General features: G+C 29.1%; 4 protein-coding genes across 6 annotated transcripts; 1 reads left to right on the top strand and 3 right to left on the bottom strand.

The window, feature by feature from the left end:
- The first annotated feature begins 13,665 nt into the window (after nucleotides 1-13,665).
- LOC126908895 (putative nuclease HARBI1) lies at nucleotides 13,666-16,092 on the top strand. The gene is made up of 3 exons (XM_050691219.1): nucleotides 13,666-13,830; nucleotides 13,905-14,371; nucleotides 15,287-16,092. The coding sequence occupies exons 2-3, from the start codon at nucleotides 13,907-13,909 to the stop codon at nucleotides 16,058-16,060; spliced, it is 1,239 nt and encodes a 412-aa protein (XP_050547176.1). The 5' UTR covers nucleotides 13,666-13,830; nucleotides 13,905-13,906; the 3' UTR covers nucleotides 16,061-16,092.
- On the bottom strand, nucleotides 14,427-17,907 carry LOC126908896 (uncharacterized). The gene is made up of 2 exons (XM_050691220.1): nucleotides 17,211-17,907; nucleotides 14,427-15,228 (listed from the first exon to the last, which is right to left on the bottom strand). Exons 1-2 carry the CDS (start codon nucleotides 17,553-17,555, stop codon nucleotides 14,611-14,613), a joined length of 963 nt encoding a protein of 320 aa, XP_050547177.1. The 5' UTR covers nucleotides 17,556-17,907; the 3' UTR covers nucleotides 14,427-14,610.
- A 6,426-nt stretch (nucleotides 17,908-24,333) lies between these two features.
- On the bottom strand, nucleotides 24,334-57,563 carry LOC126908893 (SLIT-ROBO Rho GTPase-activating protein 1-like). 3 transcript variants are annotated; one of them, XM_050691215.1, is made up of 13 exons: nucleotides 46,171-46,535; nucleotides 33,052-33,235; nucleotides 32,548-32,713; nucleotides 32,247-32,468; nucleotides 31,830-32,177; nucleotides 30,991-31,266; nucleotides 30,455-30,764; nucleotides 30,164-30,376; nucleotides 29,940-30,045; nucleotides 29,581-29,879; nucleotides 29,018-29,198; nucleotides 27,651-27,969; nucleotides 24,334-25,290 (listed from the first exon to the last, which is right to left on the bottom strand). In XM_050691215.1, the coding sequence occupies exons 1-13, from the start codon at nucleotides 46,250-46,252 to the stop codon at nucleotides 24,580-24,582; spliced, it is 3,417 nt and encodes a 1,138-aa protein (XP_050547172.1). In that variant the 5' UTR covers nucleotides 46,253-46,535; the 3' UTR covers nucleotides 24,334-24,579. The 3 variants fall into 3 exon arrangements, with proteins under 3 accessions (XP_050547172.1, XP_050547173.1, XP_050547171.1); XM_050691216.1 differs by lacking the exon at nucleotides 46,171-46,535 and adding an exon at nucleotides 40,531-40,755; XM_050691214.1 differs by lacking the exon at nucleotides 46,171-46,535 and adding an exon at nucleotides 57,091-57,563 and having other exon boundaries at nucleotides 24,335-25,290.
- A 7,299-nt stretch (nucleotides 57,564-64,862) lies between these two features.
- LOC126908894 (tigger transposable element-derived protein 4-like) lies at nucleotides 64,863-66,463 on the bottom strand. Its single transcript, XM_050691217.1, has one exon. The coding sequence runs from the start codon at nucleotides 66,075-66,077 to the stop codon at nucleotides 64,863-64,865; it is 1,215 nt and encodes a 404-aa protein (XP_050547174.1). The 5' UTR covers nucleotides 66,078-66,463.
- Between the last annotated feature and the right edge of the window lie 2,730 nt (nucleotides 66,464-69,193).

The following is a 69,193-nucleotide window of genomic DNA, read 5'->3' as shown; positions in this document are numbered from 1 at the left end:
TGTAGATGGGTGTAAAAAGATTTTTAACGTCAAAATCTTATTTTATTGTTTAAAATAAATTTTTTAATAGACAAAGGAAAGACCACCCTTACACTCTTCTCTTGAACCGATAATGTCATTAATTAAAAAATTCGTAATAACCTAAATAAAAAAAGAACTATAAAGAAAATAGCTTTAACCTCAATCTATCGCGATTTGAAAATAATCGATTGGCAACTAATTAATAATTATCTTCTCAAATTCTTACTTAAAAAAAAAATATTGTACCAAAAGATTATTAATTTTTATCGCACATTAAATTATTAATTGTAACAACTTCNAATTTTTATCGCACATTAAATTATTAATTGTAACAACTTCTAAGATATTAAAGTTTTTACAAAAATTTAGATTCATTAAAAATTAGATTTACGAAAAAATAAATCTTATAAAATATAGTTTGTAAATAAAAATTACTCATAAACGCAATTGAATATGAAAAAAATGATAAAATGTAAATTCATACATATTACACTAACCTCGCTTTGATTGACTGAACACACGAATCGGAGATTTCAAATTTAACTAAACCAAAATAAATGTTCATAAAATTAATATATTTTGTCATAAATTTAACTACCATAAATCAACGAGCAGTTAATAAATGGACCATGATTGAATTGTCTAGTATTACTAAGAACTCATTTCTGTAATCATTATCTAATGGGAAGAGAGAATTGTACAAATTTGCCGTTTTAATGTACGTTGGGCGAGAGCAGATCGGGGGATATATGCACCTACTGAAAACATTTAAAAGTAGGGGAATGTAAAATAGTTCCACATAATCTCGATTCGTAGTAATACTGTTCATTAATAATGTTCATATTTGTATAGACGGGTCGTTTTCATATGTTTGGTTAAAAGCAAATCTATAAATAAAGTGCAACTATGGTATTCCCGCAGACTATGTGGCGTGTCACCAAAGATTATTTCAAGTGGTTCTCAAAACAATCATTTTACTAACTATATAACATATTTACAATAAAATTCTGAAAACACGTATTGTAAGTCTGTTTTCTATATGCATCAAATAAGTGTATTCCTATTCAAGATATACGCAAATTTCCGATTTTTTATTTGTTATACCGCAATCAATACACATGGGAATATGTGACAGCATTGAAAAAATAAGACTACTTAATTAGAGTATGAATAACATTAGAAAATATTCCTCTATAAAAACTAAACTGTAATAAAATATAATAGCTAAACAGTTGATCGGAAAAAAAATATAGTAATTAATTTATACTAATTATAATTTATAATTTGTTTATACTAATTTTTTCTATAATATTATCGAGCTCCAAATTGAGGCTCCCATAAAGAAATATTTTTTATCTCTTAAGAGATGAAAAAAATTATTATAAATTAGGTAACTATATTATAGATATGAAGTATTTAAAACAAATTTTATCTTTAAGGAAAAAATATTCTAAGAGTCAAATAAAATTTGAGACACTTCCATCAAGTTTAACCAATTTTTGGATCTTAGAAGTTGAGTTTAAATGTTATTTTTTATAAGAAAAAAGTTTACTTTCGAGTATAACTTTTTATATTTGACTTGCAATTATAAAATTTTAATCACCAAGTACAAAATTATATATGGCTTAAAAAAATATAAATATTATGTGTTTTGAGTAAATAAAAAACGAAAAAATTGCTATTAATACAAAAAATAAGTTAAAATCTCGAAAATTCTCAAAAATAATGTCTGTTTATAATTACACCAATGAATTATGGTATTTCAGATAAAATAACTTATTTAAAAAATAATTATTTTAGTGATACTCACTCTATTATCTAAAATTACCAAACTCATTAAATATTGAATATACTATTATTAACAATACCAGTATCTACAGCAATTATTTAACGTTCCTTTTTTGTACTAAGAAGACTTAAGACTTTTTTTAAACCAACCATCACCAAAATATCCTATTTGTTTTCAACATTAATTTTCTATTTTCAAGGCTGAATTTTTAACTATTTTATGTTTTTTTTATAAATACATTGTATTTTAATTATTGTTTATTTGTTTTAAGAATTTTTATACAAACAAACATTTTAATTAAATTTTTACAAAAGATCAGAACTTCATTTATATATTTCTAACTTTTAAGTTTTAATTTAGTCAGTTATTTACTACAATTTTTTTTATTGAATGTGCTATAAATGAACTAAATATTTTTCAATATTAATGATAGGGTAATTTTTATTAATTTATTGTAATAATTAATGAAACATTTTAATTAATCTAAAAACTATATTTTAGATTATTATCAATATTTATTAGTTTATGAACTTTTAATTTTATTTAACATCGAAATTTTTTACATTATGCATTATTTTAATAACAAAATTTGAAGGACAACGAATTTTTTAATATATTTTTTTTCAAAAACTTTAGTGATGTTCTTTAACCCATATCATATTTGAATTGATTTATATATTTTTTTTTTGTACCGTTTTATGATCTTGAACATGCATGGTTCACAATTTCAATGAAAAATAAATTTCAATTAAAATTCAATATTCATAAACTTAAAAATGAAATTGAAATACTATTGATGTGTGTATATGGGGCCGCCTCTCCCCATATACTCATTTTAGGGCCTCATTTAGCGCTTCTCGTTGGCGCCTCATTTACCTGTTATCACATTATAGTTAGAGGAGAGTGCATGTAATGCTTATCAATGAAGCTATTTGATAAAACGTATTTTAGCGCCTTATTTTATATTTGATAACATATTTTAGCGCCTCATTTTATATTTTGATAACATATTTTACCGTCTCCCTCCGTATACTTTCAAAGATAAAATTACCCTTCACCCTTCTCCCACCAAATGAGATTTATTATTTCTGTTTCTTTGAATAAACAACCAACCATATTTCAAATCCATCCCCACCCTCTTCAGAAATATCTATAAATCGAGGTCGAACGTAAGAAAACTCTTTTTGTGTTGTCGTATGTCTTAATCGTGTGTGATTAGTGAAGTATATTAGTGCGATATTCAATATGAACATAAGTGCAGGTGTAATAAATGTTAAATTATCCATGCGATATCCATCTCAACCCGATGACGGATATATCAGTTATAACGTTGGACAGCATAGTTGTTATAGATGAATCCCAATTTAAATGATAAACTCATAGACTCAAACATCATATATGAGAAAAAAAAGATTATTAATAATGTACTGTTCTGATAATGACAGTACAAACTTATATAATTATAACCGTCTTGAAATTTATATATAACATATAATATTCCTCGATAAAATATAGTGCTGTGTGCAAATGCAAAATAGTGTCCTAATAAAAATACATATTACACCATATAATTAAGGTTCATAATAAATGTATGAGCAGAAATGAATGAATGCGCATATTAAAACCATGCGCGTGGACTTAAGAAAAAAGCTCGTAAAACGGTGAAAAATGAACGGTTTGAATTGATTTTTTATCATATCTCAGGAATCTCATTGGGCGGGTCTGATGACAATTTCAAACCTTAAGTCGCAAAACGCAAAAAGTGTGTTTTTCTTGAAAACGGTCGAAATTCTAAAGCGCTCGCGGGCAAGTGCCAAAAATTTTCCGATCTTCACCAATAATTTTATCGGAGTCTGGTGACCAAGTTCTTTCGTTAAAAAAAAATTTTTTGAAAATCCGAGCACGCTAAGTAATTTTTCCAGAAAAGCGTTTTTTTCCTTGTTCTATTATATAAATATTATTACAATTATTTATGTTGTTATACAAAACATAAATTATGTTACTATTAAAAATTATTTTAAATAGTATTAATATCTATACAGAGTGATTTTTTTATCATAACCCACTCAATTACTTACAGAATAATAATAATTTAAAAATTTTTTTTTATTATTATCTTTAGTTACACATTATTCTTGAATTATTAACTATGTAATACTTTTTAAGTTCATCCCTTATGCCTGGTAAGGGTGTCAACTTTGTTTTTTTAAATGATAACACATATTTTTAATTTAATAAAATGTTTGAGTTTTTAATTCAATAATAAATGGCATTTGAATTTTTAATAATACTTAATTTGTTTATTAGATATAAACATTTAAAGTTTCAAATTTTTATGTTAATATATAGGTATAATACACAAGGGATTACAAATACAGGTAGCTAATTGCTTTTTTATGATATTGCTATCACGAATTGTTTATTATCAATTATGATTATCAATAGATATACTTTTTGTATTGTCAGTTAGTGTATTTATAAACTCACAACAATATACCTTACTATCATTGATAATAACAATGCTGTGTACCTGCTAATATCAATGTCATAAAAAATGTATGTAAAACTTCGGGCTTCATGGAGCATGGACCTTAATTTTAGAGGGGTGGTGATATGTCACTACCACTTTATGAAATAATTTATCTTGTGAACATAAATATATGTATGATTGATAGGGACATCCGCATGCGGAAGTCCCCTTGATTATTGCAATACCAATATTGGTCTAGTGTCTACTATTACAGAATTGTTATTATCTGTTTGTTGTCAATTTATTCTGAAAAATTTTTTGCTGTCTATGATTTAGTAATATTTTATAGTACCTCTTTCTCATTTTGGTTTGATTGTTTAATTAATTTATTTGTTTTTATTATTATAATTATTTTTTTTTTTTACACAAAATGATTATATTTGTAATTAAAATATTACTATTACTTTAAATTATTTTTATCTTTATCAAAAATAGTTATGTTTAGGGTTGTTAAAATTTATCTTAAACTGTATACTTTATGTATTTTTTATTCAATAAGTCATTTTGAAATTTGTTATTTCTAGGCGGCCGGCGTGTTCGATCCATAGTTTTGTTTTTTTTATTTGTATGTAGTACAGTGATAAGCGCGTTTATCCGGTGCGTACCGGTTTTTCGTTTTTATAATAAATAGTCGAACGATGTCTCGTCAACAAAAAGGACGTCACGACGTGCACGACAAACATGTGTATATAAAGTAAAGTAATAAACTAAGTTAAAGGTTTAAGTTTATATCGTTTTTTATTAATTAGATAATTAAAAGTAATTTCGAACGGTTTTATACAGTCCACTTTAAAAACGTAACAATATATATACATGTATATTAATCTTTACTTTTATTTTGTAACATAATGTAAATCTTATAATACATTATAATATCCATAATTATAATGCATTGCTTTGAAAGTGTTGAATTCATTACTATACACATAATCACTACCTCATATACACATATTGAAGAACTCTGTGCGGATTGCTCAATTGGGATTCCAGACGGTAACACGAACAACAAATAAATATTAAATTCCCTCAGACGAGCCATCCAGATCCGCCACAATGGCATATATATATATTTATATATATATGCCATCCAAAACTACGGATATATGTGATTTATTATTATTTTTCTATTAAAGTTATTAATTTAATTTATAAAATAGGTGCGAAAAATTGTCTAAAGTAAAGTGAAATACTTCAAAAATTTAGTAGGGGAAACGGGAGCTTGTTGACACGCTTAATACAATCTTTACTTTCGTATCAGTAATATTTCAGGTAAAATGATGAAATCCACAAATAGCTTCAAAAATGCATAATATTTTAAATACGAATGTAAAAAAATAACTCTCTTAATTAAATATATTAATTTCATCTACAAATTTATAAAATGTAATTATCACAGATTAACTTAAATTCGAATAATCACTTTTCCTTCGGGAAACCTGATTTTAAATCAATTTGACTATTCTTGAATGGAAGGAACTCGAAAGACCCCGTGCAATAAAGGAGTGTACAAAACAAAAAATACATTTAATTCATCTGACTGATAATTTCAACGGGCACACGGTGTGTTTATTTTTATACTGTATTAATTTATATTTACTTTTGTGTGAATTTGCTTGGATACCAAATAAACGCACTTTAAGTAAATAATTTTGAACGAATTACGGCGGTTTTTGTGTTATGGAGAGCAATTGAAATTTTTAAAATCTTTGCAAAAAGCTTACGAGTTCTCTGTGTACAGACATTACCGTCGTGTATTGAATCCTTTTCGGCGGACGAAAATCACGATATGTATAGAAACACCGTATTTGCCACTGATCGGTCAGAAACGACCAACGCTAGAGTGCCCTACCGCGTCAAAATACTAAACGTGAAACCAAACGGATCTTCCGCGGACAAGATTGCTACCAAACCGAAATATATCGCCAACACTGACACGATTATGATATCACAGCCATCGGCTAACGCACTGACAAAAAACAAACGAAACGATACTGCCGATTGTGACTTTACGTTTACAAAAATGAAACGGCTTTCGTGGGGCACCTCATATTCTTGCATGTCCAATAAACGAAAGCTCACTACGACTACCGAATACTATGCGACAAAAAAAATGAAGCAGACGACTGACGACGACATCGATAAACCTAACGGATTGGTCTTGAAAGTCTGGAAGCTCAACGAGACACCAACGTTTTCCCTCGATACGAAAACATCGCCTCGAGTATACAGTTCGAATAACGCGAGCACAACAACTGAATCAATCGACATAGACTCGGCCGAGAGCGATAACGATGGTCCTTCCTTATACGGTAAAAAAAAACAAGTCCATTAACTAGACTTAAATAAACGGCATTAGAATATATAATAGTATTTAAAATTAGATAAATTATTAAAACGAAAGTTAAGCGATCGGATTAAAAAATAAAAAATTTTGCTTGCAGACGTGCCACCGCGAGATTTGAACGAGAAAAAGAAGAACCCGCCCTCGTACGATTCATTTCTCACTGCGACGACGTGGTACAGCGGCGACACAATCAACGCGTATTTAAGTCTGATTGCATCGCGTTCGCAAGGCAAAGTGCACTACCTGAACACCGATTTTATGGAGGCGCTTTCCCGACGCGGATACGCTGGCGTGAAAAGATGGATCAAAATCGATATACACTCTTTAAAACTCCTGTTGGTGCCCATGCACGTAAACGACAACCATTGGACCATGACTGTAGTCGATGTACCCGAAAAGACGATAACGTTTTTCGACAGTCTCAACTCCTACAATGGCCCTTACCCATCGTTATTTAGACAATTTCTAATCGAATGGGAGATCGAAAACTACGGATATTCTTCCCAATGGACTTTACGGTACGGAAAAGCTGTGCAACAACGCAACGGTTATGATTGCGGACCGTTATCTTTGGAGTTGGCCGAGAAGATTTCCAGAGACGACGGCACGCCGATCAACCCGCTCGCAATGCCTTATGTCCGGTTGAGGCATAAGTACGAACTAGAAGCCGGCACATTGTTTCAATTTTGATGTAAATATAATATATTTGGCCATCATCAAGATTCACGTTTACCAATCACGATNTTAAAATTAAACACTATCTAAATATTTGCATCGGCGTTTTTTTTTTATAGTGATTTTAATCACTGTCAGATATCATTAGACTTGATCCAACTGTTGTGGTCAGGTGATATCAATTCCAAAAGGAAGTAACAATAGTCCAAAAAATGATAATATATGAATAGTAAATGAGTGTTGTTAGTAGTCGGTGGCCTGGACCGGTTCCCCTCACCAGCGGTCACTCGGCGTCGCGCGACCTGTCGGACGAGGAGAGGTAGCTGTGTCGCAGTCGCCATCCAGCGGTAAAGCCGGAAGTGCAGTGCGACGCGTCACAACTATGCCACGTCACCACTGTGCCGCGACCCCACTGTGCTGGGTTTTTTTTTTTGCATATAGTTATTGAAAAATTGGTATATTTAATATATTTTAAAGCATATGTTTACATTTTTAAATGCATATTTTCATTAAATTTTGGTCATAAACATCCGAGCTCTAGTTATAATACACATAATTTTTAAGTCTACATTTTTTATTGAATGTACAAATTTTAATTTTAGAAATATTAATTTCAAAATACCAAACAATTTCCAACAAAGAAATTGCTATCATCTTTAGGCACTGGTTTTTAAGTGCTAAAGATAGAAAGGGAGGGAAAAAACTAATAGAATCCATTAATTAAAGTATTATATGTATATATATATAACACTGTATATAGAAACATAATTTATGAAAAAAACAATACATTGAAACATTTTATGACCGACCAACTCGTATTCAAAATTAAGTATAACACTGTAACGTTTATAATTATATCATGACTTCATTATCTGCAATTATCTACTATTAGATGTCCAGTCGGTAAATGTATTATTTTTTACAGTATTGCAATTTTACTAAATGTCAATAGTAGCGCGTGTTGTACTACAATATTATTAAAATAAACTATTTAAACTTCATACATTTTAACAGTACGTCATATACATTAATTTGTATGCATTAATCGAATAACTTCTCAATGAAACACAAAATTGTCCTAACTTGTAAATTATCTATTAGTTTAACCGTATATTCATATTCTCAACAAAACTGTCATTATCCATGACTTAATGTATATATAGTGAGCATAGAATTTAAGATGTGTCATGTAAAAATATTAAACATTATAAAACTTTAAAAATTAGTAACTATATCTATAGTATCCCACGGATGACTTGATAAATTAACTACACGTGCTCGTCTTACTTTATCAAGAAAATAAAATATACAGTGAAATATAATTGAACACAAAAACATTGCTTAACCTAAGTCTAAAACACACTTCAAAATATATTTTTAAATAATATTTGATACCCAACCAAACTGTACATACAAAAGACTGTTTAAAGATACTCAATTTAACAACAAAAAAAATCGACTATCCATGTACATTACTTGTCTATTATTGTAATAGTATACTATCACTAGAGAAAATGAAAATAAAAAAATTATAAAGTTCAATTATTTCTGTTATAAAATTGAAATTTTAACTTGTAATAAACCATTTGCAACTAAAATATTTTCTTTGAAAGAACAGCCTCCTTCCTCTTAATAAACATATTGGATGAACATTAAAAACTTCAACATTTTACACTTATAAAAAGCAAGTCGTCGAGACAACTTTTTTTTAATTTATAGTACGTAAAATAAACTTTAAATTAACATTTATTTAAAGAACCCAGTATTTCCGTAACATTGTCAAACGTTAAGTTTAAAAAGTTGCTATTTTAAATCACCTCCTGGTCAGATTTTTGAAAAAATAGTATAACATAAAAGGGAAGTACCTAAGGTTTCAATATCAAAAAATAATATTTTAATTTATTCATTTTTCAATAAGTTATGGCTATTAAATTATATATGTTACATCGAAATTTACCGATTTAAAAAATCGTACATTTTTGTGGAGATTTTCACTATTTACGGTTATCTAGGGCAAAATTTTCAATTTTTAAGGGTAATGTCTTCAACTAGATACGATTTATTATCTTTTGACGTATCATTAAGAAAAATCGGTCCATTGAGACATTGAGAAAAAGTAATGACAGACAAAAAAATAAATAAATAAATAAACACAACATGGTAAAATGAATACCTTCTCAACTTCGTATTGAAGCTAAAACATTAGTTATTTTCAATGATATAGTGTTAAAAAAAATCAATTATACAAAATCTAAATATATATATTTAATTTTCATATATTTGTAAAATTTGAATATTTTTCTTATTTAATGAATATTCATTGTTTGAAACTAAATTCTGTAACTTTAATTTATATTTTAACAATGAACAAATACTATTTACCAAAAAAAAAGTAGTATTAACAAATTCTTTGAGCATGTATTATTCATTTATTGTTTTAAACATGAGAAGAAAAAGTAGTCTTATATTTATAGCATTAGACTACAATTGTTTATTTAATAAATTAATTTAATTCAATTTTTTATATTTAAATACACATCTTGATATTTACTAAGTTGATATTAGACATTATCATATCATTTTTCAATAGTTTCTTTATTTTGTTCAACACGATCTATACATCATGTACAATAAGTTTTGTTTTCGTATATTATTATAAATTTAATAAATAAGCATTTCGCGATTATACTATTTTACAATCACATACTACTTCGCTTTATTTTTCAAATTAACAGCATATACCAGCGGCATTATTTTTTAACAATGTTAGTCCAATACAGCTCGCCTATTTGTTTAATATTTCATATAACGCGTACTGGCGACCAGACTTCCAGTGCAAGTTGGCCAAGTACAGCCCGTTATCAAAATTAATTTGTAATCAATGTCTAAATATTAAAAATTAAAATTCTTACATAACACACAAGACAGTTGCTAATTAATTTAAAAATAATCAATTGTAGTAATGCTTCAATTTAAAGTATATAATAATCTAAATCTAAATGTATAATATTTCAGATATCATTCACTCATTTAATTAAAAAATATCAATAAACAAATAAATAATGGTCTCAAAAAGAATATATGTAACATGAATGAATATAGCTTTAAAATACTTCTTTTAATATAAAGTAAGTTATTTGAACTACTATATAAATTAAATGTTCAGTATTTAATATCAATACACTTTTTTTACACATGTTTTTATTATAAAATATGAAACAAAATAATAATATTAATAATATTTGTATAAGGACAAGGAAAGTATAATCTTGCCTTATGTAAGACCGGACTAAAACAAGTCCAAAAAGGATCGGACCAAAAAAAATAAAATTAATCGAGTTGGACGGACTTATAAAATTATTTGTTCAATCGATACAAAGGTATAAGATCTTTAAAANGATTGGACTTATAAAATTATTTGTTCAATCGATACAAAGGTATAAGATCTTTAAAATAAGAGGAAGGTGTATACGTATTATACGTAAATATTATCTTGTTCGTTATTAAGTTAAACTAATTAACTAATGTTAATATATATACATATATTGTCACTATATATTAAGATGGTCTTTATCTATAGATAATCTAAAAAAATATTAAAATTTTTGTTCCTGACCCAATGTTAATTATGTTACCATAAAGAAAATTCAGTTAAAATTACTTGACCCTTTCCCGTGCACATGAGGGTTAAATATAATTTCAAAAAAGTATGGTTTTTTTATTTTATTCGAAAAATATAAAACTTTTGCAAAAATTTATAGAATCATTATTGTAGGAAAAATTATTTTCATAAAAAGTACACTTACAAAAATGTTCACAAATCTAATATTTTCTAAAATAAATAGTAAAAGAATTTCTTTCCATTATATGAACAAATTAATTAGTATCAATTACTTAAATAAAACCTACTTAGAATTTCGATAACGAAAAAATATTTTGATGTTAATCAGATACAATTTTTACTTCAAGTAAATTACACAACCTTTATTAATAAACAATTATTTAATATTGACTTACCTATATAAAATTAATAAAAAATTGAAGAATTTTTAGTCCAATTTCAGAAGGCATCTACTAAAATTGAAGGGTAAAAATATTCAAAAATGTATTAGAGTTGACAAATTATAATACTGCGAACAATATAATGAATAAAAGAAAAGAAAATTATTTATAAATTCAGATTCCCAGGAGTTTCCAGATAAAATAAGCATAAATAATTTATAGTTAATTAATTATAAAACACAAAAAAATGGTTATTGTTCATAATAGTAATTAATAAATTCTTTTAATGCTTTAATTGATATATAATAAATAGAAAATATTGTGACATTTATACATATTTTACTGACGAAAAAAGTTAAAAAACTGCATTACTCACGGGTGAATCCACAATTTTTTGAAGACTAGATGGGTGTAAAAAGATTTTTAACGTCCAAATCTTATTTTATTGTTTAAAATAAATTTTTTAATAGACAAAGGAAAGACTCGCCACCCTTACACTCTTTTCTTGAACCGATAATGTCATTAATTAAAAAATTCGTAATAACCTAAATAAAAGAAAAACTATAAAGAAAATAGCTTTAATCTCAATCAATTGCGATTTGAAAATAATCGATTAGCATCTAATTAACAATTATCTTCTCAAATTCTTACTTAAAAAAAAATATTGTACCAAAATTAAATTAAATTTAATTTAAATACTATTAAATTATTAATAGTAACAACTTCTAAGATATTAAAGTTTTTACAAAAATTTAGATTCATTAAAAATTAGATTTACGAAAAAATAAATCTTATAAAATATAGTTTATAAATAAAAATTACTCATAAACGCAATTGAATATGAAAAAAATGATAAAATGTAAATTCATACATATTACACTAACCTCGCTTTGATTGACTGAACACACAAATCGGAGATTTCAAGTTTAACTAAACCAAAATAAATGTTCATAAAATTAATCTATTTTGTCACAAATTTAACTAACATAAATCAACGAACATTTAATAAATGGACCATTATTGAATTGCCTAGTATTACTAAGAACTCATTTCTGTAATCATTAACTAATAGGAAGAGAGAATTTTACAAATTGGCCGTTTTAATGTACGTTGGGCGAGAGCAGATCGGTGGATATATGCACCTATTGAAAACATTTAAAAGTAGGGGAATGTAAAATAGTTCCACATAATCTCGATTCGTAGTAATACTGTTCATTATTAATGTTCATATTTGTATAGACGGGTCGTTTTCATACGTTTGGTTAAAAGCAAATCTATAAATACAGTGCGACTATGGTATTCCCGCAGACTATGTGGCGTGTCACCAAAAATTATTTCAAGTGGTTCTCAAAACAATCATTTTACTAACTATATTACATATTTACAATAAAATTCTGAAAACACGTCTTGTAGGTCTGTTTTCTATATGCTTCAAATAAGTGTGTTCCTATTCAAGATATACGCAAATTTCCGATTTTTTATTTGTTATACCGCAATCAATACACATGGGAATATGTGACAGCATTGAAAAAATAAGACTACTTAATTAGAGTATGAATAACATTAGAAAATATTCCTCTATAATAACTAAACTGTAATAAAATATAATAGCTAAACAGTTGATCGGAAAAAAAATATAGTAATTAATTTATACTAATTATAATTTATAATTTGTTTATACTAATTTTTTCTATAATATTATCGAGCTCCAAATTGAGGCTCCCATAAAGAAAACTGAGCAAATATTTTTTATCTCTAAAGAGATGAAAAAAATTATAAATTAGGTAACTATCTTATAGATATAAAGTATTTAAAACAAATTTTATCTTTAAAGAAAAAATATTCTAAGAGTCGTATAAAATTTGAGACATTTCCATCAAGTTCAACCAATTTTTGGATCTTAGGAGTTGAGTTGAAGTGTTATTTTTTATAAGAAAAAAGTTTACTTTCGAGTATAACTTTTTATATTTGACTTGCAATTATGAAATTTTAATCACCAAGTACAAAATTATATATGGCTTAAAAAAATATAAATATTATGTGTTTTGAGTAAATATAAAACGAAAAAATTGCTATTAATACAAAAAATAAGTTAAAATCTCGAAAATTCTCAAAAATAATGTCTTTTTATAATTACACCAATGAATTATGGTATTTCAGGTAAAATAACTTATTTAAAGAATAATTATTTAAGTGATACTCACTCTATTATCTGAAATTACCAAACTCATTAAATATTGAATATACTATTATTAACAATACCAGTATCTACAGCAATTATTTAACGTTCCTTTTCTGTACTAAAGGCTGATTTACACGATGCCAGTTGTTGGCATGCCAGCTGGTATGCTAGCTGGAAGGTCACTGGCGTCTGTCAACTGGAATTGGCAACCGACTGGCGCCTATCGTTTACACGATGCTGGTTACTGGCAGACACTAGTAGCTAGTGGTAGTGTATTATCAATTCAAGTACTGAGTTGTAGTGTACACGTTATCACGTCTTGTATAAAATATAAACATCGTCTTATAATATTTTAATATAGTTATGGCGGAAATAACATACAGCGATACATTTAAAAAAGCAGTGTGTTCTATTACTACACTATTGTGTGACGAGCTGTTGGAGATATGTGAAGAAGAATCGAAGAAGAGAAAAAGAAAAGTTTGGGTTAGAAATTGGATGGATAAAAAGAAATATGGAGCATCAGAAACAATTATAAGAGAACTTAGAGACAATGATCCACTTGAATTTAAGTCTGTTATAAGGCTAACACCCGAACAGTTTGAAGAGTTGTTGCTTAAGATAAGTCCAATCATAAGCCGTACTGACACTTTTATGCGCCCAGCTTTATCTGCCAGGCTAAAGTTAGAATTAACCCTAGCATTCTTGGCCTCAGGAACAAACTCTAGAATACTGTCAGTAATGTTCCGCGTTTCCAAAGCATCAATTTCAAATATGATACCTGAAGTATGTGATGCTATCTATTCAGTTATGAACGATTACATAAAAGTAAGTATTTATTTACAAAAAAAAATAATATACTTTTATTATTACTTTTATTTTATTATTAATCTTCATAATTATTACACATTCATAATTTATTAAACTTAATAAAAAAACGATTACATTCATAATTTATTAAACATCATAAAAAAACGATTACATTCATAATTTATTAAACATCATAAAAAAACAATTACATAAAAGTAAGTATTAATTTCCAAAAAAAAAAAAAAACCAAAATACTATTAATAAAAATCACTATTGATATCAGAGCTCACCAAAGCTGCATGTATGATATCTGCCGTACTATTTTCTTCACTGGTTTGGGTTTGTGGTGTATATGGGTGCAATTGAAGATTAGAAGCAACACTACTAGGGCGGCTACTACTTTCTTCACTGGTTTGGGTTTGTGGTGTATATGGGTTCAATTGAAAATTAGAAGCAACACTGCTAGGACGGCTATATGAAGTCGATGGTGACACCTCTCTCATATTTTTCAACCGATAGTTCAACAGAACTTTTTGTAATTCAAAGTTTGCCAATACCCTATCGTAAGGGGGTAACTCCCGTAGTTGTATAGCAATATGTTTTCCCATGACATCACACTCATCATCCTGAATAGATGTTTTTGGACTATTAATTGTTTCGTTTAGATTCTTTAACTCGTGGACGGCATTGGTTATGACGTCTAATCTTCTTTTTTGACCTTTATTTACTTTTAATTTTTTATCACTTCCGGGGGTACTTACTAACTGTTCTCTTGCATTAGTCAAATCGTCAACAGGAACAGCTTCATCATCTTGTTCATGAATAGTGTCTTGGGTCAAAGTGTCTTGGGTCAAAGTGTCTTGAGTTATGGTTCCCTAAAAAGTTAAATATTTCAGACTGTTACAAATTATTACAATTTCTACTGTTTTTCAGGTGCCAAATTTAAAGGAATGGGAAGAAATCCAATTTGGATTTAATGAAAAGTGGAACTTCCCTGGATGTTGCGGAGCCATAGACGGAAAACATGTAGTAATTAAAGCACCCCCAAGTTCAGGGAGTGAATACTATAACTACAAAGGTACAAACAGTATTGTACTTCTTGGTGTAGTCGACCACAACTATTGCTTCAGATACATTGATGTCGGATCTTATGGGCGAAATGCTGATGGTGGTGTTTTTCAGTACTGTGATTTATATCCTTTACTAGAAAATGATTCGTTACTACCAAAAGGAGGAGTACTGGTGGGGGATGATGCCTTCCCCTTAAAAACCTACCTTATGAAACCCTATTCAAAGGTAAATCTGACTAAAGAAGAAAAAATATATAACTACAGAACCAGTAGAGCACGAAGAATTGTAGAAAACGGTTTTGGTATATTGGCCAGCCGGTTTCGTATTTTTCAACAACCAATGGCAGTAAAAGTTCCAACAACTATAAAAATAGTAAAAGCTGCATGTGCCATACATAACTGGTTACGCTTAACTTCACCTACCACTTACACACCACCAAATAGTTATGACTACGAAGACATTGTCAATGCTACAATAATACAAGGGGAGTGGAGATCTGAATTGTCTCAGCTGCCAAGTATTTTACGGACACGAATTAACAATAGACCGAAAAAAATCGCACAACAAGTGAGAGACAGATATAAGGATTATTTTAATGGAGAGTGGTCAGTGGAATGGCAAGACAGAATGATTTAGTAATTAATTATCAATCACTTTTTTTTATATAAATATACNTATAGTTAAAATGATATTTGATTATATTTAATGAAATATTTATCTGTAAATGTAGCTATTTTTAAATGTTTTGATATAACAGTTCATTGTGCCCGTTCCTAAAATTTGCAGTACACCAAGAATAACTTTTTTAGAAAAATTTTCCTCGTTCCCCGTAAATGGTGGAAACTTCCAAAACATTACGAATATAAAAATCGCTAATTTTCGAAATTTTTAAAAAATTTTTTACTAAAAACTGCCATAACTTTTTCAAAAATAAACATATCTATATAATTTTTTTTTTTTATAGTTGTTTGATGTCTTTACCTATCATTTGGTATATCTTTCATTCGACATACTTTTTTTTAAAATCAGACTATTTCCTTATATACGGGGGGGTTCAAATCTGAAAAATGAACACTGATTCTGATATAATATTTTTTCTGAAAAACACTTATCGTGCCCGGCGTAGCCGGGTACCCCTACCGCAATCAGTTGCCTACTTATGATGACAGCTCGTAGGGCTCCGGGTCTGGGTACCAGATAGACGAAGCCTAGTGTAACATATAATATTTCTCGGTAAAATATAGTGCTATGTGCAAATACAAAATAGTGTACTAATAAAAATACATATTACACCATATAATTGAAGTTCAGAATAAACGTATGAGGAGAAATGAGTTAATGCGCATATTAAAACCATGCGCGTGAACATAAAAAAAAAAAAAAAATGCTCGTAAAACGGTGAAAAATGAACGGATTGAATTGATTTTTTTATCATATCTCAGGAATGTCATTGGGCGGGTCTGATGAAAATTTCAAACCTTAAGTCGTAAAACGCTGGCGTCAGCGAGCGTTTTTCTCGAAAACGGTCGAAATTTTAAAACGCTCGCGGGCGAGCGGCAAAAATTTTCCGACCTTTGCCAATAATTTTCCCGGAGTCTGGTGACCGAGTACTTTCGTTGAAAAAAAATTTTTTGAAAATCCGAGCACGCTAAGTAATTTTCCCAGAAAAGCGTTTTTTTCCTTGTTCTATTATATAATAAGATATTGACATTGATATTAATTATCAATTTCCTTTTTTTTCAATAAACGAATGAATAATACCTGATTAATAAATTATTTTACTTACATAATTACTGTACGTCTCCTTTTCTTTGACGGTTGCTGTTTTCATAATATGATCCATATCATCGAACCACGGCAATAAAGGCTTGTACACAAGATTAGTGCCGGAACCACTAGATTTACTTTTTCCTATTTTAGCCAACTCTAAATAATATGTTGAACGCAGAGCCTTAATTTTTTTGGCTACCTCTTTAATTGTTAAATTTAATTCGGACGCGATAGCTTCCATAGATGAACTCCTTGCATTACGATTACGGTACTCCGGGATAAACATGTTCCACAGATTTTCGTGCTCGCGGTATAATTGCACGAATTTACAAGTGGTTTCCTCATTCCAGCGGTTAGCCATTTCGATTTTTCGATCTCAGTTTTAACTTTTACACACGTGTCGATGTACTGTTATCATTGATAGTTAAAAATATTATATCACTGTTATAATCCAGTAGTTGACGAGTGACTGTTGCTGTTTACACGATGCCAGTTAGCTGTTGTCGTTGTGGTGATGTAGTGGAGGGGGGAAGCTGTCGCGCCAGCAAAACAAAATAATTTGTTTTACTGGCAATGTCATCTGCTGGCACGCCAGTGACCACTGGCTTTCTCCAGTTGCTGGCAGATTATGTTTAGACGTTGCCAGCCGCTGGCATTCAGTAACTGGCGACTTCGACTGGTACGTCGACTGGCATCGTGTAAATCAGCCTTAAGAAGACTTAAGACTTCTTTTAAACCAACCATCACCAAAATATCCTATTTGTTTTCAACATTAATTTTCTATTTTCAAGGCTGAATTTTTAACTATTTTATGTTTTTTTATAAATACATAGTATTTTAATTATTGCTTATTTGTTTTAAGAATTTTTATACAAAAAAACATTTTAATTAAATTTTTACAAAAGATTAAATTTGTTTTTTTTCAGAACTTCATTTATATATTTCTAACTTTTAAGTTTTAATTTAGTCAGTTATTTACTACAATTTTTTTTATTGAATGTACTATAAATAAACTTAATATTTTTCAATATTAATGATAGGGTAATTTTTATTAATTTATTGTAATAATTAATGAAACATTTTAATTAATCTAAAAACTATATTTTAGATTATTATCAATACTTATTAGTTTATGAACTTTTAATTTTATTTAACATGAACATTTTTTACATTATGCATTATTTTAATAACAAAATTTGAAGGCCAACGAATTTTTTAATATATTTTGTTTCAGAAACTGTAAGTGATGTTCTTTAACCCATATCATATTTGAATCGATTTATATATTTTTTTTTTGTACCGTTTTATGATCTTGAACATGCATGGTTCACAATTTCAATGAAAAATAAATTTCAATTAAAATTCAATATTCATTAACTTAAAAATGAAATTGAAATACTATTATTACGATATGAGTATTATATATATATATTAATAATATGAGTAACACAGTGCTAATTCCACAGTGATAGCTTATTTGGATGCGAAGTTATAGGTTCTTAAACAAAGGGGTTTTTAACAAGCTTATATTAGTTTCACTTGTATGTTGTGTGTTGTGTGTTTGTTTGTAAATCTCCACCAGCCACGTGTTGTTACACTACCGTACCCCGTCGTCTATGGCCTTGAGACTAGACGTCGTAACGCATTCACCCCACTCTGCTAACCACACACCGAAAACACTAATTCTGTATAATTTTATATTTTTGGTTTTCGTACCCGTACACACGTGCCTGTCATTAATTATATATATATATATAAACAAATTTTTATTTTGACTGACCAATGCCGCCCGCGACTAATGCGCCTTACGTATGTATATTTATATATTCCTACCGCCGCTGACACCGGTTATACCTTAAGCCGGATTCCCACGACTGGCGTACTTACCAAATATTTGTCACTTGTGTATACTTGTCAAGTCGTCGGAACACTATACTTGTACAATTATTGGTCACTTGTCAGTTTACCGCGGATTGTCGGTAAATGTAACACAAGTCAAAGGAATTAATGGCTTGACAAGTTTACACTTGTAGTTCACTAGTGCACACTTGTGTACTTGTCAAATACTTATCCAATATTTGATTTTAGGGTGGCTATCGGTAACACAATTTTTTCTTCCCACTCACCTATATTTGTGCAGTACAGCGGTGGTTTATGTTGGCCTAATTAGTTGATTTAATTTAATAGATAAGTAAAACTATTTTATAGTATAATTGTAAATATAATTTAATAGTTAAGGTTGATTACATAATGTATTAATTATATAACTTATTAATTTATGAATATTAAATATAAAATAAATATTATTGGATAGTTTAATATTTTACTAAAATGTTTATAATTGTAAAATTCTGTTTCATTTTTGCAAGTAAAAAATTATATACGGTGCGTAGCTGAAACACTATTAGTTTTACTCTGTCGTATTTTTTTTCTTTAATTTTTAGGGAAACTAACCTCCTCAAATTTGCTTTAATTGCTATTGTTGTTGGATACCGAAAACAAGATTAATACAATTTAGTACTGAGAAATATTTTATAGTAATAGCATTTTCTATTTTATAAAGTTATATTAGAACTATGTGTGTGAAAATAGTTTTATTTCAAATTTCGATGGCTATAATTAAATAAAAATGAATTAATCGGCCAATTTTTTGTTTTTGCAACCAACACTGCTCATAGAAATTAAGTAAACTGATAACTCTTGACGTTTATATCAGTAAGTATCACCTGTGAGTAATCATAATAAGAATGCAAGCGAAAAATGAATATAGGTAGTAAATAAATAAAAGGCTTTACTAGAAATGCCAAATTATTAAAAAAAGTAGATAAGTGTATTAATGATATAAATTGAATGCATTTCGCTATCAAAACTCTATTTTGAAATGGTGGCTGTTCAATAGTTTGGTGAAGTTAAGTAAAACCTTCATCTAATTCTACGGTAACATAGTTTTACATTTTTTTTTTTTTGTATTTTTTTTTCAATTAATTGTTTGTACTTTAAGTACTCTCCACGCATAATTATGTATGAAGCATAAATAGCCATTTTATCATTATCACTAACCATTTTAATTAACTTAAGTTTAATTAGATAAATAAAAACTAAAAATTATAGATAAAAGTTAAAGAACTATTTTAATTAAAAAAAAAATAATTTAAAAGTATAAAAACTAGCAATACTAAAAAATGTATTTTAAATCACTCACTGAAACGTCCAAACACTGCAGCGCAAAAAAAGCAAATGATACACGACTTAATATTTTTCAGGTCCCACCCCCAATACAATTATTTGACATTTGATCCAGTCGTAGGAATAGTATACTTGGCTTTTATTTATTACTTGTACAAGTGTACAAGTACTGGTATACTTGTCAAGAATACCAGTCATGGGAACGCTCCACTTGTTAATAGTTGGATGATTTGGCAAGTATACAATTATTGGTGTACTTGGCAAGTACACCAGTCGTGGGAATCCGGCTTTAGGTATAATGTTCCCCCCCTCCACAAAACAAGGCTGTACCTANGTTCCCCCCCTCCACAAAACAAGGCTGTACCTAGTGCATGATACGTTTACGTACTTAAGTCGCTTTACATGTATATATATATTCTAATTACTATTAAAAATATATATTAACACGCTTTATTCTCATTAAGAGATAGAGAGTGTATTCATTTCGATTACATAGGATGATTCCCTTATCGTCATTTTTCGTCACTACCACCATGTTCCGGGAGTGGGTAATTTACGCGCCTGCTGCTTTCCTTGGACGTGGTAGCCGTTTCTCAGACTCCTTCCCCGAAATCGAACCCTGATTTCCCGTTACCCGTTACAATCATGATATTGATAGTAACTACTATAATAACATAAAACTAAAAAGTAAAAAATAAATATAGTTTAAAAAAACTAAAAAAACACGCTTTTAAAGCACATCGAACTAAAAAGTTAAAAATAATTTTTAAAATAAGCTTAAAACAATAATAAACAAAAAATACTAGTATTATTGTGATAAAAGCTTGGGTGCATTGTGCCATATTTTTCGTATATTAAGCGCCCGACGCTTTTATTACAATAATACTAGTATTTTACGTTCATTATTGTTTTAGCTTATTTTAAAAATTATTTTTAACTTTTTAGTTCGATGTGCTTTAAAAGCGTGTTTTTTTAAACTATATTTATAAATTATAAAAACTGCGCTCTCTGATCAAAAAAAATGACCTACAAGAAATCTATGATGAAAATTCCTAACATTTCTGAACTATAGCCGCACACATATTATATAATTTCACATTATTATAAATAATATGCATTTTTAAGACTAAAATTTTATATCACCTGAATTTTTTTTAAGTGATCACTAAAAGCCACTAAAAATAGCTTTGTCTTTTTTATATTTGTAACAATCAAAGAGACCGATTTTTAGTCATTATATTTATGACCCCCCTTATGTAAAAAGTAGTTCCGACACTACCATTACTACCAGACTCACATATGTATAAAAATCAATACATGTATAATGTACATGTAATATTATAAAACATGTGGCATGTATGAAATATTATAATATATTTTTATAATTAAAAAAAAATAACATAAGATTTAAAAAGCATGTTTTTTTTGTTGATTTAATTCTATAGTTCATTAGCAGTAGTATTAAATAATTACATTTACCTAGTGAACAATATTTTCATTTTTCTAATATTTAAACATCTATTTTTGATTTACCTTTAAAAAAGATAGCAATTTATAATTTAATATTTGCTCTAAAAAAATTAACAGAAACGGGCCATTACCATAATGCCTTCAATTATTTAGATTAGTCATAAAACACTTTTAGGTGTAATATAATTTAGAATCAATGTGTTTAATCGTATATTAATAAATCATTAGTAAGTAAAACATTTAGTAGGTTATACTTCATCAAAATCTATAATTTATAATATGTATAATATAAAATAAAATACAAGTATTATAGTCTCAATTTGTAAAATACACTTTTTAATAAAAATATGTAATAAATGTTATATTTTTAAATGTAGTACTTTTTGCTTATCATTAAGATTATTTTAACTAAATTAATGTCCATAATATATACAAAAATAAAATTGATTCACAGTCATGTTTTAAGTTCCACTTTACCAAAACCATAACAGCGACTTTGTCTCAATGAAATCTCTTAATTTATCTTTACAAAAAATAAATATTATAACATGCTATATAATATTTTATATATAATTTAATTAATATCAAGTTATATTAATGATTACATGTTTAATTTGCATAAGAAAATTGATGAGTAATACATAAAACAGGAATATCACCAGTTATTGACACATCAATAAAATTTTGAAAATTCGATAAAACATAAATAATCGTTTAAAGGATTAAATTTCTTTTTTGTTTTCAAATTAACTCAAGTTTAAGAAAATTAATGATTCTTTAAAATTGACAACTGGTGCCGTTACTCTACACAGTGTCTAAAGCATTTATATATAACAAAAACCCTGTCCTTTCAAAAAAATTCATTTCTCATATAAATAAAAAAAAAGATAACATGTTTTATAAAATATTTCTTCTGAAATGAATATAATAATAAATGAATTTTTTAAGCAAATTGCAACCATTTAGTTTTAATATTTACAAAAAAATATGTATAATAATAAATAAAATAAGATTAGTAAAGTAGTTTGGTGTCCCTTGATATTGTACCTTACAATGAGAATAGCTTAACCATAATTTTATTAAAAACACAACACATTTTTTTAATAATACTAAACTGCATTTATTAAATAGCTAAAAGAATCATTATTAACAATGACTAAATGATTAAAAATATGAAATGAAGCTATAAACCATAAGCTAATAGTTCATTTTTTTAATTGCAAAATACATTTTTAATTTTTAAGTTAGAAATAATACTTTTCCAATTTTAAGTATGAAAATGGTTCAAAAATTGTTTAATAATTTTTAAGGTAGATATTAATTTATTTTCAAGCATAGATAAAATTTTAACTAGTTTAGTTAAAAAATTTACTTTTATTAATAATTTTCTTTAAGCTTACTTAAAAATTTAAATCTGGCATAAAAATGATCACTTATTAAAGGACGATGAGGCATAATTATAAATGCATTTTTTTATAATAAATGCACATGCTATTATTTTGAGCTTACATTTTGTATTATAGAAACTCATATAAGAACCAAAACTTTTAATCTAAAATAAAATCTATTCTAAGAGAATATTAATTACTACCTCCACATTCATTTGCATTTAGCCTACTTCATCATAACTTATATCAAGTTTTTTAATAGTTAATAAAATCATGAATGTAATGAAATTATATTTATTTATTGTTAATAATATTATAGAAATAAAAATTGTGTTAAAATATTGAAATCTAACTCATGAAAAAAATGTAAAATCAAATTATTAGTGTTATAAAATTTAAAATGGATTATCATTTATTTTTTGAGAAAAGGAGCTTTAAATATATATATTATTTATGTAATAAAAATATTTTATATTAGTTTATATTTTCAAACTTATATTGAAAGTGTATTTAGTAAATAAATTGTAAATATTATTTTATAAAATTAATGTATAAAATATATTGTTAGTTAAATTAATGTTTGCAATATAATATCGCATTATTAATCCATTAAAATTTAAAATCAATAAAAATTGAATCCAATACTCCTAAACAAGTTCACAAATTTCTATAATTTTTCAAAATTTTACAAAAACATGAAAAATTACCACTTTTTAATGATTTTATAAAATTACTCACACAAAAATAAAAAAATTACTTTTGTTACAGTTATATATTTATGATAAAAACAAGACTGTATCATATAGAGAGGGAAGAGCACAAATTAATTTTTAAATACTTTTCATATTTTAGAATTATTAGAAGTATTTTTATAATTAAAATAAATTAATTACCGTGTACAATTTATTTATGAATTTAAATATACTAGAAAATTATAATTATTAATAAGAATAAAAAGGTTTTAAAATCTCTTTTTTTTTATGGAGTTAATAAAATAAATAGATTAAGTTTATAAAAAAAACAATATGAATACATATTATAATAGAATACATTATAGATGTAAAAAATAATACAAAAAAATCGAAGGTTCAGTATAAATCTTAATAATTTTTTTCACTACCACTTTTATACAAAAATTTTTTCGTGATTTCATAAAAAATGAAAACTGTTTTATACAATTTAAAGGTTTTCATGATATGAATGAGTTATGTCAATAAATCAAATAAATATAACAAAGTGTCAGACTTTTCATAAGGTAACTAAATGTTTTTTTCATCAATTATTTTGTACACAAAATAAGTTTCGAAATCATTACCAATTGTTGGTGAGTCTATAAACATCTCATTTTTTAAAATTTGTTTCATCATTACTAGTCACTTTGAGGGTCGCAGGAGGAAGCGGGTAAGGTTTTTTGAAAATTTGTGGTTTTGCTTTAATAGGAGGCTTGGTCATTTTGGGAGGTAATTCAGGTTTACTTTTGCTGGATTGTGGTAAAGGCTTATTATATTTTTTCAACGTACATTGATTTTGTTTAGCAAAACGCTCAGCAGTTGTTCCCATGTCTGGGCTGTCTGGATCACTTACTATATTGCAACTTTTGACACTATTGACATCTGATCCAATAGATTCTGTAATTGATGCATCTATTTTTCTTATGGGCAAATCCATAACTAAATCTGGAGCTCCACCACTCACTTTTACAATGGTTTGTTGCGGCTGAGTCAGTTGTTGTTTAGTTATTTTACGGTATTCCATTGATCCTTGAGAATCTGCTCGTCTACGCCATAGTTGTATTTTATGATCAAAAGAGTCATCACCCATACTTAAACTCTTAGCATGCTTCTTTCGTGACCTTCCAGTACCATCTGCGGACTTTGATCTAACTTGATGATGTTCGCGCACTACTGACGATACAGCTGTATGTTTTTTGTATAAATTGATATTATCTTCTCTTGCTGGAATAAGAATTAATTCTGAGATTTCTTCAGTGTGAGACTGATCTTCTAAAACTGATCCTTTCCCAGAATCTAAACTATCCATACTACCAATAATCTGAAAAAATATATGAAGATTTATATACAAAAGACAATGAAGCATTTAGCTTGCTTAATATTAAGACACGAGATATCGATCAAAGTTAAATAAAGCATCAAACAAAAACAATATGATCATAAATTTTAAAAAAGAAAAATATTTAACTTTAATACCATAACCATAGAAAATTGAAATTTATTATGCAATCTTTAAGAGCATGTTAACCCAACAATTCGGAGAAATTTGTTAAATTTATAAAGATTTTATAGTTTTATGGATTTGTTGTATTATGTTAAAACAGAAAACTAGTGGACCATTTGGGGTTACTCTGTCTTAATAGGTTAATAAAATGTTAAATAATAAGTAATTTTCTCAACAGAAATAAGTAATCATCTTTTACAAATTATTTTATAGATTGTTATACTTTTTTTTTAAATTTATCATATCTTGCATTAATGGATAATACAAAACATCAAACCCTAATAACATTATTCTTAATTGTTAAAAATGTAATATTTAGATATAAAAATGGAAAATTGTTTACAAGCATAGATATACATAGTATTGTAAAAAGAAGAACATAATTAATTTGATACTGTAATAAGTATACAAAAACATTTAATACACATTAATAGAGGTTAATTTAGAAAAATAATAATATAACATATTTAAATAATTCATAAGAAAATTGATTACCAAAATTATGTTACACAGTTAAAAAAAGTTATTTCAATTACAACATTAATATTTAAATTACTTTTTTTTAATGGTTAATAAAGCTTTTAGAAGAAAATTTTAAATACGCAGAAACAGGCAAATTTGTAGGCAAACTAAAGAAATTGCTTATATACTTACAACGAACATCAGTAATATCATGTAGATCATACAAGCTTTAGTATAGAATAATCAAGTTCTTTTTACTCATATATAATTGCTTAACTATATTAAATATAGTTGATATTTCTGTATTAAAACTTTAGAGTAAATTATTCTAGTGAATATGTTTCTACTTTCTAATGACTGTCAACATTAAATCAAGCATATACACTTAACTAAATTTATATAGATTTATAAATTAAATAATAAAACAAATTTTATATTAATAGTTTTAAAATATATTTAACTGTACACAATTTATGATGAGTATTATTTGCCTTTTAAATCCTGTCCATTTCTTGTTATAATTAATTTATAAAAGTAACCATTTGATGAACTAAATAAAAATAAATACAATAAGAATAACTATAATGATAGTTATACAAACACCTAAACTTTTAATAAGTAATTCTTTACCATATCAAGAAGTAAACATTTGAAATAATTTATCCCAAGACTAAAAAATTGCAATTATTAATAATAAGCCATAGGTAGCTTAAAAATCAAAAAATTTAGTTATCATTAATGAACTTAATAGGATTGTGCTTTCATTAACAAGACAATATGTGTTCTCAAAATTTTATAAAAATCTATTATGATGTTATATTTTTCACATATAAAACACATCATGCTGCTGAGATTACAATAATTGTAGTTGTTGAAAACATAAACAAAACATTTGAAAAATATACACAATACAAAACATGGATATAATAATAATTCATAACATGCTTATAAAAACAAAACTGTATGCTTCTGAAAGTTACAATAAAATATTCTTAATAAATTAATTACTATCGTTATACATATTATTAAGGTTGCAAATAGTCATAATTTGATAAAATATAAAATAATCTGTCAATAAAAATCATATCTTAAATGAGTACTTCAAATCATAAGTAAAAATTAAAGTAAAAAAACATTACAAATAAGTTGTCAGATGCCATAATAGTATGTGTTTTATAATTTTATAAGATTTTAATGTATAATATATTATTCCTTTCTTTTTCATTTTCAATAAAAAATATTTATACAAAGCGGACTAGCAAAAATAAATATGTAAAAATTCATGATTTGAGACAACCTTTAAGGTTATCAAAAGAAAGGCAAAGCTCAAAATTTGCAATTATGCTTATAAAACTAATTTAAAATATATATAAAAAAACATACTATATTTTCAATACATGCCTTAAATAAACCAATCAAATAAAATATTGTGGTCATGCTAAAAAGTAAAAATATTATTTTGAGTTCTCAATATTCAACCGAACTTAACTATACTAGAATAAAAAATTGTTGCCATACTATTCGCATACGAAACTAAAGTTATTATAAATAATCATCAAAAAAGACAAATAGTTCTATGCTACTCAAAAATTACACAGGATGCTGAAGAATTTTCATAAAACATAAAAAATTAATAGTTAAAAATCCACTTCAAACTACTTAAGAAAAATAAAAGTAATTTCAAAGGGAAAAACTCAGACGGTCGTCTCAAGTACCTCGTGAGCTGTTGTGTTGTTCATGGAGTGATGAGTATGCAGTGGAGGTGGTGGCGATGTAGACGACGAGGTGGTACACGAAGATGCTGCCGATGTCACCATGATCGAACAGCAGTTGTTGCCATCATACTTTTCAGCCTGGTTAGGTCCGTTAGGCGGCCAAGGTACTTCTCCTAAAGGCGGAGAAGAGTACCCAGAAGCAGCAGATTCGGATATCACAGAATCATTGGAACTAGAAGTTCGCCGACGTGTTGAGTCGTCTGAGGAAGTGATCGATTTTGAACAAAGTTCCGTTATGGGTTTCTCTTTCTCTTCATCTCTATTCAATATAGAAAAATCGAACATTTTATAAATCGCCAAATGATAGTTAAACAAGCAAATTTAATTTTAATTTTTTTTTAAATTACATTTTAACAAGATATTTACTATTATTGTTATGATTTAATTACACAAGATAATATGGTATGATAAAAAACCAAATGAATTTATCTCTACAATTGGTTTTTTTTTTACATATACCAATATATATTACATATATTCAATATTTTTCGATGTGTTCATTATATAACACCATGATATAAAATGATTTCTTAGAAAAATATGGAAGACATTCCTTATTTCCATGACACTCTGGACATTTCGTGTTTGTGTTGGTTTGAATCTTATCACAGATAATACAAATATATTTGTCTACACCCAACCCCCACTGAAAATAATTTGACACATTTGTTCCGAAATAATAGTCGCATTTTATGAACATTATTGATGTTTTATTATAATATTAATGATGGGTACTATCAAGTATCGGTAGTTTTGCTACTGGTATATCAGATAATTTTTGAAAAGCTGTCAAATAATCATTACATTGTTATTATCCATCCACGAATGTCTAGTTTTAGACTATCAAATTACCAGATGAAATACTAAAAAATTCGAAATCAAAAGTATTCATGCAAATTTTTATTAAAATAAAATATTCGTTGTTCATTTAGTTTATGGTGACAACGACAGTTAGTAATTCGATGGTCGGAGTAGTCCGGTGTATATAACTCTCGACAGGTAAATACTATTAAAAAAAATTTGTGTCTATCGATAGTTTTTGAAAACAATCGGATAAATCGAATAGTATTCGCTCTGTGATACTACATAACATTCACTTTTGATGAATTACGAAGTGCACTTCCAATTGTAAATTATTGTTCGAGTTTGATTTGCATAACCATAAGGGCACTAATGGTATGGTTATTTCGAGATTTATTAAAAATATTGAGTTTACTTGATATGTTGGTTTACTGAATCAATCAATTAACTCGGTAGTTCAAAACTGTTATTTAAAAGTATACAATGCAAGTAAAAAGTTTATTTACCTTATTTTGAGAAGTATATATTTGTCAGGTATAAGACCTTCACGGCCATTAATACAGCCTCGCCACCAGTCTCCTGACACCTGAGTATGCAAAGCTATTGTTTCGCCTTTCTTGAAACTTAACTCTCGTTCGGATCGAGCAGCAAAATCGTACTGAGCAGTGGCTTCTAAACTTTCACACTCTAAAAAGAATTTTAAAAAGTTGAAAACATTACACAATAAATATTTACTATACTTCTAATGTTATAAAAATTAAACTACGAACAATGCTAAATCAAAAATTAAATTGTAGTTCAAGAATTTTTTCATCGATTACTCATGTGAAAAATAACGAGATAATTATTTACTAGTCACATATTAAAACTTTGTTTCACTAAGCTAATTCGTACTTCTAATACATAATCATAATAACGAAGATACACTATGGTCACGCATCGCTAGTAATTATATAAACGCTATAGTCATTTAAAAGACGTTTGATTATTTGTTTAATGTATTCTAAACAAAATTCAAAATCGCAATATTTATAATAATGACAAGAGACAAACGAGAATGAAAACTTACCGTCTTCTGACGGGTAAACCTCTGAATCAATGTCTTCTTGAGCGTGATCCGATGGCGAATCTCCTACATCCGCATCATCTGGTTCTCTAGATATATATTTTTCATATACCAATCCACCTATCTCTGTTGATGACGGGAAAATGTCTTCGTGGAAAAGTATTATATTTTTTATGAGATCATTAACGAGGTTTTGATATTGCACTTGATCTTTTTCCTCGGGAACTGGCACCAGCGTAGGGCCGAAACAAATAGCCAAGTTATAAACGTCCATCATGTTCTCATCGCTAAATTCTGATAAACTAAGTACCGAAAAAAAAAATTTTATTTCAATTATCCGAAATTGATGAACAAATTCTTACTGATTGAGAAAAGCAAATAAATATCTTAACATGACGACTACTTGACTTGAAAAACTTTGAACTAACTCTTTAATTTTCATTACGAATTGATGCCTTGATTCTAATTCTAGAAATTTTTAAAATTTAAAGTTAACATAGAGTTAAATATCATAAGGTTTTATTTAATTCCCAATAACCACCATATTACCAATAAATATAATTTAGAAGTTATTTTTAACACTTACGGGCAAGTTCCATGAACTGGTCAAAGTATATAATTGGGAATAAGGGTTCTCGAAGTTCTCTTAGATAAAGTTTCAGTACGCCGGCAACAGAGTTAATATCTGAAGCATCAGTCATATCAGCAAGTGGGTCCTCTCCCCTCTCGAACGCCTCTTTAAAATTATTTATCTCTACTTGCGATCCGGATACTCTGAAAATCCCTTGATGGTGCAAACCTTTTGAAAAATGTTCATCAGATGTCACACATTCATTAACATCTCAACATTTGAATAATTAACAAATAAAAAACATACCAAACAAGTTAATAATTCGAATACAACTTTTCACTACCAACGGAATCTCTTGATTAGTAGCGTCCAAATACTCTTCAAGAGATCCGCCAAACAGTTTTGGCTGTCCATTCATTTGTAATCTTCCAATTCTTTTTCTGCGGACTATCGGTTTGTGAATCGGCCGTTGGGGCGTCTGTTTTGCAGGTGTCGACTCTGAATTGCCATTTTGAGGACGCTTGAAACATATGGTTGACAAGGTTTCATTGATATGCTGTTGTTTGGCGTCTAGACGGACGATTCGACTTGTTCTCATTAAATAATCACGTAACTTCTAAAGTAAACATATACAAGAACTCAAATGAAATTTACGCATGTTTCTTCGCAATAGATCAAACAAGAAAAAAACATTCGACAATTATTGATAGAATATTTTTTTAAAAAGGAAAACTCATTTAATAATAAGTCAGAATAAATCATGAAAAATAACTTCCAGTTCCAAAATAAATAGTAACCTTTTATAAATAAAAAAAATCCCGAAGGTTTAAATTTAAACTTACAGTTAAATAAAATTCTTCAGTCTCATGTTTGTCAGCTCTTAATTTAATCGTTATTGTTTCCGGTGGCTTGCTAGTGGGTATAGCCTTTTCACCGAAGTAACTACTGCAATCGTAGTCGTTTGCCGTGAGCATCTCTAACAGAGTCTTTTCGGCAGTTGCTAATGTCTTCCACACTTCATCCGACTCCGTATGCAAAGTTGTCACACGTTGATCTAATTGTTCTAGTCTAGTTTCCATATCGGCACAGAGCAATTTTTGCAACTCTGGCTCGGCATACTGACACAAATGAATTTTATTAAGTAAATAAATAAATTGATAATTTTTCATTTAATTTAACACATCAATCTGTAACTGTTTTCCAAAATTCAATTAATTAAATTTCCCAAGAAAGAAAAAACAAAATTTCAATTAAGATCAAAGCACATAAACATGGGGTTAATACCGCAAAAGTACGTATATCAGTTATTACAGTCTTCAGGATGTTAAAAAATAAATCTGAATTATACATGTTTCAATAGAAGAGGCGATTTTACTCGTAGTTTTACGAAAAAAAAAAATTATAACAAAAAATGTCTAGAAACACTAATTATATAATTATTGATACAAATCTCATTTGGTCGATTTTTGAGATACCAACTGTTGCAATATAATCGAAGATATATTTGTAGTGCAAAAAAACATAACTTATAAATAAAATCAATTTGAACATTTTCGGCAGTCGATAGTTAACATTTTTCTTAATTAATACTATCAAAAACCCCCAGACCTCGTTTTTTCACTTATCAACTTTTGGATAAAGGCTACAGATATTAATAAATTTTAAAATACGGTTGGTCTACCTCATCTCTCTGTCCCTGAAATTCAAATTTCTTAGGTATCATAAAAGCGGTATGGTTAGATTCTAAAAATCGTTGTTTGTCCACTCCCGAATCCATAGCCGAAACTATCAGATTGGATGCATCTAATCCCGTTTGCATGGAATGTATGCGACTTTCCTCGGCCGAGGTATACATTTTCATAGCGTTGGTGACACAATGGTGAAACCCGAAATCCATACAATCCATTAGGTCAGACAGGTCGTCAACAAAATACTTATGTACTGTGCTATTTGTTGCTTCGAGACATAAAATGTACTCGTTGCGAGCTTTTAACGCTTTTAGTTTAGCGTCGAAATATTTATTTTTCCGCTAAGAAATAAATAATAAGTTATCTAAACATCTTCAAGTCAACAGAAAGCATAAAATTTTAAATATTACCTTTTGCACTTCTTTACCGATAAGCCGAACTTTTTTAGATTTTTCAAGCTTTTCTTTAGGAACTGCTTGCTCAATTTTCAGTCTTTGGTTTTCGGCTACTTTGAGTTTGGCTTCTGCTTGTTTTGCTTCCGACTGGTAAGATTGATACGTTTTCATAGTAGTATGCAATTCGTGTAGGACGCGGAGTATCTCTTCGTGGATTTCGTAACAGATCTCTCGACACTAAATGTTTATTTTAAATTTGATAAATTACTCTATTTATTTATTGTGAACCATTGGCTGCGGCATTTTAAGTACTCACTCTTTTGTATATCCTCTGCACGTCTTCTGCTACTTGAGATAACCGGCTGACTAGATGTGTAGAATAAAGTTCGCTTAACGCCCCGTGATCTTTGCTGAGATTTTTTGTCTGCAAAACTAATTGCTGCCAACACGAGTAGCTAGTAAACAGTGACCACTGTTCTCTCCTGAAATGATTACACACAAGGTGAAAAATGTAAAACGCGCAGGTTTTCACTATATCCGAAACGAGTTAATTTACATTCCTTCCTGTCGACACACAGGATACACTTGGCATACATGTCTTGTGTTATCGACAAGTACAGTTACCAATACTAATTCTGGCGAAGGCGCGTTTTACATAATGCACGTCAACGCTGCAATATAATTTATACGTTTTGTTCTTACGGTTTTATTCGACTCGAATATAAGTTTTACAAGTGAATAACACACACACAATCAAGTTTTCAATAAAAAATAACAAATATTTCCAAATTAAAATTTCATGAATCGACAATTAACTTACTTTTGTTTTTGTTCTTTGTGGCGTAATTGCAAGCTTTTAGCCAGTTTGTCTAGGCTCTTGCTGTAGTCCATTTCAACTTCGGCCCGCCTCCTGAAGAAGTCTTGGAGCTCGGATACCAAGGACACTTGTGCTTCGACCCGGCTGTCCAAACATCTTAGGTGTTCGTTAAGCTGGAGGCGAATATCTACGGGAGGTAGAAATAAAATTAATTTCAAGATATTCATACATATCAAATTAACAAAGCAAAATACAATACACGTGCAACACTACAATACAGAATTGTACACGCTGCGCATAATATGTAAGAGAGCGTACATTTATTTAATTATTTGTTTTATTGTACGATGAACTTTCGGGTTAACATTGCGTGGTTCGTTCATCGGAAATCGGAATAAATAATTTTACAACGTGATCACGATAAGGAATAGGCAAACTTCTATTCAATAGTCAGGAAGATTTAAATTAAGATGGGAAACCGTGGGCATACATAATGAATTGACCTTTTGTTATTAAGGAATCCAGATAGCTAAACAGAGTAATAGAAACCAAGAATTTATCCAACATCATAAAATTATTCAATATCAAAGTCTACTTTTAAGAATAATTTCAGTAATATTTTTAGGCCAGACGCATGCACACTCAAATGTCCAACTGATGTATTCTTTTATACATCAATTGTTACACATTAAGCTAATATAATAAACATATTGTGTTATACTATTTTCTGGATCCAATAGATATGTACCTTATCTCGTTCACACCTATTATAACAACTGATGACCGAATGTCAAATGTAAACAATATTATTCAGAACGTTTTTCAATATACAAAATAAACCTACACGATTTATCTCGTCTATAAACAAAATAAATAATTTATAGATAACATTTTTTTTTTATTATTTCAATGGAAACATTAAATCACACGCACATCCTATATCGACAGCTGTACAAATGTGTGCCAAGCTAAATATGGCTGAGCGACGGTTTTCTTCGAGGTCACATAATATGTTCTCCCACCAAAAATTTATAAGAACATATTAAGTGGTTGCTTTGATGGTATTACGCCGCACAATAGTGTGTTTAGGCCCATCTTAAATAAACATTAGGGATCTAATGATTCTGAAAACCTTTTCCCCGACAGCATAACCTTTGACACGAACATGAAATTTGCTAAAAGAAATCAACATTTAAACGGGAATACTTTGGATAGTACACTCTGACATCTATTATCTCATTTAAAAAAAAGCATCGTTCAAACGATACGACTAGTCATTAAATCAAGAGTTAAAAAAATTGTTTCATAACTAGAGACGGCTATTAATAATAATGATAAAAAAAGAACTTGATTATTGTTTTTTCTTTAAATTTAGTTTCAGGCTAAAAATAACGCTTTTCGGTGTTGGCTTTTAAAAACGTTATCGTTCCACCGTCACAGGCAATACGCTGTGTATTAGTGTGGGCGTTGAAATATTGTACGACAAATGTTGGAGGAAACGAGTCAAGATGTCATGACTGGATTAAAATAATAAGAACGGTTGATTACAATACAAAAACGTTGGAAGATAAAAGAATCAGGGACACTCATAGAACCAGTATAAATCTCGTACGTGCGGCAGACTACTTGCGTACAGCTTTCAAATAAAACACGCTATGGATTTTTTACTTTTATTTTTTTTTATATATAATGACTTGCCGCTGCGCCGGACCGGATGAAAACGTAACGATGATAACTCGACAATAGTCGCCCTTCCACGCTGCGGATACCGTTCCGGCCAGGTGTTTTCTTTATAAGCCGATTTGTTTAAGGCTTCCAACGTTCGCTATTTCCCTTCACTTTGAATATAATACTTTTAAAGTGCAAACGTCCACTCTAAAATTACAGAGAACCAGTACTACAAGAATGTAGATCCAACGATCTGCACAAATTGTAGCTTTAGGCAAGATTCTGTTCCCAAGACACGCTAATGGCCAAATCAAGTCATTATCCCATCAAAATATTTGTTTGTAGAGAAAAAAAACATACTCTAGATGTGTACATGTGCATTACTGTGAAACAATAATGCATTATACTAAAAATACCATAAGACTTAATGGTACAAAAATGTAAACAATTAGATTTGGTTAATTAGATTCGGTGTTGGCGTAATTTTAAATATTACGTTATCACGAAAGGTCATAAAGCAAACACTATAAACTTTGAGCAGAGAAGCCGAGAAAAATAGACTTTAATTAGTTAATTTTTAATGAGTGACTTGAAAGCAGAATTTTTAATAACAGCTAATTTTTCTCAAACGTTTATATAACTATACTGCTGCTATAAGATAGATGGAAATTAAACATAAAACTGGTCTTTATGAATAAACATGAAAACGTTTGGTCTGACACTCGAATTTAGATTGAAAGCATACTCTAACAACGGAAGTACCTACTTGTGATAATTGACGATCGTATACTTATATATTTTTCTCTCATCACTTAAAAAATCACGGACAAGGTTATAAAAAGACATGTGGCTAGTTTCCTAAGTGATAAATTGAATTTTATCAGACGATAATGGTCGTATAAAAAATTTATTAATTATTTAACTTTTCAGACAATAATTTCCTTTTAAAAAGTATATAATTTTAATAAAACTTATGATTTACGCTACAAATGTTGATTTTGTACTATTGACGTCAACATTTTTACTGTACGAATAATTGTCAGAATTTTTATTAACTTCGAGATTATATTTAATAAATAAAAATTATGTTTAAAGGCTGGGTAGGAATGTTTTAATAACATAATATAATAAACTTAAAGTCAATAGAAAACCTATTTGTGTTTCTCCTAGACTTTATGCGTGACAATAGATTCTTCATTTCCTCTACAGCATATGTACACTTCTGCCAAAGAATTCCCAAATTCAAAACTTTTATACTCTCAAAAAATGACATTTTTCTGTATTTACTGTCACTATTCCGTGTACACACATCATATATTTTTCTGCAATGAAACCCTTCTTTTTTTAAACCCAACCAACAGTTTTTTTAAGCCATTTTTCTAATTGAGAAAATTTGAAGTACACTAAAAAAATATTAGGAAAATTTCATAGTGAATGACCAATAATCATATATGAGTTAATAAAGTAATCAATATTTAATTAGGATTAGTTAATTTAGTAATGAAAAATGTAAAACCGTATAGAAAATTGATTAAATTATCATTTAATTTGTTCATGTTATTTGCTGTTGTGCGACTTAATCAAGAAAGACGAAAAGAACGAATAGTTCTTATTTTGATATATGTATAGGAAACGCAAAGCTTGTCAAAGCTTCTCTCTAGAGTCTTCTATTCGTGTGACTTCTATTCCAGATAAGATTAATAAAACATGGCGAAAACTTGAACATCATCCTAATTCGAGGACAGTACGCGCGCCTACTGCCAAACATACATAATTTCATTCGCTATATACACTTAATCATAACGATACAATAAATTTTGGGTGTAGTTGTGATGGCGAAACAAAATTGACCTTGACTGAGCTCTCTCATTTCACCGCCTACAAACAGCACACGTGGTGTTCCGGACCGTTTTGTACGTCGGCGTATCCAACGGCGGGTAATTTAAAAATAAACCGACGACGGGGCTATGGCAAGGGGAGGAGTATTTCGGATGGGTTAAAATAATAGTACTTGTGCATAGAAGATCCGGCAAAGCGTTAAACGGTACGGCTGCCTAGGTCGTCAATGCTAGTGCACATTTCTAATACATTCCCGCCGACACTTTCGACTTGAACCGAGGCCATTAGTTCGCCGCAACCAGTTAATTTTAATAAATATAATTCATTGTTTACAAACAATTGACCATTCAACATGGCCGCAGATTTTATTACGTTGCGTCAAATCCAACGTGTGCCGTCACCGACTGTGCGTTTAGGACGGCAAAGTAAATTAAATCGTATACATTAGGCCCGTTGAAAAAATAAAAACAATAACACAAGACATAAAAATCAGGTTACACTAGTTGCAACAAAATAAGAAGTGTATATTTTTTTAACGCCACACTCGGTTGTGTAATGGGCTACTGATTCGCGAATTATTTGACCTACGTTACGGTATAATAAAGTAACACTATGGAACTGATTGATACACAAAGTAAACTATTACACGGTAGGTGCTATTATTATAAGTCATGTCGTCACAGCAAACGGCGTGTACATACGACGACGCGGAGGTACAGGCCAGTCTCGTCTTTGAACGACTTTAAGTAAACATCAAGACTATATTTAACCGTAACTGATGACTAAATGTGTGTCTCTGCGCGTGAGGTCGTCAACAGCGGAAGAGGAGAACACATCGAAAACAGACCAAAGGCTAGAAGTGTGCTAGCTCGACAGGCCGAGCTGCGTTTGCGTTGGTGTTGAAAAAACGGCCGTCAGACTTTAAAAAACATTTCTGCATAGGTGAAAGAACCCGCGAGTATAAATAGGTTTCGCGTTTAAGTGTTGATGGCTTTGCACTGTGAGGCACGTTCAATATAATTAATCGTCAATTCGTAAGAACCCTTCTTTGTAAGACCAGGGAGAAAAAACCATAGTCCGGGTGCAACACAACGTATGACGGGTTGGCGTACAGCTGAAGACCACAGACATTTATTTTTAACGAAAAATAGGGAGACAAAGAATAAACCATAAACGGAATCAATCAACTACACGCTCTAAGGGAAACCACCATCCGTTGTTATTCCGTCGCCATATGACTCACGGTGATGAAATCGCAAGTAAAATCGAGGGTCTTCTTTTGTAATTATTAAACTTGGAAGACATAGTAATATTATTATCAGCTGTCGTTAATGGCTATTAATAACATTCGCTAACAATTACTTTTATGTCATTTAAAAATACTTTTTTGAAATATAGACAGGGCGTGTCCAATAAAAATCTAAACTTTTCGTTAAAATACAACGTCTTTTGCTTTGTTAATATACAATTTTTTTCATAATTTATTTTACACGGAGTTGCTGCTATTTTTTAAGGGCACTGATTTATCTCTCTGTTGACTAAAAATAAAAGTTGACTGTTCACTGTGAAATGCTACACAGTTCTTCTTCTGATGTCGACTTGAATGTTTGAATGTCAGACGAATTTTTCTAAAAGAGAAGCAGACACACATGTTTTAAATCTGGTACGCTTTAAATCTTGTTGAAAAAGACAGACTATCGAAAACCGTTCCCAAAGAACTCGAGTACGAGAATCGACTATCATTACAAAACCAACGGACGACATGCTTTCTCCTAGTGTAATGAAATATCTACTGCAGAATGTTTTATAATGTATTTTATTATACAATTTGCAAGCCAGCCTTATACTTTCTATACGACTTGTAGATCAGTAACAAAGAACTATAGGCGTTTATGTAAATTTTAAGTAATACTTCATAAATTCATTTGAATAATTTCACGATAGTCCAACATTAAGTTTACCTCTGACGAATATAGGGACTATAATTAACATAGACATTATTAATATATGCCAATAGGAAACTAGTAAATTGCTTATATCTAGCGAGGTAATATAGCGCGCAGTTTTAACGATTTATCTTGACGAGGAAAAAATTGAATACGAATAAAGTTAATTTTTTCATTAAAACGTTTGAATTATTTACAGAAATAGATTCAAATGTCTTAAAATAACATATTTTAACAGCTTCAGTAATACAAAAACGAAACCAATAGTTGTTTTACGGTCTTATATGTTATATAAAAATAAAACATGTTGTAAAACGTATTGTAACCTTCAGATGCATTATATTTATCACAACATTACTGACATTTCCTAATGACATGGTGTTTTAGACGATTATTACCCTATTTTTTGAACAATTAACACACCATAGAGATTCAAGGTAGCTCGTATTTAGGCATTACTACCCCGCAAATAAATTTCAAATATCAGGAAATAAACGGAATACTTGATAAGAGAAAATCAATTTTCTTTACGACCTTGCATATTATTTACTTATTATTTTTGTATTATATACATTTTTAAACAAAATAACTTATTTCGACTTGTTACACGCCTATGTGTAAATTTCATCGTATAGTTTTTTAAAACTTAGTAGAAAAATTTGGTGTTAGAAAATATTTTTATTTTCAATATTAATTATTCCAACAAAATATAAATAGAACATTTAATTGAAACACATTGTGTTCAAAGAAATTATCTCCTGATTAGTGGTTACGACGGCCAAGGATTTTCAGAGAAATTCTTATAACGAATTGAGTATATACTAACAATTATCAAGCTTATCACATCTTCTTTTAATTCCAGATGAAAATACGAAAAGATTGTAAGTGAATAGTTTAGTTTTTTTTAATAACAAACAAAACGTTAAATGTAGCAAGTCTACTTGAAAGACAAAACTCTCATAAGAAATTAAAACCGTACTGGAAAAACAAATTAAACGTTATTTTTTAGTTTACCTCAGATAAATATTTATTTTATAAATGTTTTAACGTTTTTAATTCTATAAATCCAATTCATTTAAAAAATCTGTAATTAATTTTGAAAACATTATGAAAAAAGTCTAGAACCATTTGTATCTAAACCGAGAAACTATATTTTATTTATTATCTTTTAATAAGTAAGTTTACTACGTTAAAACATATGCAATTTAGTTATAAATAAAACACACAATATGCACATATACATAATGCATACCCCATTACATGTGTTTAGTGTTCAGTCGTGTTATCTGTACACATATTCATACTAATTATTATTCGTGATAACTATGGTTTTCACTACTATCTCCTACAATGATAATGGAATAGCACCCAGGAATCACAAACTGAAAACTAGCCAAATTACTGATAACACTAATGTTTCAGTCATGAAAATCACTAAAATAGAAAACAAACTAATACTGTACAATGCAATTGTTCCAAGAAACAAGAAATTATTGAGTTTCAGTAACTAGTTCAGTTCCAATATTTTCTATAACACAACAATAATTACTCATTTTTGAACGCATAAAAAAAGACATTGAATAACGTTTATATAAAACCGACCAAAGTAGTAACATTTTAAAAAGTGAAATTATAATTTTGTAAGAAACTGTTTATATTTAATAGGTTATTATTTTTTTTACAAAACTTGATAACAACATATTTGATTAACCAGTTATATTTTAAATAATGTCAAGCGAATAAAAATGAAAAGTTATTATTTTTTTCAACTAATAACTAATAATAAGTTCACTTTAGATGAAATGTACGTGCTAAACGAACGCATGTACAACTATCAGAGTATTTAAAAACCTTTGAACGATATTTATATCACAGCAGCGCATTAAAATATAACAAATGATTAATACATTTATTACAATAGTTCCGCACGAAAAAACCCGTTTCGTATGGTTAATGTTGAAATGGGTTTTCAACCGTTGTTTTAACGCGAGAGAAAAATATTAACTAAGTCGTAGTCTTTGATTGATACCTTTCGCCGACATCATTTTATCGTCCGCACTGATCGCTATCGTTTTTCCCATGACTACTGCGAAAATAAAAACACAACACTAAAAAAGCATACACGGTATTGACTTTAGACGATTATCTCCAACAGTAACATCGCGAAGAACAAAAAACGGTACAAATTTCACCAGCAAAACCAAACAAGACACACCGACCTGACGCGAACGTCACGTGCGCGATGACTGGCGGAGGCTCAACTGCTACACGGCCGTGCGGTTTTAGACAGTGACGACCAACGGATGCATTACTAGTACGGGTGGCAACAGATAGTATACACGAACGTGTGTAATAATATTGTAATGAGTACTTATCAATATTAACCATACTGTTTAGTTTGCTCGGGTGCACGCTCAGGTAGTCATTAGTACTACAACGCACTGTCATTGTTCTTAAGCATAACTTTAAACATTGTAACGATGGGGTAATTTTCCGTTTTTGCGACATGATCGCGTTAGTGAAATAATAAGGCCCGCGGTTTTTAAAAAAAAAAATTATGTCAGAAACAAAAACTGTAATTTAAATGACTATTTTTTTATTATTTTGCGGCATAGCTACTGTTTTGTANACAAAAACTGTAATTTAAATGACTATTTTTTTTTTTTTTTGCGGCATAGCTACTGTTTTGTAGGAAGAAAAGGTGTGAGTAACGGCAACGTTCCCGACCGCTACGATTTCAAACAGAACTTGCAGAGTAACGTTATGTTAAACACGGTTCGTTGGTCTATATTCCCATCAAATTATAATGCATTTTTTAAAGCGATAATTGTCATTTTGGACCGACGAAAAAAATAATAGTTTTGTCAATTTTAAATCACAACTGAAGTCTAACATAATCTAATGAAATAACTGCTTTGTAAAAAAAAAAAACAGCTGTTATTAATTAATAAATAATAAATATTTAAACATAAATTATGATATTTATAAAAATCATGTTTAACACATGACATCACTATCAGATTGAAATAAAAAATCACTGACTGCTTGGGTATGAATCATTCGTCCGGTAAAAATAATGGTATCACACTTAATTCTAGTAGATGTAGAAATAATAAATCAACAGAAAATATTTTTAGTTTGTAAAAAATTATAGGAATTCAAGTCACATTGAAAATATACTCCACATCTAACTACATGTGATAAAGTGATTATAGATCACACAACACATTAATTTTCTAATGAAATAATGTTACATGATAAAATATACCATGTGTAACAAAAAAATGTTTAGAGTTATCATTTTATTTTTGTTCTCTTGATAAATTATTAAATATTGCAATAAAATTTAATTTTAATAAACAGTTTAAATCAAATAAGAATATCTGACTTTAAAACTCACTTTTCACCATAAGTAATCGACATTCTTTTAGGAATTGCTATTTATTTAAAGGGAATATATCTCATTCCTTCCGAGATATTCGCGAGTGAATAAATCAAATATTACCAAATAAAAATTACAAAAAATAGAATTATAAATTTGAATAATTACTTTTTTGGCTTCCATTCAATTGTCACTCGTCAAATTATAGTCATAACAGAAATCTCTGAGCGATCAATAAACCAGAATCCACTATTTTAAATATTTTAAAATGTAGAGGACAGTTAAGTGTACATTGTCTTTGCATCATACTTTTGGTTTATTTCAAGTACCAACGTAACGAGCCAGTAAAAAATAAAACATTACCAAATATCAAAAATAATCCATGTATTTTTAAACGCTGCCAATAAAAGTTATTTCACAAGAGAATAAATTATTTCGTGTCGCACAACTAATGTGACGTCTTGAGAGATCTTTTATTTCAGACATTATTGTTAGTGCTAAAAAAAACAAATACACATTTTGACGACCCTGAATGTATGTTTTCGATAATTCCACTACTGAAAAAAAAAAATAGCAATAAATAACAGACTGGGATACATTTTTAAGTATTTTATAAATGTCATTCAAAATGTTTCATATATTCAAAACGTACAAGTAGAAAAACATATGTTTGAATTAATCAATATAAAATTCCATGAATTGTAATTTTATTCAAAAGAAATATTAATTCGTCTTAACAATTTGCAAACAATTTTTCAGAACATATTAAGCATACTTTCAATAAGTCCATATAATTTAAACATTTTATGAAGATTAACTGCTACTAAAGTAGACACGTAAGGGAGGGAAAAGGTTGCGTGACTCATTCATTTTATCGGTGACCCTCCAAGAAGAAAACCACCAGAGCCCTCCGAGAACATTGCAACGCTATTATTAATGTATCCAATTTTTCAAAAGTAATTCATAAAAAGCTATCGAAAAATTACTTTTCCAGAATATCGTTACCTCTTACATTTTTATAACTTAGGTATTATCTGACAACTGACGAGCTAAGGTTTCTAAGGTTCGCTTTGATTTGCTTAATACTTATTATGCTGCAGCTTTTATATTCTCACTTCTTTATTAAAAAACAACAAGACTCAACTTCATTGCTGCATTACATTAACATTCGAATCTCTCGTGTATGTGTTATCCATAATACGGTTATGTCGAGAATAAATTTCTGACACAATAGAGCCAAGCTGTTTTTAATGTTATTATACAACAGTTGTTATGGCGGCGAGTATTCCGTGTCATGAACTTGTCAATATAATCAACGTTATTGAAAAATCAAACCGATTATAAATCAAGCAATCATACAAATGTAAGAAGTTTTATTTTTAAACACTATCAAAAATCACTTGCACCGGTGAATTAGTATAAACAAGTCAAGCTGTTATATTTTAGAGTAATAAATCATTTAACGATTATACTCGGTCACTTCGGTAAAAGTGCCAGTTACCATAATATATAACTTTTATAAAGTTTTTGACTCTTACAAAATAAAAACCTATCAAGTTTTATCCTTCATAAATCCAAAAACTATAAATTACAAAACTATAGTTTGGACAAATGCCTATAAAACGTGACGTGATCCAAAAGCAGTCGTAGCGAAGACATAAACACTATGAAAGAAAGATTTCCGAGACTACTTTATGGCGAGTATTACTTCCGCCCTTTTAAAATTACAACACATAAATATNACTTCCGCCCTTTAAAATTATAACACATAAATATATATTCTCAATTCCATTTCGTATAGAAACACTTTTTAACGAGAAAAAAATGTATAAGGGTCTTATTGGGGGACATTCTTTTCAACGTACAAGTTCAAGGGTCGCTAGATTTTAATGACTCAGTTTGTTTAACGGGAAATACATACCAAAATAACAGAATATTGCAAACAAACTTTTGAAAGAGAAATAAATATACATCAGAATGTAAAAATATTATGATATTTTTTATACTTCACTATGAAAAAAATACCTGTTCTCAGCTTACAAGTTGGAATCGTCAAGAGCCTCGATCTTCATAATACAATTAAAATCCTGATTACATGGTACTCATTGCCAATGAATGAAGTTATAATATTATGTGTGCAAAAGCCACTTTAGTCTCTATAATATGTGAGATACGCCCAAGAGCTAACTATAAAATAATTTTATTCGTCTTATAAAATTCTATAGGTATCATCCATTGACGTCATATGTGTAATACACATTGTGTATACTTTATGTTCAACGAGTTTATTAATCGTCTTGAAAATAATTTAACGCCCGATACTGAATTTAAGTCACGAACGAGCATAACATAACACTATTATAAAAGCAGCTGAAATTATAACTATTATTACACATCTCATTATATAACGCTCCCGGGCACTTAAGTTGTCATTTTGGAAAACCTAAATAGATTATATGGAAGTTTGGTTTCTTCAAGGCTCTCAACTAGATTGGTAAATTGTTTCAGCAAAATTATACAATTATCCATTTTCCAGAGTAATCATATCAATAAAAATATTGCAAGGAAATACGTTATAAAATTACGAAGATTATTTGTATTTGTATTATTTTTGTTTTTAAGTATACAATACCTATGTTTACTTAAATTTATTTTAAATAAACATATTATTCAGGTTATTCAGTTAAGCAGATAAAATTTATAGTTAAAACATTCGGCAGCGACTATTTTTGACTAGAAAATTTGGCCAAGCGATAAGTTAGTACGAGTCTTCCCTATTAAGGTATAAACTCAGACAATGAGCATGGTACCTTGAAGTTAATTTGTCTAAACTTCAAGGTTTAGACAAATTTGGGTGAATATATTAACAAAAAATTCATACCAGTCCAGTAAATAATAAATATTGGAGTTTTGTTAAAAAGATTTCTTTGTTTGTCATCAATATACTTTTAAAAGGTCGCGTAGGACTTGTTTTCTGGAGGAAACTTACCACTACTGTGTTACAACAGTTACGAAATATATATTGAAACAATGAAACATACAGTTTGTATATTACACAGAAACGTAACGCCATTTAACATTATGACGTATCATAAGGTCAAGACAGTAAACACATTGTGATTTGTGAAATAGTACCGCCATTTTTGGTTTTAGCCCTCAACGTGTTTTGTTACATTGAAAAGTCATGAATATTGCTAACCATCAAATATAATAAAGTACAGTAAGTATGTATCTAACTTCTGTATTTATTTTCTTAACCGTTTGCAAAATGTATTCAATTAATTTATAATATATTTGAGTGTCTTTTTGATTACCGTAGGCAATTTCTTTATTTATTATTCGAGAAAATAAACACTGAAAAAATGTAAAAAGTCGAATTAAAAACAAAAATAAGTGAAGGACTTAATAAAACACTTTTTTTAAATTTAATTGCAAACAAATGCTTTTAAGACTAAGAAAAGATGAACCTTTAACCAACTCATCTATCGTTTTTCACTCGGCATAATTACGTTTTAAACACTAATCACTCATCAAGTATCGTAGGAAAATATTTTAATAATTCGAGAACACAAGCTGATCCGCCCACCAAGTAACCAACAGTCACCACCAAACTTTTTTAGCATTAGGAGGCCAATCTAACAAAGTCGAGTCGAAAGTCTCCTATAGTAACAATCGTCAACAAAACTTCAATTAACCCGTTTTGTTTTGACATAGACATAAATAATTAGTAAATTATTCTTTCAAACATCACTTGACTGCACAAAATCATGTTTCGAGTCAACTGAATTCGTTTCTTCATAACACTTGAGGATCGAGTAGGCGAAGATGACACGACCGACTCGGTAGATTTATAACATGTGCAACTACTAAAACGGTATCGGAAATCACTGGCAATCGGTTCCGGCGCGAGTCTGATCACGCCGCCGCCCACAGCCACCACAAGCACCGCAACGGGTGTCATCGATCTCTCCGGCACGTCCTGCCATGCGTACAGCCGCCGTTGAATGCACGTAGTACACATACAATATTACATGCATTCGTCCCAATACTTGTGCTCAAACCGCGAAAAACCAAAGTACACGCCGCCACACGTGACAAAACGCGATCCCCACCTATTTTTATCGTAATGGTAACATACAATAGGGCCTTAATGGCGGGCGGCGTTTTTCCCAACAATACCAAACGAGTAATGCGATGCGTTACGACGAGGTTAATTATTGTATTCTACCGAACTAATGGACGTGTAAAAAAAAGTACATGGGAAAACTCAACACAAACAATAGTAACCTGGATAAACGACTCTGAGCTCTCGGAGTTCAGGGCTACTCCTACTCCACGTGTTTCTCGGTTGGACGATACACTGGAACATGGCTCCTCTTGATGGACGGCGCAACTGTCTGTCGGCCGATCACTACGTACCGTCTGTGGCGCTTTTGTCGACGAACATAGTAATTGGCGCGCGAGTTTTTAAAAGAAACACAACCAAAAAAAAAAATATAAAAATCTACGTTGCGTCTAAACAGTGTTTAGGCTTGAAGGTCGGAGAGCGGTGGGGTAACAAACGCGGACCGGTCGGCCGCGGGTTGGACAAAGGCAATGATTGACAACTGTTGCGGTGTCTCGACGACGGCTACAGCGGTACTGGCTCGCTGGAAGCTGCGTGTGCTACCGCTACCACCACTCGACATTGAACGTCAACAACCGCCGGCCCTGCCGCTTTGCCGGATCATGCGCGCTTTTCCGCTGCTACGCTTTTCTTTCCGTTGGCAGCAAGGGACCCGAGGAAAGAGGTAATGCGTCGTCGTTGTCGTTTTTGCGTCGCCAAAAAGGATAAACAATAATGACGTCATCGGCGGGACACCGACTTCTCCTGCAATAGTCCCTCCGATTGCGTCGGATTTTCGCTAACATGTGGGGTGGTGTCGATCTGCGAGTCGTGACTCGAATAAAGTGCATTACTTTAAACTATATTAACTGTGTTAAGGAAAACTTCATCCTGGCCGGTTAACCATATACACAAGTCATTATAAATATTTTTGTATGTTTATTAATTGATACATTTTATTATAAAATATCCGTTACGATACACTTTTAATCGAATGTACGTAGTTTAGTCAATTTAGTTTTATTTAATATTTCAATACATTATATATTTTTAATTGTACATAAAACAAAACTAAAATTGGCAAAAGACATCACTACGAGTTATCAATCGTATTCTGTGTTATTTTCTATTCTCAACGAAGACATTCCAAGCCCTAACTTGAATGGAACAGATTGGATTGAATAACGATTTGTTATTGACCAACGACTCTTGTGTGTACTTGAAGTCTAAGCGATTGCATTGGGAGACGTCACGGTAGGCCGGTCACCTAATTCCGTACCGCTATAAACACTTTAAGCACTACTTGCAATGTTGCCGTTTCCACGCATACCAAACATAACAAGGAATAATGAAGTACTATCATGTTGATTTAGTAGGCAAGCTGTCAATCCGAACAATCAATAAAATTCCACCATAAAGAAGCTTTTTGAAACGTCAATCATTTTAAAAAGTATTTTCATTTTGCCATTGGTTCGTTACATATTATATTATTGTAAGCGGTACGTTCCACGTATAATTAAATAATGAACTCCAGTATATAGATGTCAGGGGTTAGTTTTCTTTTTTTTATAATTTTTTTTTACGATGAAACAGATATTATCATATTATTGGTAAACCGGAACATACCATAAATAATTTACCCCAAAAGAGATTACTAATAGGAAAAATGTTAAAAATTCTTTTGACCGGATATGCCTATAGCGTTACAAAGAAATAAATAAATAAAATATGATAACAACGCTGGAACAGCGTTGATAAAACTAGCAAAAGAAAAATAGTTGTACACCATAACATATTGTGTGCAGACCTGAAGCGATAATCGATAAGTCTATGCGCGCAACGATGGAGTACATTATGAGGGTGATAACGTAAAAGGAACACGGGCTTTTGCAAACAAAGCCTACACGAGAAACACGATAAAAAGTAAAGAGAAACGCGTTCATGTTGTAAAATACTCGGAGGAACCGATGATCTCCACGCTGAATTTCGTTGTTAGAAAGATTTACATGCAGTGAATTTCTCGACGTGTTTCGTATGCGGAATGCATTTAAAAAAAACACAATCATTATGTTTTCTATTAGTGCACAATGAACAGTCGATTTTTTACGGTTAACAAGGAACGACGTCGTCGTATAAATCGGAGACAAACGATAGAAAATATGTTTGACGTGGCTCCCGAAAGAGAAAGTATCCGACTGATTATCAACTGGAGTATACATTATACGTGTGTGTTGTGGTTGTTAATGTACAATGTATATGAACAACCACCACAATACGAATAAAAAAGAAAAGCATGTTGACCACATATTATGATGGCGCCCACACAATGCATTACGTGTAATGGTTTGTACGCATTGGAATTGGAAAATGTGTTCAGTGGAAATAACCATGCGAATTTCTATGAATTATAATTGTACACCAAACGAGTTTTTTCAATCGCCGTGTTTAAAACAACTTTTGGTTCGGACGTTTTTCATGAAACATTTGAATAAACGAGAAAATTATAATCTGCAAATACTACGACCGAATTGCCCACTCGTCGTTCGTGACCACCTGTCAACGAAAATCAGTAAAATATTCACTTTTTGAACAAAGATTTTCAGTCGAAGAATTTACATTGTACACGTTCAGAAACATACATGTCGGTTTTAATGAACGTTAAAACATCGGCCATCAGTATGAATAATAATGTTTTTTTTTTAATTTATACACTGGCTCATGGTATTCGATAAAAAGCTGTTGGTTGTGAAAAATATTTGTGACGGTTGCCAATACGGTGAAAAATCATTTTGACCGGACAGTAAACGATAATGGGTAGGGCACTAGTTATTGTCGCTAACAATCATAAACAAAAAGTCATAACAGAACCATATTAATAGTTCGTAGGAGGGGACGACGTTGGGCAAAAAAAAACTCATGTCAAAACGAGGTCGAGTTTAAAATCTTTATTCTACACGAAATTATTTATTTAAGAGTTGAAATGATAAAATCACATTATTTATTGGTTTCGGTTCATTGAACTCGCAATTAAACAAAATTACGCAACGATCAAAGATCAAATGCAAATCGCTTTTAATTTGGAATGATAAATAGTTTATTTTTCAAAAATATATGCTTTATTTACAAAAAATAAAATAATCACGAACGGTCCCTTCGATTCCATCATCAGCCTGCTCAGCTACCGCGAAGGGGACACATTTGTGTGCGACCTTGATAAACGTATTGAATGCAGTTTCATACGCCGACATCAGTGTAAAAAGTTTTACTGTTTCAGTGTGTACTGATACACCAAATAATTATGTAAAACGTAGTCAAAATCTACAAAAATCCGACTAGGTACCAAATTTGTAAATGACAAAAATTAACAACAGCAGATTAATGTCTTAAATTATGCGCGTCAGATCTCTTTGATTACACACGTTTAAGTCGGTACTTTTGGTTAGTAAACAATTAATTTTACGTTTTCCGCGAACAAAGAAACACGCCGTTTTCAAATCAATTGAAACACATTTATAAAGAAACTCGGTCGTAAAACAAACATGTGTTAATAGGTACGACATCAAGCGAAACACCTACTTACAATTATTGATATGTTGACGGTTCAAGGCGCCGTTGGTTGTGAGCGCAGCAAAATTTCGTTTGGTTGCTGCAACCGAGAAAAAATAACTCGAGAGTAAAATAAAAAACAACAATAATATTATTATTACTACTATTCAAACCAAAGGCGTAGCGGTTGTATTTTTGTTTACAAAACAGGATTTGTAACAAGTTAATAATACCTATATTACTTAAGCCCATGATAGTAGATTCCCAAGGCGTCGATGTATAATTTGCACAAGTTTTTAATAGACGTGATATTTATTATTACCCGCGGTCAAAATATCAAGTAAAATAGTATATTATGTATGTGTTTGTTATACGGAATGCAATGAGAGATATTGAAGACCACTGCTGTATATACTTTGCCAGCCACTGTAACGAAACATGGTATTAAAAATCTAACCAGACAACTTTTAATGAATTCAATTATTTTTAAATTGCTGATTGAGATCGAACTGATCAAAATTCAATCAATAATAGCAATCTACGGAGCGATAATGGAAAAATCAATTAAATTTTGCCACGACGACCATCTAAAATTAAAATAAGACCTTGCTCGTTTCCAAATGTCATTACTATATTTCAAATTTAACATTTTTTCATATTAAAGACGGGCCCCGCGAAAATGTTTTTGCACTGGGTCCCATAATATGGACCGTTTAAATATTTATAGTACTTCAAAGAGTTAGTGATGAAATGCAGCTATTTTTAAACAGAATCAAAAAATTAGTGGTTTTGCTTCGGTAATTGAAATGTTACAATCGAGAATTTGCCATTAACCACGACGCATTTTTACTTATTTTTAAGTACAATAATTTTTCACGCAAACATCCATTTTATTATTGTTTGCAGGTCAATACAAATATGTCGAGTATGCCGGCACATATTAAACGAGTAAATTCGTTACGCGGCCAGTTCATGTTATAGATTTAATCCGTTACATCCTCATTACCATCGAACGAACTGAAATAGAAACACCAAGTCCCCTTTTCCTTGAAGCTAACACATTTTAATAGAAATAAACTTATTCGCGTTCAATTTAATTAGCCGCAGCGCATATAAAATAAAATGGAAAAACAATATTGTTTTCTATCGAACGCCGCGTAGAACAAAAATACGGTTTTAAAAAATGTGTTAACAAAATATTATTAAAACAAATTTGTTAATAGTCACGGTCTACTAACGGTCATAGTATTAATAAAAAATTATACAAGCGATTTGAATACTGTTATAATGTCAGCCTCCACCTGCAGTTTCCTCCCCGTGGCCTCCTTCGACATCTGCGTTTCTTCATTTCGTTTTGATTTCTCTCCGTTAGTCACGTCAAGTCACTCAAACGATTTTCAAGAGTTTTCTTTCGAATCGCTATACACTACATTGAAATTAAAAAAAAAAAACCGTTTACGCATATCACTTCAGCTAATTAAACTGTTTTTCTCACAATACACATATTTCAATATAATAATAATTTACGCAACAGAAATATAAGAATAATTATAACTGATACTATTGTGAAGCACGATAAGTTTTCTTTTAATTATACATAACTGTAATTTTATATCGTCGGAATACAAAACACTAGGGAATTTATATAATAAATATGTGATAATCACACAATGATAATTTTTAACGAATAGCTGTGTATTATCTTCTCACTAATTACTACTAATAAACTTGATCAAACAAAGAGATGAACAAATATTAATTAGTAATACATTTAGTTTTAAAAATAAAACCTTGATAAGTTCGATAATACACGTTAGTGTGGAAATACTCCAAGACAAAGTTAATACATATTTTTAATACTACAACAAAAAAAAGCCAGTATAGTTTGTTTTTAATGCTGAGTGGTGCATTTAAAGACCCCGATGACACAGCTGTTAAAATGTAAAAAGATTTTGTTAATATCGGAGAATACAACGAAAAATCTATTATTTTCTCAGTCCGTTGAACCTTGTAAACTGAATTAGTCTCGACCCTCACCATCCAAATTACTAATAACAATACTCCTCCGGTTTTGTCGAAAATCATGAATCCTGGGTCATAAAATACAACTGCGATGAACGTGGTCTACTGCTATTTAATAAAATGTCACTGTACGTTTGCACCATAAAGATTTCCATAAGCATCCCCAGCTGTTATTATTAACCATTAGTATTTATAAGCATTTAAAAGTGTCGAAATAGTTCTGGTCATAATATTGTTAAGTTATGGACCCCTAAACCGATCATCGTTAATTTCTCAAAAAATATATGTCTACTAACACAGTTACATATTCATGAACCTTTTTTTTCAAACCACATATTTAACAGTTTTCAGAAGGTTATGTTTTTAGCTGTAGGGCGACAGGCCGGCTGGTACCTTAGCGTCCTTTTACATTTACCCTTCACAATCAACTACTATAATGCAATGTGTACGTGGAGTGCACGTAAAATACAACCCTCGTGTTACAGAAGACATGCAATGCCATGCGAACGCGCAGTAGTAGCATATAATTTACCGAAAGTAGTCGATAAAAAAATAACTAAAAAGTTGTGAAGCATCATTAGACCTATAAAATCCCATAAGGCTAAATGAGTTCTCTTTCTTTTGTTGTCAAATTTATAGCAATAATCATTTCTAAATGTTTTTTTCGTACAAAATATTAGGCGCGCTACTAAGTTTTCGCTGTTTGTGAATAGATGACTTCAGCAGCAAGTGCTGGTCGACTTTTACATATGGTAAACCAACCGTTATGACATGATACTGATTTTATTTAGATGTCAAATACTTTCAGTTGTCTGATTTTGTGGCAAATATTTGCGGGAAGTGTTATCATTTAAATGGCGACTAAAGCGCACCGAGAGTTAAAAAAAGTTAATAGAAATGTTGTTGAAACAACATGCCGTGATTGGTTTTGTCGTTGGTGTGGTTTTAATACGAGATGGCACTTTTAATTTGCAAGTGAAATTAATGTTTTAATTTTACATACGCTATCATATATATCAAGATCACATTTTTATAATTATTTTTGACTAGCTTACTCAAAAAACTATCATTACATTCAAAATTATTTGACATAATCATTGATTAGAATATACTTCTTTTTAATTTATAAATATTTTTGTAAGGCTTAATGAAATATGAACTTAAGTTAATATTTCTTTTGATCAGGTTAATAGTGTCTCAACTAAGGTGAAAGCTATGTGCGATTTTATTCTATCAAAACAATATATATATAATTAGGATTAGCCGAGATTAGCATATCTGTGATTGGGAGAAGCAAATGTTTATTCATATTCTTCTCTACATATGATTCTCAAAAAAGATAATAAAATGGGTTTAGATACTAGAGGTAATATAATTATAATAAATTTAACCATTACGATCACCGCAATTGTTATTATCATATATTTAAATAAACAGTTATTGAGTAGTAAATTTTAGTACATGATATCAATAATATAATACAAGTTTCACTACTGTAACTAGATCATCATTGCTATGTATTTTCGACTTTTCATTGGACTGTTTTAAATGATTAATTATACTTCTAACATTTTAAACACTATCGGTGGCCATATGGTAACCTGATGGTTGTGGTGGTCTTTCAGTAATATGTTAACTCGAAAATATCATAGTAGATACATTATAGTCGACGAAAGGATATACAAACATATATTGAACATCTGCTCGCTACTAATAAAACACCATATCAGTTTGTAGTAAAGAAATATCATGTACAAATTCAAAGGGTTTAGTCTTACACGCGATTTTTGCATATCCGTTCAATTCCAAGTAATTATTGTCGACACTATATCAACGATACGATTGTGTCAATATTTGTATGTGAAATTTTTTGACTTATGTCGAATCACTATTTTTTTTTTTGTATTTATTTTTCTTTTTGTTTACGTTCATTGAAGTACTACACCGAGATATATATAATAACGAAAACACAATGTAAAATGACAACAACAATCTCAGCATCGGTGGCAGTGTCCTCTAATGCCACCGCATATTTTCAAATACCGGCAAAAAGTATTTCATGTTATCTATACATTCGCCGACGGCCATTCTTTGCGTGCTTGGTGATGTGTGTTGATCACACAACTCGGTAGAACTATGACCCTAAAAAGTATATTCTAGAAAAACTATTAGCACCTACCTGTAGCTGGAAAGTAGACGAAAATTAAGTTACTTGTATTACGTACAACAAACTCTTAAGACTCAAAATCATCTTTGACATAAATAAAATTAGGTTAAAATGTGGTACTTCAACCATAGCACAATTTATTGAGAAATAACAAAACATTGATTACAGTTATGTTAATTTCTATCAGTGTACATCTCTATTGTGTGAAAAATTGGTTTTTAGTCGTAAAATAGAATAAAATTTATAAATTTTATTCGTTTTTCGGTTTTATATAACAAGATTTATCAATTCTTACAGTATCTCATAAGAAATTTTATAAGTGTCTTTTGTGGCAAAAACATTAGGCAATGCAAAAAACGTTGTACATAAAGAGGATATTATATTTTAAAATTTAATGTCCAATAAATAGAAACAGCGCCTGTGTCAAAATGTCAACGTTCGCCCACGAACAATTTTATCATCGCCATTGTTTACAACACCCTAATATTTTCTCTATTAACAGCTGCAGAGCTGTTTTTGTCCAAGATGATCTACCAAGTTTAACTTGGCTGTAAATGGTAAATCAATGATAATATTCTATTGTGTATTATTTGTACCTGAGAAGTTTTGACAGATAATATCATACCCACCATCCTATTGTCGTTTAATACCTTGACAATGAAAACCTGCTGTTAGTTTATGTATTCACGTATTATTATTTATATAGATTAAAAAGGATAATGTTATGCAACGACCAGATTTGATTTTACACACTAAAGCCCAAAACAATCCTTATCGAAAAAGAAAAAAACATTATATTTGATTTTTTTTATCTCATTTCCGCTAAGGGTTGTTAAAAGTCAAAGTAGAGGTCAAACTAATTCTTGTTTGGAATAAACAAAATTAATAAATTGCGCAATTTAAATCTGAAGAACTCGAAAGTATTAAATATATATACACACACACTTTTATACTTTTAATTTAACTCGGTATACATTATTATAACTTTCATTACACAATATTTATTTATTTACACCCAGTATAAGAATAACGGTTGATGACATTTTATTGTAGTGATCTATACTTCAGGTATAGGTAAATTAATGCTTAAAATCTATAATTTTAGCTAACACAAATTTTAGAATTTAAAAACTGTTCGATAATATAATTACGTAATGATTATATATAATTATAATAATACATAATTACATTCATTTTAATAATCCAATAATAAATGCACTTATAGTGCAAAATATACTTTAAAGATTCCATTTAATGAAGATTAAATTAAAGATATTTAAACAACAAATTATCTAATTCTTCAAAATCTATCATGATTACATAACATGTATTATGTTCTAACTGATTGATTTATGTCATATTTACAAAGTTATATGATTTTTTCCCAAAATTGTATCCATTTAAATTACATAAAGGAACCTCAAACCATTTATAGTGCACTTATTACATTTCAATAATATATATATATATATAAATTTCTATAACTTGTTAATATTTGACACTAAAATTCATTAAGAACCCTCCCCCGTTATGAAATAATTATCAATTAAATAATATGATAGTTCGCTAACTTTACACAGGAATTTTAATGATACTTCCTTCAACGTATTATACGTATCATACATTTATTATGTAATTATTAGCGTTAAAAATATCATAACTCTAATTTTTCAGTTATATTGACATTTTAAATGCCATTACTTTTAAATTATTAACGTTTAAGCTGCCAACAAAACATTGGTGTACTATTGTTTGTGTACATGAATAATTTATGAGTTGTACATTTTTATTTGTTACTACTGACTAATGTCAGCCTAGCTCATTGCGATAAGTTATTCAATGTGTTATTATTCAACTTAAGGGTTAACTAAAATAACAATAGTGTTAAGCTTAGGTCTGTCCAGATATTATAATCCACTATGAAACTGGACAAAACCAAGGAAATACTTTTATTGCCCACTTAATATTACTTTTTCAATTCGGGTTAAAAATATGAATAAAAATAATTCAATATTTCAATCTATTAAACAAGTAAGACGATGAAAATGTTATGGCGGACAATAAGTATTTTATAAGTGTTTTATTTATTAGTGAACAAGAGGTGCTACAAATTTGTTTTCGAATGAGACAAACGAAATAATAATTTTAATATATGAACTTTAAGTCTGATATTTTTATGTTTAAACCGCAAGACTAGGGTCTCTGGTCTTATTAAACTGAAGATACTATTAAGACGAATAAAAACACTTATTTTTTAAATCTATTATTTCAACCTAGTAGTTATTATTGCATTGTAGTTCCAAATAAGTAGAATACGGTATTTGACTAAAAAATCTACATTGATACTTATTTACTGTAGTTTTTAAACTTTATCGAAAACTAGAATATAATATGTTAGTTATTCACCGAAAATTTATTAAAAATATTAGTTATGAGAATTAATTTTCACATACACTCGCCAAATGTAATGTATGGCATATAGATTCTATATAATATAATATAGATGGAAAAAAATCTATACTGTACTTACTGTATTTATCGTGTGATTTTTTTTATTTATTAAATAGTACAGAGAACAATGAGTAACTATACGAAATAACCCATTATTTTTATTTGGTTATAAATAGTATGTTAAATTTCTTTATTCCTAACGTTGTTGTAAAGAAGAAAAAACTTGTTAACTGATGTTTTAACCTTGCATGATAAGAGTACACTCGTCATGAGAAAATTAACTATTTTCTGTATCTCGTGTACAGTTTGATTCAATGAATCACTGATAATTTCTCTAGTTAATTATACGAGATACCATGACCAATCATGATTTAATCAAATATTTAATTAATTTGAAAGATGTAAACTGTGTATAAATGAAACGACAGAGTATACATTTAATTCTTTTAAAAATGTATTAAAACAATAGAAGCAATCCGACTAAATCCCTTGAGTATGTTCGAAGGTCTTCACTTACAGTCTTGGTGTTCAGAATGCAACGAAAAAAATAAAAATGGATACAACAATAAAACTAATTACTTTAATAAAAAGACGTTAGATAATTTTTATCTCACAATTAATTGTTTAATACAACGTAAGGTGCAAAACGTTCAGATTGAAATAACCGACGAGACATATTTTGTGAGAAGTGCAACATCATTGTGATTTTACACCGAAATCTATTATTGTGTGTCATTGCTTTCTAAGAGGAATGCTGTATCCGTATTATATTTCACAGGAACATAAAGGCCGCAGACCTGTAGTTAATAAATGCGCACGAGCCTATTGCAATTTGTGACCCTAAATTTCTACCTAACATTTTACACAGTACAAAAACACCACAAAAAAAAACTATTTATGTAACAAGTAAACTTACTGTTGAAGTACAGAATTTTCCTAGTCGAACCGAGACGTCGTATTGGTGACTTGAATGCTCCAGCGTCCTGCTCGTCTATGCTACTAGCTATCTCTTCGGCACACAGCATTTTTATTTTTGCTTCTCTTCAATCACAACTATTAGATAACGTAACACACTATCGCCCTAATCACAACGTCTAGACAATTTATTAACGACGGCGACGAAAACGATGTCTAAACCCCAACATGGCGTTAATGGTCGGTTAATTACAAGTACAATATACGCACTAATCACCGGCAAAACTGCAACAATTGAATAATAAAAATGGTAAACCAACAAAAACCGTTATTAGACTATGCCAAAGAAATTAACTCTGTTTGCTAACGTTCAGACGAAAACGATCAACACATAAAATATTGATAGATCTAAGAGCGAGTAAAAAAGGTTATAACGTCCGACGACCGCTTGCCCGGCGATCGACAAAAAACTGTTTGAAAAACCAGTTAACCTGGTCGAATGGTTTGCCTGCTGCTGCTGCTGTTTCTCCCCAACGTAGTAGGTCGCACCGCGTTAAAACTATGACAAGGTAAGGTGGAGGGGTATCGGCGGCGTAGTTACGGTGATCTTGGCGGCTGCAAATACAAACCAGTAGACGGTACACATATGGAAAAGAAATGTAGTGACGAGGAGGGACATGCGTTCCAACAGCACTGAACAAGATTACCAATAAACTTAACAGAACATGCTACGCTATCTATCAGACCTGAAACATTTTCACGTTCAGTTTTTCATGACGTACTATCGTATAATTATACTTTTTGAGAACTTTCAAAAAAGTAAAGTGATTTTTGACACATTTTTAAAAAATTAAATGGTTTAATATTGATTTATAAATGTCAAAAATGTATGTCAAGAAAGTTAATTATATTCACTCTTTTTCTAAGAAATTTCTAACGTATTGTTATTTTTTTTAACAATATAGATTTAATGACAATCAAAAACAATAGTACAAGATTAGTGGTAGTCGTTTTTTGATTTGATACTATTAAGTTGTATAAATATTACATAAAAAATAATTATAATTATTTTTTAAAACGTCCTGTAAAATTAAAATTAAAAAAAAATATAGAAAATGCACTTTTATACACAACATTAATCTTTTTTTATTTATATGTATTATTAACAACTACATAGTCATGGATGCTCTTAGACGCGAAAGAATAGAATGTAGACCTAGCATCACTACATTATTACATTCAAAATTGATAAGGTAACAAAATAAAACATCAAAGAAGTATTGTTCTTTTACTGTTTCATTGTTTATTATTATTAGGTATTTGTTTATAATAAATTGTTATAGTTATAATATTTATATAATCATATAACCATTTACAGTGAAATTCACAATCCAATGAAATTAATAAGATTTGATTGGGAAAATTAAACATTATTTTCTTTGTGAGAGCTATATATTTTTCAAATTTATTTTGTCTTAAATTTAACAGTATGAAGTAATTCAAATTTTAGCTTCGATGCGAAGCTGAGAAGGTATTAATTAGTGATGGGCATTTTCGAATATTTTAAACTATCGAATAAGTATTCAAATTGGTTTTATACAACCGAATAGTGTTTTTTACTCGAATAGTTTTAATCGAGTAGTTTTAAAAAATATTCGAAAAAAAATATATAAACTTCCAAAACCCGGCAATTTTGTATTTTATAATATGAAAATTATTTGTGTAAAATTTGGTTTTGATAACTTAGCCCCTTCAAGTCCGAATCAGGGTTGAAAATTCGCTCAAAAAGGTAATTTTTCAATTTTTGATTATTATTTTTAAAAATAAGACACTTAGCGTAACAATGTATAGAATATAAATTATAGATTTAAATATTTTCTTCTAAAATGGTATTTACAAAAATTTTCTACAATTATTTTTACTTGGTCAAAAAAATAATTTGCTGAAATTCATTTTATGAATAAAAATCATTCCTAATTTTCGAAATAATCATTTCACAACAAAATGTTTCGTAAAAATAATATGTCAAGTTAAATTTTCTAAAATATTGGTCTTATGTAAAATTATAATGAGATTTATAGTTTTGCTGTTTTAATAACACTAACGATCTAAATAGGATTGTTTAAAACTGTTTATTCGGGGTATTACGATTATAAATAGGATATAATTAATAATAAAAAAAATTAGTGATGGACATTTTCAAATATTTTAAACTGTCGATTAACTTAATAATATTAACAATATTCGAATTGTGTATATACCACAGAATATTTTATTTTTAGCATAAACTATCAAATATTTTAAAAACTATTCAAATGGGGTACCGATTAGTTTTAAAAACTATTCTAATAGACTATGAAATATTTTCTAAACTATTCGAATAATTTTTGAATGACTATCGAATAGTTCGATAGTTACTATTCGACATTTCCCATCACTAATATTAATTTTACCATGATGTGTTTATTATTTTTTTTTTATCTGTCACTATTTTTTCTCAGCTCTCACTGGACCGATTTTTCTTAACGATATGTCAAAAAATCACAAATCGTATCTAGTTAAAGACAATACCCTCAAAAATTAAAAAAATTTTCCTTGTTCCCCGTAAATGGTGAAAATCCCTCCCAAAAAATACAATTTTTAAAATCGGTAAATTCCAACATTTTTTTCAGTTTTTTTTTTCTAAAAATTGTCATAACTTATTGAAAAATGAACAAATAATTTTTTTAAATTGAAACCTTAGATATTTTCCTTTTATTTGATATCATATTTTTGAAAATCTGACTCTTTACCCGCTCACAAGAGGGGATTCAAAATAGCAGCTTTAATTAAATTAACATTTGAATATGTTCCAGGAAATACTGCGACCTTTAAATATATGTCAAATTAAAGCTTATGTTACATACTATAGATAAAAAAAAAATTTGTTCCGACGATTTATCTTCTACGTGCAAACGGCTGCCACAGTTAAAAAACATGCTATTTTTATGTTAAAATTTTAGTTTTGTTTGTTTATTTTGAAATACCTTACAAGAGTTGGCCATAGTAACGAGTCCACCAATAAATATAAAATTTATATGAATATAACTTACATTAAATATAAATTTATACTTCTTATGATTATTTTACCTTTTCAAAACTTTTAGAAAACTTGAACATTTGTATAGAAAGTAGAACTTTTTAAACTTGACTTTTGAAAATGTCACGGAATACTGCGTCTTTTAATTATAGGTTAAAACAAAGCTTATTAATTGTTTAAAAAAAAAAATTGTACCGACGACCTATTTTCTATGTGCAAATGGCAGTAGAATAGAACAAAAAATATGAGTTAATTTTGCTTTTGGGATTATCCTTCAATTTATTTAAATTAAACACTATCTAATGATTTTTTATGATAATGATTATAATCACTGTCAGATATCACTTATAATCGTCCCACCCTGCCACGACCTCACTGTGCTATCATTTATTTTAAATTTGAAAAGAGCATTTTAAACAAATATTAAAGAAGTTAAAAAAAATTACTTTTTAGTCAAACTGACGCAGTATCGTGTTTCCCTCAGTCGCCCATCACGTTATCAACCTATATGAAAGTGTATGGGGATCCAAGACGATGGACAAGTGGTAAGGTTTGTTTCTACAATGCCTTGGGTCGTAAGTTCTATTACCGTACCGTGTTTCTTATTTCCACAGGATTTCCGGATCACTTTGTATGACTGGCCGTGTTACCACTTATACACAAGTAAAAAATAATATCGGCATTGGCATGGACACTTTTAGCTTCGATGCGAAGCTGAGAAGGTATTGATTTTACCAAGATGTGTTTTTTTTTTTGTGTCTGTTACCACCTTTTCTCATCTCTCACAGAACCGATTTCTTTCAATGATACGTCAAAAGATCACAAATCGTATCTAGTCGAAGACATTACCCTTAAAAATTGAAAAAATTTCCAATTTATCAATTAAAAAGTTACTTAGCCTTTATTTTCCATATAGACAATTAAAATCATTCAGTTCCAATGCATTTATTGTCAAATTTAGTTTGAATTTATTAATTTTTCAACTCTATATTTGTTTTCTATAACGATTCTAAATTAATGCAAATTTTTTGCCAAAATGTTGCTATATAAATCATTTCTAAAAAAAATGATTTTTAATTTCATTAAAATTTCACTATGGATTTTTACAATTATAATCAAATTTTATAATACATTCAATTCAGTAAATTTTTTTAACAACTTTTTGAAAATATTTATTTTGACATTAAGCTAGTATAACTTTTTAAAAAATATTTTTTAAATTTGGGCGTTTTCATCATGAAAAAAATGTACCACAAACCTTCACCAAAAAAATTTAATTTGAAACTTTCTTTATACACATTATTTTTTAATTTTTATTTTACACTGTTATTACTTTTAAAAAACCCAGCACAGGGGGGGTCGCGGCACAGTGGTGACGTGGCATAGTTGGATCAAGTATTATGATATCTGACAGTGATTAAAATCACTATAAAAAAAAAACGCTTCGATGCAAATCTTTAGATAGTGTTTAATTTTAAAAAATTGGTGGATTATTCCAAAAGCAACATAATCTACTAGTTCCTTAATAATATCCTGATTAAGATAAAGTATGTCGAATGAAAAATGGATTATTAAAAAATATTATTTCTCATTAAAAAATTATATTGATCCATACACTTTTCAATAAGTTATATCATTATAAAGTTAAAAATGTAAAAAATGAAATCGTGAATTTTCACACAAAAATAGCATTTGGTAGCCATTTTCACCCTGAAGACAAAATAAAGTCTGAAATTTTTCTTTTGCATAATAAAGTACATTACATTAGCTTTAATTTAAGATATTTATAAAAGTGTCAGACTTTCCGGAACAATTTCAAAAATTAAGTTGAAAAAGTTCTACTTTCTACATGCATTTTTTAGATTTGAACCCCCCCTGTATTAAGGGAAATGGTCCGATTTAAAAAAACAGTATGTCGAATGAAAGATGTATATAAATACTACTTCTTATGAAAAAATTGTAATGATCCATACATTTTTCAAAACGTTATAGCATTAAAAAGTTATAAATATAAAAAAGAATTTTTTTTTTTTATGAACTTTTATGTCTGTTTTCACTGTGAAGACAAAATAAATTCCGAAATTTTTTTTTCAAAATAAAATATATTACATAAGCTTTAATTTAAGGTACACATAAAAGTATCAGACTTTCGGAACATTTCAAAAGTTAAGTTGAAAAAGTTATTTTTTTGTGAAAAATTTGTCATTTTAAATCCCCCCCTGTGGCCAGGTAAAGGTTCAGATTTATAAAAAATAATATACCAAATGATAAGTAAATGTATCAAGCATCTATAAAAAAAAATTATATTGATATATTCATTTTTGAAAAAGTTATGGCAGTTTTAAGTAAAAAAATTGAAAAATTTCGAAAATTAGCGATTTTTAAATTTGTAATTTTTTTGGAGGTTTCTCCCATTTNAATTAAATTTTCAATGGTTTAATCTTAAAAATATACATCTTAAGATATTCTAGGAGTAATTTTATTTAATTTATCTTTATTTTTACTATTTTATTCTACCCTCAAAGATATAACTCAGTAGAAAAACTACAATTATTTTCAAGGAAAAGATATTTTGATTGATATTTTTTTTTTATTTAAAGCATATATATATATATGTACACTTTCAAATATTTCATTAATAATTTTCCCCAACTTACCTAAAATTGAAATGATTTTGAAACACAATTATACTCTTGATGAATAATAAAATATTTTAATTCTTTGCATAAAAAATAGATTAAGCAATTTATAGTTTAATTTTAAAATTAATTTTATTATTACTGTCTAGTGATTAGTAGTGTTTCCGTAAAATATTCATTAATTTATTATAGTTTACCTTATGTATAAATACATTTGTTATGAATGTATATATACAGTGAGTTAATTAAATAATCGAATGTGGTCTAAAAGAAATAAATTTCCATTTAAATTGCCATCGTCTTACAAACCTTGATCAATACTATTACATTCACACTTTAAATTACGACCATGCTAAATTTTAAACATATATAGTAATATTAATTATAATAAATAAAAATATCAATTTAAATGTTATATTAAAGCAATAATATTGTTATACTATTATATAATATTATAATATTGTTATTCTAATACTATTAGAAAAATATTTTTAAAATGTAAAACCAGTCTGATTAGACTAACTGTACATTCTCATGAGCGTATTTTAATACGTATTAATCACATTGTCTCCAATATTATATCCCACTATTAAATCAGCAGTACTGATGATAAAGTAAATGTATTATTAATGATTATAAAAATTATGCCTGGGACAGATAAGTTTCATGAAACCATTCAAATTGTTGAATTCAATGAAAAGCACACAGTAACGCATACTTTAAATTTAAAAATTTGTATTTTAAAATTAATTAAAATTGTGAAAAACTGTTTTTACAATATATAATTAAATAAAAGAATGTGTTTTGAGTAAAACCTATATTTATGTTATTATAATAATTTTTGACAGTCGAAAAATTTATAATAATGTAAAAAATTAAATATAGACTTATATCGAAAAAAAACTAGTATCTATTTAAAAAAGAGGGATTGAAAAATGCATACGAGTTTTTAATTCAGGGACCTCAATGACATATATTTTAATATATAACACTATAAAATAACTAAAATTGAAAAAAAAACACTCCCGCTAAAAAAGACGAAAGTGAAAAGTTATTGTAAAATTAGAATACAGAGATCTCAAAAACATATATTACGATCATTTTTTTTGATAAACTTATCAATACAACTTTGATAGTTATTTATTATGTTCAGCTATAATTGTATTTGGGACTTTTATACGATACGATACATTTTGAGAGATCTTCTAAAGTTTTTAAAGCAAAAACTACTTGATTAACCAACTATTATCAATTTTCTTTTTAATCATCATACTTTTGCATTTAACAGTTTTCACTGAATGATTTTAATAAAAAGTATACTGAGCCTTTTAGCATCTTTTTTGAAAGTCAATAATAATTATTTTACATAGTTAATAAATATTGGACACAATAATAATATTAATATTTTATTAAATAAATAAATACGAATATATGTAAAAGAGGGAGTATTTGTATGATATGAAATCATCCTATTATTACTAATTAATAAATAAAATTTAAACTGAGAGCGATTTGTAGATGTATAATTTTATGAATATTCTATAAAAGTAATTGAAATTGGTATATTTCAAAACAGCTATTTACATAAATAAATAGCTTATAACTATATCTTACAATGAATGATGATAAAAGCATCAAGCCTTTAAATAGATTATCGTCGAATTTTCGACGACGCTAAATATTTTGAGTAGGGATCTATTGATAATATTATAGAGAACTAGCTTTCTAGTTAACTACAGCACTACCCTCAGTTGGATTTGAGCATCCAAAGTTAATATATATATCAAATCTAAAAGAAGATATCAATTATAAATTTGTAAGTGAACATTTATTTATTAACATTAATATGTATACAATTCTAATTAATTAAAAAAAAATTTTTAAGCAAAATGGTCAATTACATATACAATTACTATGGAAATATGGAAAGTGGTAGTGGAGGGAGGGCAAATCGAGGAGGCCGTGGTGGACGTGGTGGAAGAGGAGGGAGAGGTGGTCGTGGTGGCCGTGGTGGCAGAGTTGCCAAATATAATTTCAAAGGCAGTAAGTAATACTTTATCTTCNGAAAGATACATTTTCTTGAGTTGGCAGGGAATCCCATAGTATTGGTTCAATATTCAACTGGTCGTTTTCTGTTTCTTGAATATCTATGATAAATCCCGATTTATTAAAACATTTGAGTATCGTAGAAGAAGTCACTTTTTTCCATGCCTTATCAACAAATATCATAGCAGTCAATACACTAATGTTTGGCGTCTGTTTACTTTCAATGCATTCTAAAACATTCTTAACAACTTCTTGGCGGTAAAAAGTTTTACAATTCTTAATTATACCTTGGTCAAGTGGCTGTAACTTCGATGTGGTGTTAGGAGGAAAAAATTGAAGCTCTATATTAGTTAAAGGTGGGGGGTTATTATGAACTGTACAGTTGTCTAAAAACAGTAAAATTTTACGTTTCTGTTTTTTCATATCTTCATTGAGTGAAACCAACCATTCATTAAATAATTCTGTCGTCATCCATGCCTTTTTGTTTGAACGATAAGTTATAGGAAATGTACGTATGCCCTTAAAACACCTAGGTTTGGCAGCTTTTCCTATGAGGAGAGGAGTTAACTTTTCAGATCCGTTCATGTTTACTGCTAGTAAAATTGTTAACCTATCTTTACTATACTTCCCACCGTGGCATTTTTCCTCTTTAAAAGTGAAAGTCTTATCTGGTAAACATTTAAAAAATAAAGCGGTTTCATCTGTGTTGAACACGTTTCGTGGCTCGTAATTTTTTAACAATGTTGAAAGTTTACGATGCCACTCTAAACACACATTATCGTCAACACTAGAACTTTCACCACAAATTTTTTTAAAAACAATACCGTTTCGTTTCTTAAAATTCGTTAACCATCCTTCACTAGCTGAGAAAAACGGAATGCCCAACTCTTTGGCGAATGATTTTGCTTTTTCTTTTAGTAAGAGGCCACTCACGGGCACATTTTGTCCTCTACATTGCCTAACCCATTGTACTAAACATTCTTCTAGTCTTGGATGCTCACCTTTACTGTTTCGTTTCCTACCACCGCTCGATGACGTAGCAATGATTTTATTTTTATCCTTTAAAATTGTAGACAGGGTACTTAAAGGAATGTCAAATGACTTGGCTACATCGGATTTTTTGTCACCTTTTTCAACAGCTTCAATCAATTCTTTTTTTTTTGAAATCGTCAATGATTTGTTTTTTTTTTTTGAATTAGACGCACTCATCACTTTATCACTCATCACAACCGACCACACGAAACTAAAATAAAACTACATTCGACTGACGGCTATAGACGAGTTAAATTATAATAAGAGGCGGTTAAGAAATAAAACGATAAGATTCCTACGATAATAATTCTATAGTTACCAAAACACACAGATAAAACAATACAGATAAAATAAATGTGGTGAATATGACTTCGAATTGCCGAGAGTTGAACGGATGATACTTCGAATTGTCACGTGTTAGTGACTGTTTTTCCTAAAATTAAATTTCGAATTACCGAGTGTACTTAAATGCATGGTTTTTATTCGAATTAACGCGTGGTTTTCTAGGGACCGAACATTTACTTCGAATTATCGAAAGTTTCGAATTATCGAAGGTTTGAATTATCGAGAGTCGACTGTATATTGAAAAGATAGTGTTTTCTTCTGTCCTTTTCTCAATACGTATTTCATTGTTTAATACTGTAAAATAATACATGATAATTCAAAATTTCACAAACTTCAAAACGCTACAGAATATGTACTATTGAATATTAATAAGATATTTTTTTACTAAAATTTTTCTTAAATTCTACTCTACAAAATAGCTATCTTAGATTTTTTTTTTACATTTTATTTAAAATTTAAAAATAATTAATATTTTTAATAAAATGTAAAAAAATTAATTATTGAGATAGAGCTACAGACCTAACGTATAACTATTATTTAAAAAAAAAATCAACTAAAAATATTAACTGGTTCAAAAGTTATTTAAGTTGTCAGTGAGTGGTGGGCCACCCTGTATATATCAATCATTTGGTGAACCTTTTCGCATTTTGAAATTAATCTTGAATTAATATTAAAAATATCACGAATAAATATTTAATTTAGAATTGCGTTTGATGTTTTAATAAAATACTTATATATTTTTTTTTAGTTTCGATGTTTAATTTTAAACTATATAATCTGAATAGAAATTTCACTAATAGATATTTCTACACTATAATATTACCCCTATTACTTTTGTTTATAAAAGTAATAGATACAATATTTACATTTATTTATTAGCTCATAACATTTAAGTATTGAATAATGAGACATTAAAACATTTTAAAATATAATTCACTCTTTTTTAATTAAATCTGTTTGGCCAATAGTATTAACATAACCCGGGTTACATATTAAATACATGTACATTTATTAATATTTTGTATAAGTGATCACTTACACAAATTAAATAGTCAATCATTAACTTTAATTCAATAATTATATACATTTGATAATGGTAACGGTAACGGTTATTCGGACCATCAAAAAGTGTTCGGTTAACAACAAGTGTCCGACGTACCTTGATGAATTTTGCATGATGGTGGTTATTATATAAACAATAGCGCACCAAAAGTAGTATACACTAACAGTCTTGCTTTTACAATTTTATGGTACAGAACGCCTTTAGAAGGATCTAGTTGACCAGTTGTTATAAAGATCATTGATTATATTATTTCGTGGGACAGCTGATCACCAGCATCTTGCTTTACTCACCCCCTTGCCCACCCATCACAGCAAATCGATGACCTCCGTGTCGTTTTTCATCCATGTACAGTACATTGTCGTAAGTCAGTCGATTGTTTTACGTGTCACTTTTTTTCTGTTGCAAGCGCCTTCGCTTGAATAGTAAAATTGTTCGGCCATTGTACGCCGTTATTCTTTATTTGCTTATTGCACCCTTGTGCTCAAAGTTTACGTGCCCTTGCACGCCACCAGTGATTGGGCCCTGACCATCACTAAATATTTTCATTGCCATAGTCACTTTCACCGTCTGTTCTCATCTGCAATTACGTACCTGGATTTACACTCTGACTCGTCATACTCAGATGTTCGACACCATTACCACAAGATCTCATACAGTCCACTCATCAACATCAACAACGTCATCTATACAGCTGAGTTCTATATTATTTTTAATGCTATTTATTGTTTGTTTTAATTGAGATTAACTATTTGTTTTATGCCGCTTCGCCGGCCACTAGTATTTTAAGGGCCCCCCCGTTACCCCTTAAATTTAAGATACTCTTTGAGGAATTTTTAATATATGCGATTATTTGTTATTTAATTATTGTCTACTCTCGTTTACTTATTGGATGTATAGTTAGCCGTCATCTCCTAGGTGACCCACTTCCGCATCAATATTAACGTTTTATTAAACATGCTTAAGGTAAAACGGCATTCTAGTGCGGTGCACAACTAGTCGTCCTACGGTCTAGCTGCCTCGTACGCAACAACAATATTACAGTAAAATAAGATAACAATATCGAGCTAATAAGTGGATATTTTTAAATACACACAACAATATATCCAAGTTTATTATTTGTGTAATTCCAACTGCCAACGTTTACATTCTCACAACTCAATGTAATTACAAAAAATACCCACATATATCAAGATTTACACCAAACTCAAATTTTCCTTCAACTTATTAAAATAATAACTATTATTATTTTCTTAAAATAAGTTATTATTTTTGTCCTGAAGTTATTGTTGATGAAAACTAATATTTAACAAAAAAAAATTATTTCAAAACTACTATGTTTACGTATTAGTAAATTTATAATAACCACTGACTTTGAATTTAAACTATTACATTTTTGTTTCATAATAAGTGTTGGGATTAAAATCTTATAAAAACTGGTAGTTGAAATATTTATTTAAAAATAAATTTTAAAATTAAAATATGAATAAAATGTATGTAAAACAATGAATTTTTAATTTATTCATAAGTTGTAATATTAACTTAAAATATTTTTTTTTTTTGTACATTTCATCAAGCTTAATTATTAATATTTAAGAAACTTTAAATGTTCGTTTAATATTAAGTATGAATAAAATTTTTATCAAACATTAAATTGTAACTTTCCAGTAGATTGTAATTTTAACATTAAGTAATCTTTTTTCTATACATTTAATCAAACATATTTATTAATATTTAAAAAACATTACATTTTCATTTAAAACTAAACATTGGTTTTTGAATATTATTTAATTATAATTGTACATGAAAATTTAAACGTTTGATAAATCTTGTTTAAACGTTAAATTTTAACATTGTAATTTCAATTAAAATATAATATTTATTAAATAGTTTTGATTGACAA

This window comes from Daktulosphaira vitifoliae, unplaced genomic scaffold (assembly GCF_025091365.1).
Source record: "Daktulosphaira vitifoliae isolate Bord-2020 unplaced genomic scaffold, ASM2509136v1 Scaffold_31, whole genome shotgun sequence".
Lineage (NCBI taxonomy): Eukaryota > Metazoa > Arthropoda > Insecta > Hemiptera > Phylloxeridae > Daktulosphaira > Daktulosphaira vitifoliae.
The sequence above is the reverse complement of the archived record's forward strand: the minus strand, read 5'-3'. Positions and strand labels throughout refer to the sequence as shown.

Coding starts and splice junctions, on each gene's coding strand:
- LOC126908895 (XM_050691219.1), top strand. CDS start 13,907: ATGGCGGAAATAACATACAGCGATACATTTAAAAAAGCAGTGTGTTCT. Junction 14,372..15,286: donor TTATGAACGATTACATAAAA/GTAAGTATTTAT, acceptor ACTGTTTTTCAG/GTGCCAAATTTAAAGGAATG.
- LOC126908896 (XM_050691220.1), bottom strand. CDS start 17,555: ATGGCTAACCGCTGGAATGAGGAAACCACTTGTAAATTCGTGCAATTA. Junction 15,229..17,210: donor AGGAGACGTACAGTAATTAT/GTAAGTAAAATA, acceptor TTAACTTTTTAG/GGAACCATAACTCAAGACAC.
- LOC126908893 (XM_050691214.1), bottom strand. CDS start 57,199: ATGCTGTGTGCCGAAGAGATAGCTAGTAGCATAGACGAGCAGGACGCT. Junction 32,469..32,547: donor TGCAGAGGATATACAAAAGA/GTGAGTACTTAA, acceptor ATAAACATTTAG/TGTCGAGAGATCTGTTACGA. Junction 32,178..32,246: donor TCGGTAAAGAAGTGCAAAAG/GTAATATTTAAA, acceptor TTTATTTCTTAG/CGGAAAAATAAATATTTCGA.